At 45.4% G+C, this 72,089-nt stretch overlaps 2 pseudogenes; both read right to left on the bottom strand.

Annotated features, from left to right (window-relative positions):
- Window positions 1-14,168: 14,168 nt before the first annotated feature.
- On the bottom strand, window positions 14,169-24,489 carry LOC136633512 (uncharacterized; annotated as a pseudogene).
- A 65-nt stretch (window positions 24,490-24,554) lies between these two features.
- LOC136633511 (uncharacterized) lies at window positions 24,555-25,723 on the bottom strand (annotated as a pseudogene).
- Window positions 25,724-72,089: the final 46,366 nt, after the last annotated feature.

Raw genomic sequence — 72,089 nt, 5'->3', positions numbered from 1 at the left:
TCTGCCATTCGTTTTTTGGATTTCATTTTTACGGCGTTCAGTGTGCAGAATAAATAGTGTGATAACATTATTCTCTGAGTCAGCACGATTCCAGCGATACCAAGTTTATACAGTTTTTTCATGCTTTTCTATTTTTGTAAATTTAAAAAAAAAATTTTCTTAAAGGTTGGCTTTTGTGTTGCCACATTCCAAGAGCCGTATTCATTTTATTTTTCCATTGCCATAGCTCTGGAAGGCCGTGTTTATTGCAGGATGAACTCCAGTCTTCCTTTATCTAATTTTTTGGAGCATGTAAAATTTTGATTGCTTTTTATTCCATTTTTTCTAGGGGCAAGATTAACAAAATCTGTAATTCTGGCATGTTTTTTATTTTTATTTTTCCTTGCATTCTCTGAACAGTATAAATAATATATTAAATTAATTTTACAAGCCAGTACGATTATGCCAATACCAAATTCTAATAATTGTTTTCTGTTTTGTTACTTTTTCACACTTAAAAAAAAGATTATATTTTTTTATCGCTGCATTCAAAGACCCACCCCTTGTTGTCACTACATAAATCCACCAGGAACATTGCAGATTACTCATGATCTAGAACAAGCTAGGAAAGTGAAGGAGTTGTATCGTAAAGCTATCTCTGATGAGACTAAATGGCCTGAATGGTTATCTTACTTAAACCCTGTAAAATGGTTTAAAGGGTTGGGCGGTATGATCTCTGGGGCAGTGAGTCTGTTCCTACAGGGAGTTCTGCTTATTGTGGTATTAGCAATTATCATTAGGATTGTTATGGTAATCATTAAGAAAATTCTGGGCACTAACTGCAAATGTTTTTCAGGACAATCTGCCAAGAAATTACCTGGTGTATTAAAAACTGAAACTCACCTTTATGGCTGGATTCGGACGACCGTATATCGGCCAGGTATTCACGCCCAGCCGATATACGGCGTCTTTCTCTGCAGGGGAAGGAGACTGGAAGAGCCAGGAGCAGGAACTGAGCTCCCGCCCCCTCTCCGCACTATTTGCAATGAGGAGAGGCGGGGCTAAACTGCAGGAATTAGCCCTTCCCTCGTCCCGCCTCTCCTCATTGAAAATAGTGCAGGGGGGTGGAGAGGAGGCGGAGAGGGGGCAGGAGCTCAGAGCACTGCTCCTGGCTCTTCCATCCCACCCCCCCTGCAGAGAGAGACGCCGTATGTCGGCCAGCGGCCGATATACGGTCGTCTGAATGTGCCCTATGACTGTTTTGACAACTGATAAAGCACCTTGTACCTTATGTGGAAAACATACTTTGCAAAAGTTTGACAACTGCATGTACTGTGGATACGAGAGTGTGATCTAAAGGATCTCAGCCTTTGAAGCACTATACGCTTTTTGAGAGACTTATACACTTAATGGACTGTTATTCATACCATGGACATTTCATTATATGGACTTTTATTGGACTCATTTATTCGCATATATTTGCATATACTCAACACCTTTGGATGCTGTACACCGGAATGTGATAACCCCTTCTTATTCTGTGTTTTGAAAAATAAACATAGGGATAGTAGAGACCTGAACCAGTTGGGGGCCAGGTAGAGGAGTGGGAGGAAGATCTCCTGACTTTCCTCGGGGCAGGTCTCTCTAGGCAGGGCTAGTGAGGGTAGCAAAGATAGGTCTACTTTGTTTCACATTCTCTAGTCTAGGGAGCATCCTTGAAAGCCATTCTAAAGATATTTAAGGAGGGAAATTGTGAAAGATTTAGTTTGGTTCATAGACATTGGTTCACTCTGCAGATGCCTTTAAGGCCTTCAGAAAACAACACCCTGCCCTGGTCATGAACCATGTGCTGACTTGTAAAGTCACGTACATTGGTAATCTGCACAAAGGATGTTTGTTCACCAAATTATCTTTAAAATGGTATCAGGATACGTTAAGAATTGCCGAGTGTGTAGGGGTTATCCTTTAATTGTGTTGTTTGTTCAGCATCTGCAAATTCCAATGTGTTTACGGCAAATGTGATATTTTGAGCTTGGGAAAGTTATTTCTTTGCCAATAATGTATACACCCTTATATCTTACATATATCTTATTTGAATACTCATTCCCATATCTATATGTTCATGACACTTTTCCTGTCTTCTCAATAAAACTTGGGTGCCTGGCTCGCCAGGCTCTCACTGCTATTAACCACATTCGGATGTCGTGTCTGAGTTTTGGTTAAGGGTTAAGTCACTGGTGACTCTTGTATTTGATTTTACCTGATTTAAGTGCACTTCTTTAAAAAATCTCTGACACCAGTAACATTTCTGTTGTAACAGTATAGACAGAGCTGAGTAACATTTCTATAGTAACAGTATAGGCAGACCCCTGTAACATTTCTGTAGCAGCAGTATAAGCAGACCCCTGTAACATTTCTGTAGCAGAAGCATAGGCAGACACCAGTACCATTTTTGTAGCAGAAGTATACGCAGACCCCCTGTAACATTTATGTGGTAGAAATATAGGCAGACCCCAGTAATATTTTGGTAGCAGAAGTATTGGCAGACTTCTGTAACATTTATGTAACAGAAGTATAGGCAGACCCCAGTAACAGGTATGTAGCAGCATTATCGGCAGACCCCAGTATAATTTCTGTAGCAGCATTATAGGCAGACCCCACCACCATTTCTGTTGTTGAAGTATAGGCTGACACCAGTAACATTTAGGTAACAGCAGTATAGGCAGACCCCTGTAACATTTAAGTGGCAGAAGTATAGGCAGACCCCAGTAGCATTTATGTAGCAGCAGTATAGGAAAACCCCAGTATCAGTTCTGTAGCAGCACAATAGGAGGACCCCAGCACCATTTCTGTAGTAGAAGTATAGGCAGACCCCTGTAAAATTTACGTGGCAGCAGTATAGGCAGACCCCAGTAACATTTTAATCGCATTCAGCCCTAGCTGTACTGTTATTTTTCACTATAGCTATCCATTGTGTGGATTTCCCAAGAACTTGGCTATAGAGACACGCCATAGCGATTTAGTGCTCGAAATTGTCCTGAATAAATCAGATGCTGTGATCCAGTACATATATGATCGAGCACATAAATTGCGCTTTCCCAAGCCACCCTCTTCTAATATTTTAAAATATCTATTTATCACGAAAAAAACAACAAAAAGCAGAATCAGTTATCATCCTGATTTATTATTCTTTCTTCAAAATATATGTGCTCCTGATGAACCACATTCGTGTGGGGAAACGCGTTGAGCCGAGCATACTGCAATTGAATAACCCTGGTCTGCTCCGTAATTCTTGTGCATAAGGGTCTAGTTCTCTTGGAGTTTCTCCTATTTGAGCCATCTCGTCATGCGCTAAGCGCTATACTGTAATCACAGAGGGGCGAATTTTTGTTAGGAAGAGGTTCTCTACCTAAAATACTCTGCGGGGGGCATTATACTTACAGGCGCCCTACAGCAGATAGAGCCTTCCTCCTACCTCCTATGTGATAAAAATAAAAAATAGAGGACATAACATTAGGAGTCCTTTATCAATACTGATTTTTCTAGCCTCCATAAGTTTCCTGAGATAAGGAAGAGGCGACCTTTGTGTTTTTGTGTGGTTGTTTTGTTCGTCCATGCGATACGCATGTGTGTTAGCCCATTCATGTTTTTAAGTTAAATTTCCATTAAAGTATATACATTTTAGTCTATAACTGTGACAAGGACCAGTAACATTTTTGTAGCAGAAGTATACGCAGACCCCTGTAACATTTACGTGACAGCAGTATAGGCAGACCCCAGTAACATCCTTGTGGCAGCTGTATAGGAAGACCCCTTTAAGATTTACGTGGCAGAAGTATAGGCAGACCCCTGTAACATTCAAGTGGCAGCAGCATAGGCAGACCCCTGTAACATTCAAGTGGCAGCAGTATAGGCAGACCTCTGTAACTTTCTTGAAGCAGAAGTATAGGCAGGCAAACCCCAGTAAAATTTCTGTAGTAATAGTGTAGGCCAACCTCTGAAACATTTGGGTACCAAAAGCGTAGGCGAAGGGCGGAACAATTAGTTGGATAAGAGTGTAGGCGTGGGTACCAAGAGTACAAGTGTACCTCTTAAAAATTTATCAACCAAGAGAGCAATTGAAACCCATAAACATTTTTTTAAAGATACTGCTCACTGTTGCTTAATTTGTAACAGAGCCTGGAGGCAGCCCTGTTGAAAAAATTGGTTCATGTTACAGTCTCAATACTTTTGAAACTTAGAAAAATTGAAAAAACATTGGTAGATGTAGTTGAGTCTTTTGGGCCGCAGAAAAATTGGCCGTTCAGCGCGATATGTTGTTTCTGGAGGAGGAGTAGCAGGAGGAAGACTAATGTCAGAGACAGATTGACAAAGCTAAATGCCCCGTTTTACCGATGATAGAGAAGAGTGCTTCTATCTGCGATTGCAGCGAAAAGAATCTTTAGGTTCCGCTGCTCTCCGCCGGTGGAGAAGAGAAGTCTGGGGAAATCCAGGCATTGTTCAGCTTTATGAGTGTAAGCATGTCGGCACTGGCAGTTGACAGGCGGGTACGCTTGTCCGTGATGAGTCCCCCAGCTGCACTAAACACCCTCTCTGACAAGACGCTAGCGGCAGGGCAAGCCAGCACCTCGAGGGCATACAGGGCAAGTTCGTGCCACGTGTCCAGCTTTGACACCCAATAGTAGTATGGAGGTAAGGCATCACGGAGGATGGTGGTACGATCGGCTACGTACTCCCTCACCATCTTTTTATAGTGCTCCCTCTGACTCAGCCTTGACTGGGGAGTGGTGACACAGTCTTGCTGGGGAGCCATAAAGCTGGCAAAGGCCTTGGAGAGTGTTCCCCTGCCTGCGCTGAACATGCTGCCTGATCTCCGCGCCTCCCCTGCTACTTGCCCCTCGGAACTGCGCCTTCTGCCACTAGCGCTGTCAGATGGGAAGTTTACCATTAGTTTGTCCACCAGGGCCCTGTGGTATTACATCACTCTCGAACCCCTTTCCTCTTCGGGAATGAGAGTGGAAAGGTTCTCCTTATATCGTGGGTCGAGAAGGGTGTACACCCAGTAATTCGTTGTGGCCAGAATGCATCTAACGCGAGGGTCACGGGAAAGGCAGCCTAACATAAAGTCAGCCATGCGTGCCAGGGTACCAGTACGCAACACATCGCTGTCCTCACTAGGAAGATCACTTTCAGGATCCTCCTCCTCCTCCACAGCCCATACACGCTGAACAGATGAGAGGCAAGCAACATGGGTACCCTCAGCAGTGTGCCCAGCTGTCTCTTCCCCCTCCTCCTCCTGCTCCTCCCCCTCCTCCTCCTCTTCCTCCAAAACGTACTGAGATGTACACATGAGGGTGCTCTGACTATCAAGCGACATAGTCTCTTCCCCCGTCTCCTTTTGCGACCGCAAAGCGTCAGCCTTTATGCTTTTCAGCGAACTTCTCAGCAGGCATAACAGAGGATTGGTGACGCTAATGATTGCAGCATCACCGCTCACCATCTGGGTAGACTCCTCAAATTTTCAGAGGACCTGGCAGATATCTGCCATCCAGGCCCACTACTCGGTAAAGAATTGAGAAGGCTGACTCCCACTACGCCGCCCATGTTGGAGCTAGTATTCCACTATTGCTCTACGCTGCTCATGCAGCCTGGCCAACATGTGCAGCGTAGAATTCCACCGCGTGGGCACGTCGCACAGCAGTCGGTGCACTCGCAGATTAAACCGATGTTGCAGGGTCCTCAGGGTGGCAGCGTCCATGGTGGACTTGCGGAAATGTGCGTAGACCCGGCGCAGCTTGCCGAGGATGTTTGACAAGTCCGGGTAGTTTTTCAGAAACCGCTGAACCACCAAATTAAAGACGTGGGCCAGGCATGGCACGTGTGTGAGGCTGCAGAGCCGCACCAGGTTACGGCCGTTGTCACACACGACCATGCCCGGTTGGAGGCTCAGCGGCGAAAGCCAGAGGTCGGTCTTCTCTGTTAGACCCTGCAACAGTTCGTGGGCCGTGTGCCTCTTCTCTCCTAAGCTGGTTAGTTTCAGCACGGCCTGCTGACGCTAGCCTACCGCTGTGCTGACGCGCCACGCAACACCGACTGCTGCCGATGTGCTGCTCACACATCTTAATTGCGAGGTAGAGGTTGCGGAGGAGGAGGGTTTGGAGGAGGTGGCATAAACCGCGCAGATACCAGCACCGAGCTGGCACCCGCTATTCTGGGGGTGGGTAGGACGTGAGCGGTCCCAAGCTCTAACTCGGTCCCAGCCTCCACTAAATTCACCCAATGTGCCGTCAGGAAGATATAGTGGCCCTGCCCGCCTGTACTTGTCCACGTGTCCGTTGTTAAGTGGACCTTCCCAGTAACCGTGTTGGTGAGGGCACGTATAATGTTGCAGGAGACGTGGTCGTGCAGGGCTGGGACGGCACACCAGGAAAAATAGTGGCGACTGGGGACCGAGTAGTGCGGGACCGCCGCCGCCATCATGTTTTTGAAAGCCTCAGTTTCCACAAGCCTTTACGGCAGCATCTCCAGGCTGATTAATTTGGCAATGTGCACGTTTAAAGCTTGAGCGTGCGGGTGCATGGCGGCGTACTTGCGCTTTCGCTTCAACGCTTCTGTTAGCAACAGCTGAACGCTGCGCTGAGAGACATTGCTGGATGGGGTCAAGGACAGTGGAGGTGAGGGTGTGGGTGCAGGCCGGGAGGCGCTCGTGCCTGTGTCCTGAGAGAGGGGTTGGATCTGAATGGCAGGTTGGGGCACAGGTGAAGAGGCAGTGGTGTGACCCACAGGCGGTGAATGGCCTTCGTCCCATCTTGTGGGGTGCTTGGCCATCATATGCCTGCGCATGCTGGTGGTGGTGAGGTTGGTAGTGGTGGCTCCCCGGCTGATCTTGGTGCGACACAGATTGCACACCACTGTTCGTCGGTCGTCCGTGCTCTCACTGAAAAACACCCACACCTTTGAACACCTGGCCCTCTGCACGGTGGCTTTGTGCGAGGGGGTGCTTTGGGAAACAGTTGGGGGATTATTCGCTCTTACCCTGCCTCTACCCCTGGCCACCCCACTGCCTCTTCCAACCTGTCCTGCTGCTGCACTTGCCTCTCCCTCTGAAGACCTGTCATCAGTAGGCTAAGCAAACCAGGTGGGGTCAGTCACCTCATCGTCCAGCTGCTCTTCCTCCGAATCCTCTGTGCACTCCTCCCTTGGACTGACTGTTCTTACTACTACCGCACTGATAGACAACTGTGTCTCATCATCATCGTCCTCCTCACCCACTGAAAGCTCTGAAGACACTTGGCAGAAGTCCTGAGCCTCCTCAGCTGGACCCAGGTTACTTTCCAAAGCTTGGGCATCGGTCATGACAAACTCCTCAGGTGAGAGAGGAACTAGGTTTTCCCACTCATGGCAGGGACCCCAGAACAGTTCCTGGGAGTCTGCCTGCTCAGGTTATGTCATTTTCATGGAGTGAGTTGGCTGTGAGGAAGGAGGAGCAGCATCCAGAGGATTCAGAGTTTCAGCAGTGGACTGCGTTAAAGACTGGGTGCCCGATACATTGCTGGATGCATTTTCTGCCATTCACGACAGGACCTGCTTACACTGCTCTATTTGCAATAAAGGTCTACCACGTGGACCCATAAATTGTGATATGAAGCTGGGGACCCCAGAAACTTGTTTCTCTCCTAATCCCACAGCAGCCAGCTGGGATTCACCTGGACCAGGAACTTGGCCTGTGCCCACACCCTCACTTGGAACTCCACGTCCTCGCCCGCATCCACGTCCTTGACCCATACACCTACCCTTCAGCATGGTGGATTAAGAATAGAGCAGACACAGACCGCTGTAAATAATTATGGAATTATGTGCATACACTTTCACGCTGAGAGCAGAATTGTAATGCTAACTCCGGGCAGAAAAAAATTGTTAGGAAGGCCGCAAACAGGCCTAGCAGTGCAATAGTGATGCACCAAAACTCCCACCAGGCACCCAGTAAAATGCAGACGTCAGAGGTAGCCCAACGAAGAAGCTTTTTTTTTTTTTAACAAGACAGGCTATATAGTGTGTATATCACTTTCCCTCTATAAGTGGCTGTGTTGGCCGTACGCTGAGCGTCAAATTCACTGCAAACAAAGATCTGGTACCGTGTTAGCCAGTAGAGCAAAATGTGATTGTTCTCAGTAAGAGAAACGACGTAGTCTTGTAGATATGATACCTTTTAATGGCTAACAAAAATACATGATGTAATAATAGCGAGCTTTCGTACCAACGCAGGGGTACTTCTTCAGGCTAATGGATTGGATCTGAAGAGGCATGCATATTTATACACACTTATAACATACATACTTATGACAAGGCACAGATATGGATGTGATTGGTTCGCACTTAAAAGGAATTCTGCAACAGCAAACAAACTTTTTTTGTCTAGGCACTGATAGCGGAGTGAAAGTTTATGGTCCCTAAATTACTGTTGGAGGGGGGAGGTCATCAGGCTAGACTTTCTACAAGAGATACACAAACATTTTTAGCTAAGCACTGATAAGGGAGTGAAAGTTTATGGTCCCTGAATTACTGTTGATGGGGGTCTTATCTGTGCAATCAAGTCTCACACTTCCCATTCACACATAAATCCTGGGGAATACTTTAACCCAGTATTCAGCGTGTCAAAGGTTGTTATCAATTTATATTCCCAAATTCTTCTGTGGTTTTGTGACTTGAAGCCTGATGACCTCCCCCCCCCCCCCTCCAACAGTAATTTAGGGACCATAAAACTTTCACTCCGCTATCAGTGCCTAGACAAAAAAAGTTTGTTTGCTGTTGCAGAATTCCTTTCAAGTGCGAACCAATCACATCCATATCTGTGCCTTGTCATAAGTATGTATGTTATAAGTGTGTATAAATATGCATGGCTCTTCAGATCCAATCCATTAGCCTGAAGAAGTACCCCAGCGTTGGTACGAAAGCTCGCTATTATTACATCATGTATTTTTGTTAGCCATTAAAAGGTATCATATCTACAAGACTACATCGTTTCTCTTACCAAATTCACTGCAGACACAGACCGGTGTAAATACTCATGGAATTGTTTGCGTACACTTTCTCGCTGAGAGCAATATTGTAAGGCAAACTCCAGGCAGAAAAAAATTGTCAGGAAGGCCGCAAACAGAACTGCAATAGTGATGGACTAAAACTCCCACCAGAAACCCTGTAAAATTTAAACGGTGAAAGGTAGCCCAACGAAGGGGCTTTTTTTTTTTTTAAAGAATACTGGCTGCATAGTGTGTGTGTCTGAAGGAGATGGAGTACTGAGCTCTAAGCTCCGTCTCAAACGCACCAGCGGGGACTTGATGCAGCTGCCACAGGAAGATTAGATGGGGAAGATCGGCAGAGAGAGAGAGGGGGAGAAGCGCAGAGTACCCCCAGAGCTTACGAAGGGCAAGCAGACATGCAGCGGTACCTTACAGACCGGAGCACCCGCTCTCCCCGCGCTCCCTCCAGGATAGCGCCGGCTGCAGAGTTCACTGCTTCTAACAGTAAGGAGGGGGAGGATGGGGCCTTCACCGATGGGGAGGAAGGAGAAAGTGTGTCCAGGAGCTTCATGAGGGAGCTTTCTTCTCAGGCTTTGCATCCCTTAAAAGCAGACCTGTCTGAGATCAAGGAAGACCTTAGGCATATGGTCTTGGGCCGCAGAGTGGAGGAGCTGGAGTCCGCTGCGGCTGCCATCACCTCTCATTCTTTAGAAGTTGAAAAAGCTCTTAAAGAACACCATTCACAAATAAATAAATCCCTTTTAATGCAGGAGGACATTGAAAACAGAAATAGGCGCAACAACGTGCGCATTAAGGGGCTCCCAGAGTTATGGGCCTCTGATTGCCTAACAAAGGTCGCAAAAGAAATTTTCAGCCAGCCCCTGGGTGAAGACAGAGCCGCTACCGTCATCATTGAGCGCGTTCACAGGGCTCTCAGACCTCCTCCCCTGCCCCAGATCCCCCGAGAGACATTGTCTGTAAGGTACTCTCATTCCCGAACGCCTTTGAAATTTTAAAACCAGCAAAGACAAGCAAAAGATATTTGTTACGGTGACACCTCTATACAAATCTTTCAAGATTTGGCCCCATCCACTTTGGCTAAGCGCCGTCTATTGCGCCCACTCCTTGATGCCCTAAGAAATAAAGGGATAAAATATGCCTGGCTGTTCCCCTTTGGCTTGGGGATAACCCACTAAGGTTGCAAACCTAATATACTTTTTCCAGAAGAACTCCATCAATGATGGCAATTCCTGGACATTGAACCTATTGAAATACCAAGCTGGCTCCCTCTACCGGACCCACCAAGATTCCCCACCTTGACGACTATGGGGAGCTCGCAGCCAGCTGTTACCCATAAGTCCCCAAAGGGAAAGAAGAAGAAAGCCAGAGAAGACTCCGAAGTGATGGACACCTGAAGGACTATTTAGAACGAAGTTTGTGACTGTTCTATTTGTTAGAGCATGCATTCGAACACGCTGACCCTCCTGCCTACGTTATGTTTTCTCATACCTTCTACGGATACAGTTAGATGGCAGGAGAGCCCGAGGAGAGGCCTTTGGACCTGATGCCCTAGCCACTTCCACTTCGGTTGGGGTGATTGCGCTTCACGGCCCGGTAGCGGGTCCTCTCCCAGAGGAGAAGAGCCACCTCTTCCTCTGTATCCTCTCCCCACCTTTCCTTCTAGGACTCTTTGTCATCCTTATAAGTTAGTCTGAATTATTTATAACGTTACTAAACTCTCATAAGCCTACAAAATGTTTACCTTACTTCTTTTCTTCCTGTTGATGCCCCATTAGTCGATAGGGTCCCCGACCGTGCCTGTCAGGTCAGGCCGAGTTAAATTTATCTTTGCATTTAGGTTTCGCTCAGCGTTACTTAGACGTGGCTCGCCCACCATTCAGTGAGGTATTTTGGAAGATTGCCAATACCTTCACTGAAAGTCACACTTTCCTTGCATCTCTAGTGTGCATTTTTGTGTGCTTTAATCTTCCCTTATAACGTGCTCCTTCCCATCCCCCTCCTCCCTGTCAGACTCCCTCACTTCCTTGGTTCTGAGAAAATCCTTTACTGTCTAGCTTAACAGTTCATCTGTATAATATCTGCCATATTTTCTCTTTATTCCCTCTTAAGCAGCAACCATGGTAGATATCCATCTCACCTCATTTAACGTCCGAGGCCTCAATACGCCAGCCAAACGCCATAATGTCGCCTTCCTCATCAAAAGATATGGTACGAAAATTCTACTCCTACAGGAAACCCATTTGAAGGGGAACAGGTGCTTCGCGTTGCCAGGTAAGCAATTCGTACAACACTTTCACAACACCCATGCTACTTCCGCCTCCAGAGGAGTATCAACTCTCTTTCACAAATCTGTCAGTTTCAACTGCGTTTCGCAGTACACTGACGGCGAAGGCAGAGTCCTACTCCTGAGGGGGACTATTGACAACACACAGGTCACAATCGCCAATTTGTATGCACCTAACACTGACCAGGTCCCTTGGCTAATCTCCCAGCTAGAGATACTAAAACACTTTGCAGTGGGTCAGGTCATCCTGGGGGGCGATCTGAATCTCACCCTCAATCCTTTATTGGATTCCTCTACAGGCCGCTCGCAGATTTCCCAGACGAGGCTGAGGAGACTTAACAAAAGCTTTCAGGAGCTAGGCTTGGTGGACGCATGGAATGGAGATGGAGGCTAAACACTACCCTACTTGACTCTAAAGAAGATACATCCTCCTTATCCAACCTAATAGAAGAATTTTTCCAGCTTAATTCAAAGGGAGAAGTAAGCACACCCACAGTGTGGGAAGATCATAAAGCCAACATGAGGGGCCTCCTGATAGCTATGGGCTCCAGGGCCAAGAAAAAAATCCAAAAAGAAATAGACGATAAACTCATACAAATAGCCAAACTCGAACAAAAAGTCAAACTTTCTCAAACGAAACCCTTGTCAGGGAAACTCACCGAATTAAGAAAAGATCTCCAGCTCTGCCTTGACTCCAAATTCAATAAAACGCACTTGTTTTGGAAACACATTGTATACGCCCAGGGCAATAAAGGAAGCAAACTTACAACTTCTCTAATCAAAAAAGTTCAGGCCAAAAATACAATCAACGCTATTAAAACCCACTCCGGGAAGACGTCCACTTCCACCAAGGAAATTGCCAAAGAATTCCAGTATTTTTATTCAAATCTTTATAACCTCCAAAAGCATCTCCCCCCTGAGGAAGCCCTTGAAGCAAAAAACGAATTGACGCCTTTCTCCACCGGCTACCCATCCGGAAATTAAGCAACGAAGATGCTAACTCCTTGTTAACACAAACAGAAATTAAAGACCTTCTAGCCTCCTGCCCTCCTAATAAATGTCCAGGTCCTGACGGCTTATCCCTGCCCTACTACAAATCTTTCCACACTGTACTGATCCCTAGACTGATGGACCTATTTAACACTCTCCTCTCAGGAGCTCCCCACCCCAGACAGGCACAAGAAGCCCACATTACTTTAATTCATAAAGAAAGCAAAGATCCTGCACTATGCAGTAGCTACAGGCCCATCTCCCTTATTAATTTAGATGTCAAGCTTTGGGCAAAGCTCTTAGCTAAGAGACTAGACAAACATATACCCGAGCTGATCAACGAGGAACAGGTGGACTTCGTGAAGGAGAGAGAGGGCAAAGATAACTGCCGTAGACTTCTTCACGCTTCGCACTATGCCCAACTACACAATATACCCTTAGCTTTTGTAGGAACTGACGGCGATTTGATCGCGTAGACTGGCAGTATATGAAAAGCACGCTTCTGCAATACAACCTCCCAGCGGAATTCGTTTACGCCATCTTTTCCCTATACGCCTGTCCCTATTCCAGACTTAAAGTTAACGACATCTTGTCTCCCCCCTTTGATATTAAGAACGGCACCCGTCAGGGTTGCCCCCTCTCCCCTTCCTTATTCATCTTGGCCCTGGAGCCCCTCTTAGTGCAGATTAGGCAGGACCCTGATTTACGGATTTGACTGTTGGAGACGATCTTCTATCTACTGCAGCCTTCGCGGATGACATTGTCTTCCTGATCACTAACCCCGAAATGGGTCTTTGTAGATTGGTCAAACTGCTGAATGCCTTTGGAGTGATTTCGAATTTTAAAATTAATTTTGACAAATCTACTGTGCTTAATATCTCCATACCACATCTACGTTGTAAAAAACTGAATAGCATTTCCCCGTTTACATGGTCGGAGACATCTCTGGATTACTTAGGGGTTAAAATAAACAAAAGGCTAGAAGACATATACGTAACCAATTTTGCCCTGCTGCTAGACCAGGTAAAAAAGCTTCTTAAAGACTATGATATACCGTTTATACCATGGTTTGGCAGAAGGAATATTTTAAAATCATACATCTTGGCAATCATCCTCTATAGGATCAGGATGTTGCCGATCTACCTACCATCAAGCTTCTTTAAAACCTTGCGTTCGGTCTTCGCCTGATATGTGTGGAGGCAAAGGAGACCTAGATTGGCGTATAGCCTAATGATCAAAAGGAGCTCCGAAGGAGGCATGGACCTTCCTAACATACTTGATTATTATCGAGCCTCACAATTGAACTACTGGATGGACATGGTTCATCCGAGAGGGGACAACCTTTTGCCCAAACTAGTCACGGCTCACAGTACCAATGGGTCCTTGGAAAACCTTTGGTTCCCCGCCAAGAATAGATATAAAGCAAAGGATTTCTGTCCTCTACTAAGAGGCCCGTGCGAGGTGTGGGATATTGTAGGGGAAAGTCTAGCACCAAAGCCCTCCCCGGATTTTCTATTAATTTTTTTATTCAGGTTTCTGAATCTTTCACTAGATCCAGTATCTACCTCCTTGTGGAGGAAATTTAAAGATTTCACGGTGGGGGACCTTCAAGTGCTAGGCCACTTACCGATCCCAGAGATTATACAATTCCTTCTACCGGCTTGGTCCCCTTCCTTCCTCCATTTAAACGCTCATTAAATGATCCCAATCCTAAGGCACAGAAAATCTCACAGCTCCGGAAACAGTTTATCGCTCCCCAAACTACAATCAAACCCTCATTCATTATCTCCTGAGAAGAGGAACTGGGTCTTTCCCTGTCACAAAATGACACTAAATCAATCCTGGCCACCTCAATTGGTCTATCTCCCTGCATTCTAGCCCAAGAATCCCACTACAAACTTCTTGTAAGATGGTACAAGACACCGCAGTAGCTCTTTGCATACAAACTGGCACCACATAGCAGATGTTGGAGATGTGACGCGGACGAAGGCTACTATTTGCATATCTGGTGGACCTGTGCGAAGTTGGCTCTCTTCTGGAGGGGAATAGGAAAAGTGTTGGGAAGGATTAAACAAAACTTTGTTCTCATGCCCGAGATGGTTTTCTGTGGATGCCATCCATAGCATTTTATCCTTTAAGGGATAAGCTGATAGCCTACTTAATAGATGCAGCTAAAGCTCTGATTCCGCTGCACTGGCAATGCGAGGCACCCCCCTCTCTAACCCATTGGAAGGAGAAGGTCGACATGATCTTCAACCTGGAGGAGCTGGCTAGCTGGCACAATAACACACATGACAAATTCTTAAAAATATGGTCTCCCTGGCGTAATTTGAGACTTCTGGACGTTTTATCTTTGAGTAATTTGAGTCGTATTCTTTTCACTCCACCCCCCCCCCCCCGTGCACTTTAGCAAAGAGTGCGTTAATTTTATTTTCCCGAAGGGGCGAGTCAGCACATAGCGCACGTTTATGCACTGTCTTGCTCTGACGTATTGTTTTATGATTCTCTCTGTATGCATAATCTATAATGGTGTTAGATATCTTGGATTATGTTATGCCCTGACAAACGTACCCTACCCTGTATTATTGAAAAATTTTACTAAAATTTGATTTGGGAAAAAAAAAAAATTTCACTGCGGACACAGACCGGTGTAAATCATGATGGAATTGTGTGCGTACACTTTCTCGCTGAGAGCGGTATTGTAAGGCAAACTCCAGGGAGAAAAAAATTATACGGAAGGCTGCAAACAGGCCTAGCTGTGCAATAGTGATGGACTACAACTCCCACCAGACACCCTGTAAAATTCAGACGGTCAGAGGTAGCCCTAAGAAGGACTGTTGGGGTTCTTGGAGACAGGATCCTAGACTACACTACCACTTTCCCTTTCTCAGCAGCACTTTCCCTATACTCTGTATTACAGACTGCAGACTGAGAACGCTATAGCTGTAATGGCCTGCACAGCCCGATATTAAAAAATTGTGCAAAACTGCTCCCAGCAGCCACAACAGTAATGCACACGGTCAGATGTGGCCCTAAGAAGAACCGTTGGGGTTCTTGTAGACAGGAAGCTACACTAGCACTTTCCCTAATCTCTCCCAGTGTGTGTCTGAGGCGAGTCGCGGGCGGGACCGCTTTAAATACTCAGCGGTCACTTGATCTCGCCAGCCACTCACTGCAGGGGGGTGGGATAGGGCTGGAACGTCACAGGAAGAAGTTGTAATGTCTTCCCTGCATGTCTATTGGCCAGAAAATGGCGCTAAACATGCAGGGAAGGAAATGGAATTGACTCGAGTACCGCGTGGTGCTCGTCTCGAGTAACGAACATCTCGAGTACCCTAATACTCGAACAAACGTGAAGCTCATCTCTATTCCCTATATTTCACTAGCGTGTTTGGTATCTAATTCCTGGAGGACGGTCTCCCAATAGGAACATTGTTGGGGATTTTGGGAGTGGACCTATGAATAGCCTTTGCAATAACCTGTGAACCTGGGACCATAATCCGTCAACCACCGGACATCTCCGCCATATATGTGCTTGGGACCCCAGTTCTGTACACCCTCTAAAGCATAGCAGTGATACTGAGGGGAAAAATCTTATTTAATAGAGATGAGCGAGTATACTCGCTAAAGGCAATTGCTCGAGCGAGCATTGCCTTTAGCGAGTACCTGCCCGCTCGAGACAAAAGGTTCGGGTGCCGGCGCTGGGGAGCGGTGAGTAGCGGCAGTCAGCAGGAGGAAGCGGGGGGAAGAGAGGGAGAGAGAGATCTCCCCTTCGTTCCGCCCCGCTCTCCCACGCAGCTCCCTGCCCGCCGCCGGCATCCGAACCTTTTGTCTCGAGCGGGCAGGTGCTTGCTAAAGGCAATGCTCGCTCGAGCAATTGCCTTTAGCGAGTATACTCGCTCATCTCTATTATTTAACCTTACTGGGACAAGATGTGTACGATTTAGAATCTTGATAGATGTCTCCATTAGGGTGACATGATGGCTATCTTTAGTGATAGTTTCGCAACAGTGGTGCCATCTTTCTTCTGACATGTGTATTTGTAGTTCCGTTTCACACTTTTGCATAAACAAAAGCTTGCCTTCTATATTGAGGCTATTCAGTACGTTATATAGTAGGGACAGGGCTCCTTTTCTTAGGGGGTAATTTTTGCACAATCTTTCGAACATTGTCCTCTCTGGAATTACCTGTGGCAGATTCAGTAAATGCAGAAAGTGGAAAACTTGGTTTACTTGATAATATTCAGTCACCAGAGGATTAAATTTAGTTTGAAATTGGGTTACTGTTAATAACTGGGATCCCGTAACAAAATGGTGGAGGTCTGTCAGTTCATTAATTTTCCACCATTGAAACTGCATCAGATCCATGCTTGGTGGGAATCTTGTGTTTGGGATGATAGGAAGCATCGTAGAGGGTCTGGCAGAGGGCTTATATTTGAATCGGATATTTCTCCCTATTCTCATGGAGTGGGATGTGAGCAGACTTATGTTATGTAGATTTGGGCCCATGGAGTTTTCGGACCATATTAGGGAAAGAAAAGTCTGCGGAGCTATTCTAGATGCCTCTATATCGACCCACAATGGGGCCTTGACCCCTCCCAATGTTGATATTCATTGTGCTGATTGAGCCACAACATAATATTTGCATAGATTAGGGACAGAAAGGCCCCCCTTATTTTTGTGGTAGTGCATAAGGGTATTTTTTATTCTTGGTCTTTTTGAAGCCCAGATAACTGAAAGATGCAACGTTGAAAATTTGTTATAACTGGGCGGGGGATTGGGATAGGAAGTGTCCTGAATAGATACAGAATGCGAGGTAGCAGATTCCTTTTTACTGTGTGAATACTCTCCACCCATGATAGTAACGGGTCATCCCATTTGGTCAAATCAGCCATTAATTTATGTATCAGGGGAGGATAATTCCATTTGTAAAGAGTAGCTAATGATGTGGTTAAATTGATGCCCAGGTAGGGGATGTAATGATGTTGGTGCTGGAATCTGAAATTTAAGTTAATTAATTTTATTAAAGAGGTGGGGGAGTTCAAATAAGCTATGTCACATTTTTCAGAGTTGATTCTAAGCCACGAGATTGACGCCCACTTTTCTAATAGTCCCATTAAATTGGGTAGGGAGGTTAACGGTTAAGTTAGTGTCAGCAATTAGTCATCGGCGAAGAGGCTCAATTTGTATTCCCCTCCTCCCACCCTAACCCCTTTTATATTGGGATTCTGTCTAATAGCTATAGCGAGGGGTTCAATAGCTAACGCGAATAACGCTGGTGAAAGAGGACAGCCTTGTCGCGTGCCCCTTCTGATTGGAATAGGAGTCTCTTTGCTTGTGGGCAATTTTATCAGAGTGGAGGGAGTTGAATACAATGCTCCAATAGCCTGTATAAAAGTCCCGTCGAAACCCATACGCTGCAAGATAAAAAATTTACAGTCCCAGGCCAGTGAATCAAAATCTTTTTCTATGTCAAGAGCGAGTAATGTAAGCGGGCTTTTTGTAACTTTAGTGTGGTCAGTGATATTTAGCACCTTTCGAATGTTATCTGGGGCCTGCCTAGATGGGATGAACCCGACTTGGTCCTTATGGATAAGATTTGGAAGGAATTGGTTGAGGTGAGCTGCGTGGATGGAGGTGAAAATTTTATAATCAATATTTAATAACGAGATAGGCCTATAGCTCTTAGGAGAGAGAGGGTCTTAATTGGTTTTGGGAATAACCGTAAGGTTAGAATTTAGGAATTCCTGAGGCGGGGTGTCTCCTTTTAAGAGGGATTGGAATAGATTCTGCAGAGGTCCTAACAATATATCTTTATATTTTTTATAATATATTGCAGTATAGCCATCGGGACCAGGGGCCTTCCCCAACTTTAGGTTATCAATGGCATCCCTTATTTCTTCCGCAGTGACGTCCCCATTTAGATGGTCTCGTTGATTTTGAGATAAGGTGGGCAGTGGGAGGGATTCTAAGAAAGTAGGTCCTCTGATCTCTACATTCCCCCTATGTTCTTTATATAGAGACGAATAATATGCACCAAACGCCTTATATATTTTGTTTGGATTAGATGTGGTCATATTGTGGGGAGTGTACAACTTAAATACTGAGTTCACCCTCTGCCGCTTTCTTAATTTTGCTGCTAGTAATCTATCTGGCTTATTGGCAAATTTGTAATATTTGTACCCGGTCCATTGGATCGCGCGTTCCACCTCATCCGAAAGAAGGGCGTCCAGCTAAATTTTTATATCCCTGATTTATTTAATTGTGGCCCTTGAGGGATTGCTTTGATTATAAGTTTCCAGCAGAAACAGTCTTCTTTCAAGGGCTAAGTGGGTTTGCGATTTTTCTCTTTTTCTCTTTTGATAAGGGCCTCATTCAGTCTCCATTTAAAAATGGGCTTGGGAATCTCGTCCCACTGGACCACCGCGAGAACTAAGTCGTGGTCTGACCATGAGCATGGGTAGTGCCTGGATGTTACTAGTGCAGGTAGGAGGGATGTGGACATCATAATATAATCCAGTCTGGAATATACCTGATTGACTGGAGAAAAGAAAGTATACCCTCTCTTGTTCCCGTGTACCTCCCTCCAGCTATCTGCTATCGCCAGTAGAGATAGTTTGTTTCCCCAATTCCTCCTCTGAAGAGCTGAGAATCTGTCTGGAGTTCTATTTGACCTATCCAGGATTGCCGAGAAGGGGAAACTGAAATCGTCAGCCAATATAATTTTATACTGTAAGAGTTTAAGAAGCTTCTGGTAAAGTACCTGCATGCTGGGAAGGGGATTTTCTGAAGGGGCGTATATGTTGACTATGGCCATCGGTTGGGTGTACAATTTGCCTAGCAATATACAGAATCTTCCTTCATGGTCTATATCAGTCTCTTCAACTTGAAAGGGGAAAGAATTATGAAGTAGGGAAAGGACCCCTCTATGTTTTTTGATGCAGTTGCTGTATAATATCTGGAGCAGTGATGGTGAAAGTATTTGGGGATAGAGGTGTGTGAAAAGTGGGTCTCCTGTATACAGACCACATCAGGTTTATGTTTTAAGTACGACAGGAGAGCCATCCTTTTCTTATTAGGAGAATTGAATCCCCGTACATTGTGGGAGATTATACATACCATTGGATGTCCTGTGTGTAACGCTCTACCTCTCTCTCTCCCTGAACCCCCGAGTTAGTAGGACTAGTTTGTCTACCATACTCCTTGTATAACTGAAGGCCTAGAATGCTAGAAAAACGAACAGTTATGCAAACAAATAATGTTTGCATAACTGTTTGCCCCTCCCCTTTTGCCGCTCACAAACTTCCATTAGTTTAATGAATAGGGAGTCTTTATAGTAGTCTTTTCTTTCCTTTTCCTTTTTATAAGGTGTTGGACTGGCCTGCATTGGACTCTTGAGGTAGGGACCTTGCCGTCCTTCTCGAAGGACGAGGCCGCCTCCATGTCCTCCCGGGGCGAGTGCTTGAGGGGCCACTCTTCCCTGGTCTCTCGACTGGAATTTGTGCCCTCTCTAGGGCCCCGTATGCCTCCTCTATAGACTTGGCAGTATAGGGCCTCCCAAGGTGCTGGAAATCAAGAGCGAATGGGAACCCCCATTTATATCTTATATTGGCTGCACTCAGAGCCTGCGTAACTGATCGGAAGGTTCTTCTTTTGGCCAGGGTTGATGGGGCCACATCTGCGTACAGCTGAACTGAGGTGGGCAGTCCTGGTAATGAGGTTAGATTTCTGGCAGCTAGTAATAGTTGGTCTCTGACCTCGCAGTAGTGTAGTTTAAAGACCACATCTCCTGGGAGGTCCAGGCTGGGTGGGCGAGCAAGAGCCCTATGTATCCTGTCGATTCTGAAGGACGTTTGGTCAATCTGCAGGAGAATAGCTGAAAATAGGTTGACTGCCGTTTCCTTTAGGGCTGTGATGGATTCGGGTAGGCCTCTAATGCGGATATTGGATCGACGAGACCTGTTCTCTTTGTTTTCGTATTTGGATTCCAGTAACTCTATTTTGGCCTCAAGCTCAGCTACATGTTGGCGGTCTGCCTCGATAGTTTCCACTATGTCATCAATTTTGTTTTTTTCAGCTCATCCGTCCTCTGGCCTAAGTCCCAGATTTCCTCAGAAAATTCCCTAACGGCTGCAGAGAGTTCAGTTTTAAAGATTATTTTCATCTGGTCGAGTAGGGAGGATTGGTCAAAAAGGATGTTGTTAGAATCTAGATTTAGTTCCTCTTGCACTCTTGGTGGGGTCGTCCCAGCTGCCGATGAAGCTTGGGTATTCGCCGGGGAGGGTGGGTCGGTGTGAGATTGCAAAGCAAATATGCTGGGTAGAGTAGCTCTTGAGGGGGTCCGATGGAGCTGCGGTATTTTGCCTTTGGTTTTTACCATTGTTATGTAAAGATTTAGAAAGATCAGCAAAGGGTGCTGGAGTAATCGAATAGGTTGTTATTGCATGACACGGTGCGTGATTCCGGGAGGAGCAGAAACTAAGGATGCATTCTCCCATCCGTCACATACTGCATAAACACCCTGATTAGCGCAGTTTGCTTTTTGTTATATCATATTAGCCAAAATAAATAAATAAAATTAAATTAAATGGAAGGCTGTTGTTTGTGAGAGGGGTAGCAGGTGGCAATAGAGTTCAGTAAATCTGGATTGGGAACTGTAGCTTGCTTATGAGACAGTTTTACAGTCCAGAACTTATAGTGTGCCTCTATAGTATAAGCAGCCTGCTTCTGTCTCTTGATTTGTTCTATTAGCAGTGAGGATATAGCCAGATTTTTGGTGGTTTAACTTTTATAGTGTCCTGGCTGCAGGGGGCTTTTGCCTTTCTCCCCAAGTTCTTTCAGGGCTCAGTCCCTTTTTTAATGCATTATTCAGCCCTTTCAGGGGTGCCTGTGGTGTCTGGAGGCACCCTGTACAGACTTTATTTTTATCCTGCGTGGGGGAGAGTGCTGTGGCCCTGTTGAGCAGCATTCCCTCAAACCCTGGTGTTATGGGCCTTCTTGCCGAGCTTTGTAGCAGCTCTCCTGCAGCCTCTCTGGAGCCCCCTCTCACCTCCCTCCACTCGGCATCTCTTCACCGCTTCTCCAGGCAGCGGCAGCAGAACCCTGCTTCCTCCCACTTGACCGCGGGTCTCTCTGTTCCCGCCGCCGCCAGCAGTCGCCTCCGCCGCGTCTCCCACTGCATGGCTGGCGGGGCCCCGGAACTCCAGACCGCGGCTACCGCCGCTGAGGTAGGCCGCGCTTTGATCCAGCTCCTTTGGACCCGCGAGTGGGCTCAAACTGCTCCTCTTGGTCTGGGGAGGCTGCCCGAGGTGTTTCTGAGCCTCTGAGGGCCGTCTGGCCTGCCTCCATTGTCCTTATTTATAAGTCTCCTAACGCACCTTCTGGGTGCTCTCCTTAAGTAGTGATGATACCCCTCCCTACCAACATCATAGGCCCCTCACTAGCCACGCCAGAATCCTACAGCACACTGATGAGAAGCAAAAACCCTTAAAGAGTTGTAAGGATTCTGGCTTGTTTTCAATTCCCAATCTTTCTTATAAAGACCTGTATAAAGGTTCAGACATTGTTTTGCAGGAAGGCTGCCACCCAATAGGTGACGCTATTTTTCCATCTATCAATTTGCATAAAAATTGGAAGCACATGCTAATAACAAGCATGTTTTAGGCATAAAATTAAGTTTACTAAGAACTGATTTTTTGCTTCAAGGATGGTTTCACATTACTTTTCATGAAGCTAGTGCTGGTTCCATCCTGCATGCAGAGAACTGCGTGGGGGCTTAAACCTGGACAGTACTTGATCGCCACTAAGAGTGACTTTGTATGACAAGATTTGGGGGCACTGGATGAACTGTCTGGCAACAGCAGCAGAGATGCCTGTCTAGATATTGGGAATGGATATTGTGGGGGATACCCGCTTGAACCGATCTACTGTTTAGGCTAATTCTTTTTTTTCTTTAAGAGTCACGCAGGGTTGTTGTTTAAGGGGGAGGGTGGGAGGGGGGTGGGGTTGTTCTATCTATTTTTTTGCCCCTTTTTTGGTTGTTTTGTCTTGTTTTTTCCTTCTTCCTTTTTCTCCTGTTGTCTTGGGGCTCCGGACTAGGAGCCCTCCCTGGTTTGGGTTTGTTCCATTATGAGTAGTTGATAAATGTGAAAATGAACAGCCAAGTATTATGTTTTATGAGAAATGCACACGAATATGCGAGACACTCAGTGTTTTCACTTTTGTCTTTTTTTTTCAGTTCTCATGTACTGTGATGTATCAGCAAGGTGTACATTCTTTATGATGTCTGCTGTTACCGTATATTTGTCTTTTGGCTAAATAAACCTTCCTTTAAAAAAAAAAAAAAAGAGTGACTTTGTATGACACAGATATTAAATTAAGGGATATGTCTAAATCAACACCGCTGTGAACCCAACATATTTTATAATTGACTAGCTTACCCGTCGCGCGTTGCTACAACATCAGAAGAAAGGAAAATCAAGGAAACTCGTTCTGATAACATTGAATTTACATTGTGTCATTTTTATTTAAAATTACTCATTTTCGGAAACTGTAAATGTTTGAATTCAAATGGCATATCTGTTGGGATAATTGGAATATGTGGCAACAGAACATCTTCCCCCTTGAATTTCCCATTCAAAATTATAGCTCCGATGACATTGTTCATCATCTTTTTCACTGAAAGTCTTGTACCGTTGCAAAGTCGTGGTGGATTGATGTTTCGGAGAAGAATGATAGGCACGCCTATTTTCAATGTTAAAATGTGTGGTGGCATACCTGGAAAATCAAGTGAATTCAAGAATTCCGTTGGGTAATTGACCACTTTATCTTGATTCATTACAGTATCGATGGACTTATACGTTGTCGCTTCGCCTGATATTCCGTTTTGAATGCCGAAATTGATGGCATTGACATCGTTGTTGGTAGCTGCTAATATAGCCCGTGCGCTGAGCCACTGATGATTTTTGTAATTCTGCGCGATATTTGGGAACATCTTTTGAATCAATTCGTCTTTGGTTGATGTCATCTTTCCAAAGTTTGTTGGCAATGTGATACATTGTGTAGATCTGTCGATTGGCATTTTCCCATTTCCAATATCCAGCAATTGCTTTGCGAAACGTTCGGCGGATGCATCATTTTGTAGTTGAACATGCATATTGGTTTTCAAAGTCAATTTCTTAACATGTCGCCATAGAACTGATGATTTGAGACATGCATTAAGTTCATCAGCGGGTGTTGAACGGGGTATAACTGGCAGAGTTTGTTGAAAATCATCAAACAATAAAATGAGTGCTCCACCGAAAGGCTGTGCATTTCCCCTCAAATCTTGCAGGGTGCGATCAAGCGCTTCCAATGCTTTTTTGTGAGCCATTGTGCATTCGTCCCATATGATAAGTTCACAAGTTTAGAGAACTTTGCCCATTCCGGAATTTTTGGTGATATTGCATGTTGGCGTCTCAGTGGCTTGCAAATTCAAGGGCAATTTCAGTGCTGAATGTGCTGTTCGACCACCATCCAAAAGTGTTGCTGCAATTCCAGATCATGCAATTGCCAGTGCAATTTTATTCCGTGATCGTATAGTTGCCAAAATGATTGAAATGAGAAATGTTTTGCCAGTACCTCCGGGCGCATCTATGAAGTACAATCCTCTGCTTTGATTTGTAATTGCTTTTATGATTGTGTCATATACAATGCGTTGTTCTGGAACCAATTTTGAAAGATTCTTTTCAACAAATGTACCCAAATCATCGACATCGAAGTGTGTTTCATGTTGCAAATCACGATTATAAGCGTCATTTGCAGCTCGATTCGGTGCACACATTCCCAACTGCACCAATCCTTTGTTAGCGATTGCCAAACATATATCCTCGATCGAAACTAACGCCTCATTATACACGTTTGTTGTGAATTGCATCTCCGGATTCATTGCTCGCAAACGACGTAGGATGTCTTCACTCATGTAATCTTTGTATTTTTCCCAAAGATCTTTCGGATTGGATGGGAAACACGTTGTCAATATTATCGCAAATAACGTGCGTATTTGCTGTGGTTGAGCAGTATTCGATGCATCATTGAGTGCTGTGTCCCAATGGGCATCGTTTTCAATAAGATTTAATTGCTGGCAAGCTTCTCGATAGGTCGCACATACTTCACCATTTACTGTTCTCAGTTCTTGGAAGGATTTCGGTCCACGCATGTTAACTAACAGTAAGCGCAAGTAAAAATATTCTTGATTGTTTGGATGAACTGTATACAGGCGGCCTAACGTGTCGGACGAATATATATTCGGATGTCCTTCAACTGGTTTGCCCTGTTTACGACGTTGAAAATTTTTCGCTGATGCATTCCATGTGTAGTATTTTGGCACTTCTGAGTAAAGTAGCGTTCCTGCGAACAAATCATGCATGCACAATGAGAAGAAGGCAGTTAATGTTGTTTGCGCTGGTGAAGATGCTCTTGCATGTAAATTTTTAGTTGTAAAATAGACGCGCTGTCCATTTTCAAGATGTAGTGCCAAATGAACAACTGTTGGATGACGTTCATGAATTGGAAATGAGAAAATACGCCAAACAGCTTCATTGCTACTAATGTAGCATCCCAATTGATATCGTTCGATTTCATCGATTGGTGCAGATGCATTTTCCACTCCAAAAACTGCCATATCACTTCCCTTATTGACATATTTGCAAATGTATTTGATCGATTTCACTGAATTGCAATACTCGACATTGATGTGTGCTTTGAACGTCTTTGAGAGTAATGGTGAATATGGCACAACCCAACGATTATCGACTTCCATGTCATTGTTGCACACTTTTAAAGTGATTAATTTGCCACCATCTTCAGTTGATCGTCGACGATATTGTGGATATCCATCATTTCCAGTGATGGTTTTGGCATGTAAGTCTCTTGGATAGCGTTTCGTGCATTTTCCATCCTTCATGCATGGAGAATAGTTGTTGATTGCGCCACATGGACCATGAAGCATGTTTTTAGTAACGACTTCGAATAAGCCTGGATCAATGTTGAAATCTGGGATTTCTGCTGAGATGACTTCATCAATTTTGTCTGGTGTAATTTTGTCGATCAACCAAATCAAAATGTGTGCATGCGGTAATCCTCTTTTCTGCCATTCAATGGAATACATCCTACAGCGTAGACGTCTCCCCAAAAATATGATGTTTGACAATGAAATCCATCATGGATTTCAATTTTTGTTTGAACACACGTGCGATGATGTCATGGTGATCCGAAGGCAATTGTCCAGGCAACAGAAGTTCTTTAATTTCATCCCACGTAGGATTGCACGTGAATGTTATGAAAAAATCTGGACGGCCATATGCGCGAACATAAGTCATTGCATCTTGTGCGTATTCATGCATGTGCCGTGGGCTTCCTGTGAATGTAGCCGGCAGGATGACCATTTTCCCAGTTCATTGGGATTGCCATCAGTAGCAATTGCATCACGTAAATGAATATATTCTTCTGAATGCAGTTTGGTTTGATTCAATCGAATGAAGAGAAGTCGTTCGGACTCGATTTTTGCATACATATCGACAATGTATTGATGGAACAAATGCCGACATTTCAAAATGTGATTGTCTGGGTTCTCACGAATCATCAATCGATATGAATGGCACTGACTTTCTTATTGGTCTCCTCATGTGTTTGTGGATTTCTCATTTTGATGTTGAAATGATATACATCTTCTCCTTGCCAGAATAAAATTGGATATTGCAATGCATCGTATGAGCGATGAGTTTCGGAGACTCGGTGAAGATGACCATCTCTGCGATGAAGAACTATATCACGCGAGTTAAATTCTTCGCCAACTATGACAATCACCACTTCATTAATTGTTGGTGGGTTGTATTGTCTTTCGTGTTGGCCGACTGGTGTTTTGTCAGCTCTAATGACAACAACGTAATAATCAGCTGGCATTCGCTCGAGGGCCATCCTGAACAGCTGAACTAATTGGTTGTGTTGCTCAAATAAATTTTGTAATGCAGAAACAATTTCTCGATTAGTGCTGGTATTGACTCGACAACGTTGATCAACTTGTTCATCGGTGGTTCCCATGAAATAAATTTGGAGAAATTTGTGATTTGAATGCAGCAGTGGTAGAAGTGATCCAGCAAGATGATAAATTTGGCCTTGGACTTTGAACGTTGGCATGTAATTGTCTCGTATGATTTCTGTTGCACCGAACGATGTCATCTGGAAACATGAATTATGTTTGCCAAAAAAATGTTTAGACTGGCTTGTGTCACCGGATAGCAACGTTGATAATGGTTCGGGTGGTAAATGCAATTCAGGCAATTTCACTTTTCCACCTGCGCAGCACATTCCTGGAGTTTCATTTTTGAATTTCAATGCACAGCAAAATTTGCATAAGTTGTCCATTTTTCCAATAACGACACTTAGATGATGACTGTAATCATAATCAGCATCATAATGGAATGCAGCAAGATTCAAATCAGTGTGCAGTGTCTGTCTGGATCGACCATTGCGTTCTTGATTGGTTCCCAGTCTTGCTGTCCGTTGGTCAACTGTGTCATTCGAGCGGGCTTGAGCAGTGCGTGATTGATCGGTTTCCAGTCTGGATTCTCGTTGCTCTCCTGTTTCATTCGAGCGGGCTTGAACAGTGCGTAATCGATCGGTTTTCAATCTGCATTCTCGTTGCTCTCCTGTTTCATTCGAGCGGGCTTGAACAGTGTGTAATCGATCAGTTTCCAGTCTGGATTCTCGTTGCTCATTCGTTTGAGAAGAACGGGCTTGAGCAGTTTGTATTCGAACAGCTTCTAATCTTGCTTCCCGTTGTTTATCTGTTTCTGAAGCTCGTAATGCCTTTTTCTTTCGTGCTTGAGATGTAGATTGACCAATCGATTTTCGTTTAGGGGACATAACTGTTGACGATGCTCGCAAATTTTTTCTTTTTTTAAATCCAATTTTATTGGTTTTTCAAATTTTAACAGGTTATTATCATTTGCAAACATGTGTATAATTAAGTGTAAACAAATTGCATGATCATTCTCCTCGCAGGGAGTGGAGGTCATAGCCTCCTCCACTTTCGGAAGTCATTTATACAGCGATAGCTCTAAGGAGCTTCTTGTATGTTCTTCTTATGTTTGTAATTTGGCTGAACTCCGCCCATTAGATATCCTGCGAGGTTGATCACGCCCTTAAACTGAAAAATTAACATAAACTCTGGGGGAGGGGCTGGGGGGGAGGGGCTGGGGGGGAGGAGAGCTGAGGGAGGGGGTCGAAGCTTGTAGGAGGGGTAGTGGGTAGAGGGGGGGTGGGGGGTGGGTACAGTGGGATATTTTCTAAGTAGTGTATTACCAAATTTCCGCCGCGTCTCCTCCACCTCGCCGGCAACCCGGTCCACCATTGTCCTCCCTGTTGGTCTGTGTCTCTCTCCTCCTCCGTAATCAGGAGATAATCAGTCTCAGATCTGGTGTCCGTCCCAGCCTCATTTCAACCTCCGGGGCCCTCTCCATCGTAGCTGACTAATATAGAGTCGGGGGGGGGGGAGCCCCTCTATAATTTGGATTGTTCCTGGAATATTAGTATGTCCTGGGGTCTCCTTGCCCCTCAATCTAGACAATTTAAACAATCTAAACAATCCGCCTCCAAGGGGTCCACACTTCGGCAAATTTATCATGTGACCCTTTGTTCCAGCTTGAGAGCTCCTCCATGTTACAGATTGAATCTACCTTCGATTTCCATTGGGTTAGAGTTGGTGGTGTTTTTTGGAGCCATAAAGTAGGTATAAGGGCTTTTGCGGCGTCTATCAGAAAAGCGATTAGCTTATCTTTTAGTGGGTGAAAGCTAGGGGAGGATTTCCACAGGAATATCATTTCCTCTGTCAATTTAAGTCCAGGTTTTAATTGCCTTATGACTCCCTCGAACTCCGATCAAAAGGACACTATTTCTGGGCAGCTCCACCATATGTGTCTGTAGGAGCCTACTCCACTGTTGCACCTCCAGCATCTGTCAAGTGGTGAAAGTTTGTAGGCGTAGAGCCACTGTGGGGTTTTGTACCACCTTACGAGAAGCTTTTAGTGGCTTTCTTGTAACAGTATGCACTGGGAGTGGCCGAAGGCGGTTTGTAAAATTATCTTGACGTCGGAGGAGGAGAGAGCCACATTTAGCTTGTTCTCCCAGGACCCAATGAAAGTAGGTTTGTAATATTCGGGTGGTGTTATAATCTTTTTGCGTAGGTAGGTTATTAATTTGTTTTTATTTTTTGGGGGGTGCTGGCTGAGTAACTTTTCGAATGGGGTTTCAGGTCTGGTGGAGCTATACTTTTTCTTGAATTCCTCCAGTGTATTAATTATGTGTGCTTCTTGTAGGAATGACATTGTTTTCATGGGGGGCCAACGAATGGACAATGTCCGGGGCCTTCTTGTGAGCGTGTATCTGTAGGTCTTTTATTTTTAGCTGGTCGAAGGCCTTCCAAAGGCTTCTCATTGAGCCATCGGTCGGTCTCCCTAGTAATTTATTGATGGTGTTCAGCGGGGATACCGGGGAGGGGTCCGGTGCTAGAGTTGCTTTCAGTTTGTCCCATACCTCACATGGACCTTTTAGTAGGGGATTAAATTTTTTTGATCTGTAGTGATTTTTGTTTGGGAACCACAGTTCTTCTTGTAGAGTGTCTCCATGTGAGCTCAGTGCCAGTTGGTGCAGAATCTCATCCTTCCCAGGGGAGTTAAGTTCTAGCCAGTACTTTAATTGTGTAGCTACATAGAAGTCGTGGACACATGGCAAGCCGATCCCACCTTCTTCTTTTTTCCTAATCATAAGGCTGTAAGCCATGCGGGGTCTTCTCTGTCTCCAGGTGAAACCATTAAAAGCTGAACGAAGAGCCTTGAAGAAGGCCTGGGGAAGGGCGATCGGGAGCATTCTGAGCTTGTATAGTATCTTTGGGAGGATGTATGAGTTTAGTATATTTTTTCTGCCAATCCATGAAATGAATGGAAGATCGTATGTCTGGAGTAGATGTTTGATCTGTGTTACAAGTGGGATAAAGTTTTGATGATATAGGTCTTCGGACTTTTTTGTAATTGTGACCCCTAGGTACTCTACTGATGTATTAGACCACACGAAGGGTGAGCTAGAGCTAAAGGCGTCATATCTCGCTGGGGTCAACGAGATATTTAAGACAGTGGATTTAGCGTAATTAATTTTAAAATTAGACACCGATCCGAAATCTTCCAGCAGCGACGTCAGACTCGGGATGCTCGTTTCGGGTTCTGATATCACGAACATGACGTCGTCTGCGAAGGCGGCCGTGTTTAAGGTTTTTGTGCCTATTTTGAGTCCCTGTATATTCGGGTTCATTCTTACACTTTGTAGAAGGGGTTCCATGGCAAGGATAAACAGGGTTGGAGAAAGCGGACAGCCCTGCCTGGTTCCGTTCTTGATGTTAAAAGGAGGAGATAATATGTTGTTGATTTTCAATCTCGCATAGGGTTCTTTGTATAATGACAGTATTGCCTTGATGAATGTGGGGGGGGGGGGGGGGGAATTAAAGTGTGCTAATACATTTTCCATATAGCTCCAGCTCACCCTATCGAACGCTTTTTCAGCATCAGTACTCATTAGCACTAGCGGAATTCTGTGGGTTTGGGCGTATCTTATTGCGTGAATTAATCTATAGCTGTTTCCCTTACCTTCTCGGCCCTTAACAAAGCCCGTTTGTTCTTTGTCTATTAGGGATGGTATCAGGTCCTCTTGTCTTTTTGCTAAGAGTTTTGCCCAGAATTTAACATCTAGGTTTATTAGAGATATTGGCCTGTAATTGCTACAGAGTTGTGGATCTTTTTTCTCTTTATGTATAAGCGTGATGTGCGCTTCTTGTGCCTGCTTTGGTAGGGGACTCCCTGACATGAGTGCTTCAAAGAGATCTCTTAATTTCGGGGCGAGGATATCCTTAAAAACCTTATAATATCTCAATGAAAGACCATCTGGGCCAGGACTTTTCCCCTCAGGGCTGAGCATTATTATTTCCTCTGTTTCTTGAAATGAAATTGGTTTGAGTAAGGAGTCAGCTTCCTTCTCCCCTAGTGTTGGCAATTTAATAGAGTTTAGGAATCTTTTTATTAGTTCTCCGTTGTTTTTTTGCTCTCCATGTGGATCTTGTCTTTTGAGATCGTACAGATCTGCATAGAATTTTTGGAAGCATTCTGCCATTTCCCGAGAGGAGGTCACTGTTTTGCCCTCGTGGTCTTTGATTGCTGCAATAAGGTTTCTAGTTTTCGCCTTTTTAATTAAGGATGATGTGAATTTGCTCCCCTTATTACCGTGTGCATATGCGATATGCTTAAAATATAAGTGTTTTTATGATGCCTGGCTTCTAATAAGCATTTAAGGGTGCGTCTCGTCTCTTCTAGTTCTCCTAATTTGTCTAGTGCTTGTGAAAGTTTGGTTGCTTGCTCCAATTTCGCTATTTTTATTAAGAGTTCGTCTATTTCTGCTTGTTTTTGTTTTTTAATTCTCGCTCCCAGTGAAATCAAAAGGCCTCTTACATAGGCCTTATGTGCCTCCCAGATCATGGGAAACTGTACCTCTCCTACGGAGTTGAGAAGGAAATACTCTGTTAGCATTTTGGATAGGTAAGCTCTGTCTGTTTCTGGGTCGAGCAACGAGGTGTTGAGCCTCCAGATCCATTCTTTTGGGCCCTCTCCTTTGATTCTGATATCTGCGTGGATGGGTGCATGATCCGAAATAGTAATAGCCTCTATTTTTGTTTTTTCTACTTTTGTTAGTATATTGTGGGAGGTTAGGATGTAATCCAACCTCTGGTATGAGGTATGTGCCCGGGAATAGTGAATGTAGTCTTTTGTTGAGGGATTAAGTGCTCACCATGTGTCCACGACTCCCTGGTCCTGAAGGGTTTTGTTGAGTTTTTTAATTTGTTTTTGTGGGATCCAAGATCTTCCTGTTGAAGAGTCTAGGAGAGGGTTCAATGAGGAATTCAGGTCTCCGCCTATGATAATCGGGCCCTCTGCAAACTCTTTTAGTATATTTAACTGGTTTATCAGCCAGTTTACTTGGTTGGCATTAGGTGCATATAAGTTGGCTATCGTTAGCTTGATGTTATTGATGGTTCCTTTTAAAAATAGTGCCCTTCCGTGGCGGGGTGTACCCCCTGGGGTGGAGCCGTGGGAGTGATGGGGCGATGAGGTGGGCTCTATGTTGGAAACCATTTGAATGTGGGGTGTGGCCCCCATGCCTGTTTATCACTAATCGCTCTTGGAGCTCATGCTAGATGAAGGGATGGGGAGTCTCTCTCTCAGACATTAAGTCATCCTGGAGCTCCCATGGGGGTAGTAGTAGGGCCCAGCTCACAACACCTGCCGCTTTTTGAGGCTTGTTTGAGGCTTCTTTGTTGTTTCGCGTTCCGGAACTGCCCTGCCCTTTTTGGGCCCTCGCTGGCCGAATGACTCTCGTGTTTCTGCCATTGTGTTCACTTTAATACAAACATGTTCAGCTAGTCGCACACCTGCAATTTGTAGGTGCACAGCAAGCAAATTTAAATCTAGTACTAGATAACTTTTGACGGTACTGCTGTACTGTCCTGTTGTATACACTATCTGACCCGCTCCCTCACAGACCTAACCATAGTCTCTTGAGGTAGCAGACACCTAACTTCAACCTTTTAAACTTCAACCCTTAAAGTTTAATTTCTAACTCTGACCTCTTACTTCATCCCAACCTAAACAGATACCTTACCCACTCTCTCCCCCCTTTCTCCCCTATAAGAAACAACACCGAAAGATCTCTCGTTCTGATTTTTTTCTGATTTTTCCAAAAAATCACAAACTACCATTTACACAAAACAAGATTCTTTTACAAAAATGACAAACAAACTCATTTTTACTTCTCTAAACACCAAAGGTTTGAATACCCCTCAAAAAAGAAATAGAGTGATGTGGCTCCTGAAGAAACTTAAAACCTCTGTCGCGTTTCTTCAGGAGACCCACTTCAAAGACGTGGCACCCCAGAGATTTCCCAAAAAAATGTTCGACAGATGGTTTTTTAGCAACCACCCTAGGAGTGCTTCCAAAGGGGTAGCAATTGCACTACACCCTTCAGTACCCTTTGTCGAGACAGGGAGACTCTCTGACCAAGAGGGTCGTCTGTTATTTTTAAAGGGCAGGATTATGTCAGAAACCTTTACCCTAGCAAATCTTTATGTGCCAAATAATAACCAAGTGACCTGGCAGATAGAAGCACTAAATAAACTATCACTCGTTGCAGAAGGCAAAATAGTTATAGGATCAGACCTAAATTTGACCCTAGACCCCATCTTAGATGCATCTTCAGGAAGATCTCAGATCTCTCAAAGAGCACGAAAAAGACTCCATAAGGCCCTGAGTGAGCTAAAAGTTTCTGACACCTGGAGGACTTTGAACCCTACAGGCAAGGACTATACCTTTTTCTCTGCTCCCCACAAATCCTTTCAAAGAATCAACTACATTCTCATTTCCACTTCACTAATCCAACACCTAAAACATGCCCACATAGGAAACATAACAGTCTCCGATCATGCCCCAGTCACGTGCTCCATCAACTTGGCCCCTCTTTCGCATAAGTCCTGGAGTTGGAGACTAAATGAAACAATTTTAGAGAACCAAGAAGCCCTGGAGATTATCTCCACCCATTTGAAAAACTATTTTAAGGAAAATCAACTTAACCCAGAAAAATATCCCTGGTGTGGGAAGCCCACAAGGCATATATAAGAGGTATCCTCATTTCCGTTGGCTCCGCACAGAAAAAACAAAAACTCGAAAGAATAAATGATATACTATCACAAATCTCCAAACTGGAACAGGCAGCCAAACAAAATAAAGTAATAGAAACCCATCCAGAACTAACACGCTTAAGAGAACTTCTTAAAGATATACTAAATAGTAAATTTGCAAAATCCTTACTATATTATAAACATCAACTATTTGCCCATGGTAACAAGGGTGGCAGACTCATGTCCTCTTTAATAAAAAAAGCTAGGGGAAAAACACACATACATAAAATAACTGATTCAGAAGGAAAGACGCACAGTGAAACCCCACAGATAGCAAAAACTTTCCAAAAATTTTACTCTCAACTATATAATTTGAACCTAGAAGAAGATCAATCGAACGGAACAAAAAACAGGAAACTAAACAAACTATTTGCCTCCCTGGACCTTCCCCAATTAAAACAAGCAGAAGCAGACTCCCTAATCGCTCCAGTCACTTTGGAGGAAACTACTTCGGTATTGAATAGCTTCTCTCTTCACAAAAGCCCAGGCCCGGATGGATTACCCTTATTTTATTACAAGAAATTTCAAGACATACTCCTACCCCACCTAACCCTATCTTTCAACGCACTGTTAACGGGTTCACATTTACCGAGACAGACGCAAGAAACCTACATTACACTTATATACAAGGAAGGTAAAGATCCACTATCATGTGGAAGCTATAGGCCAATCTCTCTTTTAAATCTAGATATTAAACTCTGGGCAAAAATCCTCTCCAAACGAATAAACAAATTTATTCCCAACCTAATAAATGAAGAGCAGTCCGGCTTTGTCACAGGAAGAGAAGGTAAGGATAATTCGTCTAGACTTCTTCACATAATTAGCTATGCCAAAAAACAAAAAATCCCCTTAGTCTTTCTAGGTATAGATGCCGAAAAGGCTTTTGATAGGGTAGATTGGAATTTCATGCGAGCAGCCTTATCTAAATTTAACTCCCCCCCCCCCCCCCCCGCCTAATCGAAGCAATTTTCACACTATACTCAAACCCTTATGCCAAAATCAAAGTAAACGACTCCTTTGCTCCACGCTTTTCTATCTCCAATGGAACTCGTCAAGGCTGCCCACTTTCCCCAACCCTCTTTATCCTCTCGCTAGAAATCCTGCTTCATTTGAAACGCCTGAATGAAGACATCCAGGGAATTCACCTAAAACACCTTTCAATCAAATCCGTAGCCTTTGCAGACGATATCCTGTTCGTTCTCAGCAACCCAGAACAAGCCCTCCCAATATTAAAAAGCATCCTCGACCTTTATGGATACATTTCCAACTTTAAAGTTAATGAAGCTAAGTCGACCATTCTAAATGTATCTCTATCTCCTGATGTCGCCAAAAAACTAAAAAGAACCTCAGGTTTCACTTGGTCTGAGACCTCCATCGAATATCTAGGTGTCAAAATAACAAAAAATCTAGACCACCTTTTCGATAGAAATTTTCTCCCACTCTTAGAAAATATCTCTTCCTCCCTGCAAACATACGACCTACCAGTAATTTCTTGGTTTGGCCGGAGAAACCTCCTACAAACATACATAGTCCCTAAGATCTTATACAAAATGCAAATGCTCCCAATCTTCCTCCCGGACTCCTTCTTTAAACAGATCAGAACAATATTCTCCAAATTTATATGGAAAAATAGGAGACCCCGTCTAACCCACAACTTACTGGCACAGAAGAGGGAGTTTGGGGGAATCAATTTGCCGGACATGTCTCGCTACTATAACTCAATTCAACTAATCAGATGGCTGGAACTTACCAACCCCTCAAAAAATAGAATAGTGAGAAACTTAGCGCAAGCCACCTATGGCAAATATTTTTTAAGAGACATGTGGCTTCCCAAACAAAATACTTACAAGAAGACCACATTTGATCCGCTCCTAAAAGGTGCATGTAAGATGTGGGATACTCTCCGCGCCGACCTAGCACCGCACCCATCTCCGGTGGCCCCCCTATCTCTGATACCAGACTATCTGGGACTAAAATTGGACCACCACACAGAAAAATTATGGTTCGCCTTTGAGAAGCTTACCATCACTGACCTCTGGGTAGCCCGTATACCCAGAGGTAAACAATATATAGAAAACTTGCTTTCCCAGACTGCATTGCCACCACTCAACCCCTTAACTTACCACCATCTTTATATAACGTAGAGAAATTTTACCTGGCCTACCCATCCTCACGCTCGTACACAGAGCTGCAGCGAGTGATGACAACTTGCAGCAACTCCAGCAGGAAACTTTCGCAAATCAAAAAGAAACTTATAACAGCGCAAATGACAAGCAAACCAGCTTACATTCTCTCTTGGGAGAAGGAGCTCAACATTAATCTTTCAGATGAGGACCTGAGAGTCATGCTGGGTAGCTCACATGGCCACTCCACGTGTGTTAAGCTGCAAGAAAATCATTTCAAGTAATTAACAAGATGGTACAGGACTCCAGAGTGGCTCTTTGCCTATAAACTGGCTGACTCCAACCTCTGCTGGCGTGGATGTGGTCAGGTGGGCTCCTTATTACACATTTGGTGGACATGTTCAGTAATAAAGCCCTTCTGGGACCAAATAGAATTAAAGATCCAAGAAATCATAGCTAACTCCTTTCAACTCCTACCTGAACATATCATATTAGCCAAACCTTCCTCAAACTACAATCCTAGTAAGACCAACCTTACTACCCACCTCATAACAGCGGCCAAGGCACTGATACCTACAAAATGGCTAACACCTGACATTCCTACAATAAGTCATTGGCTTGCCAAAGTAAATGAACTTTGCAGATTTGAGGAACTCACAAGTAAGACATCCAGAACGCACGACAACTTCCTACTAACCTGGAAACCATGGTTGTCAAAAAGCCCACTCAACCACAATTAATCTAGTGAACCCTGGTCCACCGAAGACTCTGATAAAGTTTCTTGATCTCTCAGAGCCACACACACACAGTCATTGCTGCTCACACTTGAACATCCCCTTCTTAGAACGGAGATCCAAATTCTACCCCTCCCCTTACCCTCCCCCTCCACCTTTCTCCCAATTACCCGATACCGCCTCCCCCTTTTATTTGTCTTATTACTATCTTTTTCTCCTTATTATTTTTTATGTTTCTATTCCTACATGACTTTCCTTCTTTTTAGCTCAATGCTCTTATATCTCTATGTTAATTGTTGTCAATATCTAAAAATAAGTGATTATTCTGACTTGCTTACATTGTACATGCATAATAACCATCTTATTTTACCCTCCTTTGCCATCTTAATGTATGTCAATCTTTTTTGAATGCGTTAATAAAGAAAGTATTAATAATAAAAATAGTGCCCTTCCTAACTCATCTGAATATTTGGCCGTGAGATTAAAGGCTATAGATTTATGGAACATGGTAGAGACTCCCTTGGAGGCGGAGGTCGGGTGTGGATTGTGGTAGCTCTGGGTGAACGCTCTCCCTGGTAAGCATGGACATTTGTCTAGTTTAAAATGTGTCTCCTGTAGTAATAAAATCTTTGACTTATATTTTTTGATAAGTTGGGAGATACTATACCTTTTCTGAGGTGTATTGAGGCCCCGGACATTGAAAGACGTGACCCTCACCAGATCCATGATCACGACTTGGCTTTTGCTGGAGCAGCAGTTGGTTTGGGAGGAGACGCGGCGGCGGCAAGCAATCTGAGAAAGTATAACAAAGCAATTAAAACAGGTTACACAATTTTAGTCAGTTGTTACAGATGAAAATTTGGACTTGGTGGCAAAGAGAATTCGAAGACCTGGAAGCTGGGGCAGAGGAGGTGTGCAGAGGCGGCTTATGGTCCGCCGGCGGAGGATCAAGTAGACACAGGGGGTGTACAGGAATGGAGGTAGGAGGGAGGAGACGGGGAAGCAGGGGAAAATAAAAAAGAAAAGAGAAAAGAAGAGAGGGAGGGGGGAGAGGGAAACTGGGATATATATCCCAAGAAACCTTTGTTGTCGGTTTGTTGTAAGCTGAGGATGGTGTCTTTAACGGTTCTCTTTTCCTAGAGATACAGAGAGAGGGGGGGGGGGGGGTCGCCCCCCGGGTAACAGGAGTCTCTCTGTAGAGGTGAGGCGGGGTATATAATGTGTAAGACAAAAAATTTGTCCAAGGTGTAACCAAGGCTCTGATCCTTGGCTTTCGTTGGTTCGAAGAATGCCTGATCGGAGGGGCACAGGCAGGCTCCTTCTTCTATGGGGATGCTCTGAGCGATCCAATTCTGTTTTGTAATGGGAATCAAGTTCTTTTCCTGAGAGAGTTCGTAACTTACGGGTTTTAACCGGTGTAACTACAAAGACCGGATTGCCCCTTAACATTGGAAGGGGGGGTCTAATCCTGGAATTGAACTAGGTTGGACTGCGTATCTGCAGTCTTGGAGAGGGTGTCCTGAGATTGTACCTAGGAGTTCAGGTGTCCCCTGGGGCACTCTCCTCTCTGGTCTTCTTCTTGAGTTTACTCCTAGGTGATTTGGAGTTATTAGCTGTTTGCCAACTTACAGGAGTAGGAAGGTGTGGGAGAGTCGGGAACTCTGGTAGGGGAAGGCAGTTTGGTAACTCTATGGGCTCTAACCCCAGATGTTGCCAGCAGCCTTGAAGCTCCTCTGGGGAGCGGATGTTCAGTCTTTTCCCTTTGTGGGTGATGCCAATGCCGAACGGGTATAGCCATGCATATCTTATTTTCTTTGCTTTGAGACCCTCAAGGAGGGGTCTGAGCAGTCTGCGTTTGGCTAGGGTAGTGGGCGAGAGGTCTTGATATATCTGAATTGCTGTACCATCATATTGTATGTTTCTGGCACTTCGTACTGCATTCAAGATGGCCGCGGTGTCTGGGAAGGCCAGGAGTCTGCAGATAATATCCCTCGGGGGGTCGTTGGGGGCTGGTAGTGGTCTCAGAGCCCTATGGATTCTCTCAATGGCAATAGATGTAGCTCTGTCTACCCCCAAGAGATCTGTGAAAATTCCCATGGCTATTTTCTGCAAAGTCTCTTGCGCCCATGATTCCGGTAACCCCTTGATGCGAACATTATTTCGGCGATTTCTATTTTCTATGTCCTCTTGCATGAGGAGCATTCTGTTTAAGTGGAGATGCTGTTCTTTAACAACTGCAGCCAGCTCCCCTGTGTGTGTGGTGATGATGGCTGCGGAGCTTTCTAGGTCTTCTACCCTCCTCCCCATGTTCCTTACCTCCTCCTTGATCTCAGTAAGCTCAGTCATTACCGGTTTCATTGTCTTGGTGAGTAGTTCCCTCATAAAGCCTTTTGACAGGGGTTCATCTTCCTCTTCTTCTGAGGAGCTTTCTCCCTCCCGCGCTATGGATCGGGCTGCAGCTGCTGCCGGCGCCATCTTGCCTGCTGCGTGCGGGAGCTCCGGTCTTTTAAGAAGCGCTGGAGATCCGACTGACATCGGGCTGGTCGCGGGGTCCCCTGGTGCTCACCACCTTTCTCTCTAGTGATTTTCCCCATTTCATCTTAAGATTGCAGCTTTTTGGAGCCTGTAGCTGTGCCTGTGTGACGGAGCACTCGTCCTATGCGGCCATCACTCTCCGCGGTCAGGCTCCGCCTCCGATGCTCGCAAATTTGCTGGGAAAAAAAAGAATAAATAAATAAATGGAAAAATGCAGTATACGAAAGATTATGAGAATTCAAATCGATTAAACTAACAATGAAAAAAGCGCGTGTAAATGTATTGAGTGAGAGTGGCAATTGGATGTTCACAATAATAACAATTTATTCCACGTAGCAACCAATCACAGTGCAGCTTTCATTTTACCTCAGCAGTATAAGAAATAGCAACCAATCACAATGCAGCTTTTATTTTACCTCAGCAGTATAAGAAATAGCAACCAATCACAGCGCAGCTTTCATGTTACCTCAGCAGTATAAGAAAGAGCAACCAATCACAGTGCAGCTTTCATTTTACCTCAGTGGTATAAGAAATAGCAACCAATCACAGCACAGCTTTCATGTTCCCTCAGTAGTATAAGGAATAGCAACCAATCACAGTGCAGCTTTCTTTTTACCTCAGCAGTAAAAGAAATAGCGACCAATCACAGCGCAGCTTTCATATGACCTGAGCAGTATAAGAAATAGCAACCAATCATAGTGCAGCTCTCATGTTACCTCAGCGGTAAAAGAAATAGCAACCAATCACAGTGCAGCTTTTATTTTACCTAAGAGGTATAAGACAAAACAACCAATCACAGCACAGCTTTTATGTTACCTCAGCAGTATAAGGAATAGCAAAAAATCACAGCGCTGCTTTCATGTAACCTCAGCAGTATAAAAAATAACCAATCATAGCACAGCTTTCATTTTACCTCAGCAGTATAAGAAATATCAATCACAGCACAGCTTTCATGTTACCTCAGCGGTATAAGAAATAGCAACCAATCACAGTGCAGCTTTTATTTTACCTCAGCAGTATAAGAAATAGCAAAAAATCACGGCACAGCTTTCATTTTACCATAGCAATATAAGAGCAGCCAATCACAGCACAGCTCTTATGTTACCTCAGCAGTATAAGAATTAGCAATCAATCAAAGCACAGCTTTTATGTAACCTCAGCAGTATAAGAATTAGCAACCAATGACAGCGCAGCGTTCATTTTACCTCAGCAGTATAAGAAATAGCAACCAATCACAGCACAGCTTTCATGTTACCTTAGCAGTATAAGAATTAGCAACTAATGACAGCGCAGCGTTCATTTTACCTCAGCAGTATAAGGAATAGCAAAAAATCACAGTGCCGCTTTCATTTTACCTCAGCAGTATAAGAGCACAGCTTTCATGTTACCTCAGCAGCATAAGAAATAGCAACCAATGACAGCACAGCATTCATTTTACCTCAGCAGTATGAGAAATAACAACCAATCACAGCACAGCTTTCATGTTACCTCAGCAGCATAAGAAATAGCAACCAATGACAGCACAGCATTCATTTTACCTCAGCAGTATGAGAAATAACAACCAATCACAGCACAGCTTTCATGTTACCTCAGCAGCATAAGAAATAGCAACCAATGACAGCGCAGTGTTCATTTTACCTCAGCAGTATGAGAAATGGCAACCAATGACAGCGCAGCGTTCATTTTGCCTCAGCTGTATAAGAAATAGCAACCAATCACAACACAGCTTTAATTTTACCTCAGCAGTATAAGAAATATCAATCAATCGCAGCGCAGCTTTCATGTTACCTCAGCAGTATAAGAAATCGCAAAAAGTCACGGCACAGCATTCATGTTACCTCAGCAGTATAAGAGAAGCCAATCACAGCACAGCTTTCATGTTACCTCAGCAGTATAAGAAATAGCAACCAATCACAGCACAGCTTTCATGTTACCTCAGCAGCATAAGAAATAGCAACCAATGACAGAGCAGTGTTCATTTTACCTCAGCAGTATGAGAAATATCAATCAATCGCAGCACAGCTTTCATGTTACCTAAGCAGTATATGAAATCGCAAAAAGTCACGGCGCAGCATTCATGTTACCTCAGCAGTATAAGAAATAGCAAAAAATCATGGCGCAGCTTTCATGTTACCTCAGCAGAATAAGAGCAGCCAATCACAGTACAGCTGTTATGTTACCTCAGCAGTATAAGGAATAGCAACCAATCACAGCGCAGCTTTCATGTTACCTCAGCAGTATAAGAAATAACAACCAATCACAGCACAGCTTTTATGTTACCTCAGCAGTATAAGGAATAGCAAAAAATCACAGTGCAGCTTTCATTTTATCTCAGCAGTATAAAAAATAGCAACCAATCACAACACAGCTTTCATGTTACCTCTGCAGTATAAGAAAGAGCAACCAATCACAGTGCAGCTTTTATTTTACCTCAGTGGTATAGGAAATAACAACCAATGATAGCACAGCTTTCATTTTACTTTAGCTGTATGAGAAATAGCAACCAATGACAGCACAGCTTTCATGTAACCTCAGCAGTATAAGAAATAGCAACAAATCACAGTGCAGCTTTTATTTTACCTCAGGGGTATAGGAAATAACAACCAATCACAGCACAGCTCTTATGTTCCCTCAGCAGTATAAGAAATAGCAAAAAATCACGGCACAGCTTTCATTTTACCTTAGCAATATAAGAGCAGCCAATCACAGCACAGCTCTTATGTTACCTCAGCAGTAAAAGAAATAGCAAACAATGACAGCACAGCTTTCATGTTACCTCAGCAGTATAAAATTAGCAACCAATGACAGCGCAGCGTTCATTTTACCTCAGCAGTATAAGAATAGCAACCAATCACAGCGCAGCTTTCATGTTACCTTAGCAGTATAAGAATTAGCAACCAATCACAGCGCAGCGTTCATTTTACCTCAGCAGTATAAGAAATAGCAACCAATCACAGCACAGCTTTTATGTTACCTCAGCAGTATAAGGAATAGCAAAAAATCACAGTGCCGCTTTCATTTTACCTCAGCAGTATAAGAGCAGCCAATCACAGCACAGCTTTCATGTTACCTCAGCATCATAAGAAATAGCAACCAATGACAGCGTAGCGTTCATTTTACCTCAGCAGTATGAGAAATAGCAACCAATGACAGCGCAGCTTTCATGTTACCTCAGCAGCATAAGAAATAGCAACCAATGACAGAGCAGTGTTCATTTTACCTCAGCAGTATGAGAAATAGCAACCAATGACAGCGCAGTGTTGATTTTACCTCAGCAGTATGAGAAATGGCAACCAATGACAGCGCAGTGTTCATTTTACCTAAGCAGTATAAGAAATCGCAAAAAGTCACGGCGCAGCATTCATGTTACCTCAGCAGTATAAGAGCAGCCAATCACAGCACAGCGTTCATTTTACCTCAGCTGTATAAGAAATTGCAACCAATCACAGCACAGCTTTCATGTTACCTCAGCAGTATAAGAGCAGCCAATCACAGTACAGCTTTCATGTTACCTCAGCAGTATAAGAAATAACAGCCAATGACAGCGTAGCATTCATTTTAACTCAGCAGTATAAGAAATAGCAAAAAATCATGGCGTAGCTTTCATGTTACCTCAGCAGAATAAGAGCGACCAATCACAGCACAGCTTTTATGTTGTCTCAGCAGTATACGAAATAGCAACCAATCACAACACAGCTTTCATGTTACCTCAGCAGCATAAGAAATAGCAACCAATTACGGTGCAGTGTTCATTTTACCTTAGCAGTATAAGAAATATCAACCAATCACAGCGCAGCTTTCATGTTACCTCAGCAGTATAAGAAATAGCAAAAAATCACGGCGCAGCTTTCATCTTACCTCAGCAGCATAAGAGCAGCCAATCACAGCACAGCTTTCATGTTACCTCAGCAGTATAGGAAATAGCAACCAATGACAGCACAGCGTTCATTTTACCTCAGCAGCATAAGAAATAGCAACCAATGACAGCGCAGCTTTCATGTTACCTCAGCAGTATGAGAAATATCAATCAATCGCAGCGCAGCTTTCATGTTACCTAAGCAGTATAAGGAATCGCAAAAAGTCACGGCGCAGCATTCATGTTACCTCAGCAGTATAAGAGCAGCCAATCACAGCACAGCTTTCATGTTACCTCAGCAGTATAAGAAATAGCAAAAAATCATGGCGCAACTTTCATGTTACCTCAGCAGTATAAGAAATAGCAACCAATCACAGCGCAGCTTTTATTTTACCTCAGCAGTATAAGAAATAGCAACCAATCACAGTGCAGCTTTTATTTTACCTCAGCATTATAAGAAATAGCAACCAATCACAGCACAGCTTTTATGTTACCTCAGCAGTATAAGGAATAGCAAAAAATCACAGTGCAGCTTTCATTTTATCTCAGCAGTATAAAAAAGAGCAATCAATCACAACACAGCTTTCATGTTACCTCTGCAGTATAAGAAAGAGCAACCAATCACAGTGCAGCTTTTATTTTACCTCAGTGGTATAAGAAATAACAACCAATCATAGCACAGTGTTCATTTTACCTCAGCAGTATAAGAAATAGCAACCAATCACAGTGCAGCTTTCATGTAACCTCAGCAGTATAAGAAATAGCAACAAATCACAGTGCAGCTTTTATTTTACCTCAGTGGTATAGGAAATAATAACCAATCACAGCACAGCTCTTATGTTCCCTCGGCAGTATAAGAAATAGCAAACAATGACAGCACAGCTTTTATGTTACCTCAGCAGTATAAGAACAGCCAATCACAGCACAGCTTTCATGTTACCTCCGCAGTATAGGAGCAATGAATCAAAGCACAGCTTTTATGTTACCTCAGCAGTATAAGAATTAGCAACCAATGACAGCGCAGCGTTCATTTTACCTCAGCAGTATAAGAAATAGCAACCAATCACAGCACAGCTTTTATGTTACCTCAGCAGTATAAGGAATAGCAAAAAATCACAGTGCCGCTTTCATTTTACCTCAGCAGTATAAGAGCAGCCAATCACAGCACAGCTTTCATGTTACCTCAGCAGCATAAGAAATAGCAACCAATGACAGCGTAGCGTTCATTTTACCTCAGCAGTATGAGAAATAGCAACCAATGACAGCGCAGTGTTCATTTTACCTCAGCAGTATGAGAAATAGCAACCAATGACAGCGCAGTGTTCATTTTACCTCAGCAGTATGAGAAATGGCAACCAATGACAGGGCAGCGTTCATTTTACCTAAGCAGTATAAGAAATCGCAAAAAGTCACGGCGCAGCATTCATGTTACCTCAGCAGTATAAGAAATAGCAACCAATGACAGCACAGCGTTCATTTTACCTCAGCTGTATAAGAAATTGCAACCAATCACAGCACAGCTTTCATGTTTCCTAAGCAGTATAAGAAATAGCAAAAAGTCACGGCGCAGCTTTCATGTTACCTCAGCAGTATAAGAGCAGCCAATCACAGTACAGCTTTCATGTTACCTCAGCAGTATAAGAAATAACAGCCAATGACAGCGTAGCATTCATTTTAACTTAGCAGTATAAGAAATAGCAAAAAATCATGGCGTAGCTTTCATGTTACCTCAGCAGAATAAGAGCGACCAATCACAGCACAGCTTTTATGTTACCTCAGCAGTATACGAAATAGCAACCAATTACAACATAGCTTTCATGTTACCTCAGCAGCATAAGAAATAGCAACCAATTACAGTGCAGTGTTCATTTTACCTCAGCAGTATAAGAAATATCAACCAATCACAGTGCAGCTTTCATGTTACCTCAGCAGTATAAGAAATAGCAAAAAATCACGGCGCAGCTTTCATCTTACCTCAGCAGTATAAGAGCAGCCAATCACAGTTCAGCTTTCATGTTACCTCAGCAGTAAAAGAAATAGCAACCAATCACAGCGTAGCGTTCATTTTACCTCAGCAGTATAAGAAATAGCAAAAAATCATGGCGCAGCTTTCATGTTACCTCAGCAGTATAAGAAATAGCAACCAATCAAAGCACAGCTTTTATGTTACCTCAGCAGTATAAGAACAGCCAATCAAAGCACAGCTTTCATGTTACCTCAGCAGTATGAGAAATAGCAACCAATGACAACGCAGCATTCATTTTACCTAAGCAGTATAAGACATAGCAACCAATGACAGCGCAGCTTTCATGTTACCTCAGCAGCATAAGAAATAGCAACCAATGACAGCGCAGTGTTCATTTTACCTCAGCAGTATGAGAAATGGCAACCAATGACAGCGCAGCGTTCATTTTACCTCAGCAGTAGAGATGAGCGAACGTACTCGTCCGAGCTTGATGCTCGTTCGAGTATTAGCGTGTTCGAGATGCTCGTTACTCGAAACGAGCACCACGCGATGTTCGAGTTACTTTCACTTTCATCTCTGAGACGTTAGCGCGCTTTTCTGGCCAATAGAAAGACAGGGAAGGCATTACAACTTCCCCCTGCGACGTTCAAGCCCTATAGCACCCCCCTGCAGTGAGTGGCTGGCGAGATCAGGTGTCACCCGAGTATTTAAATCAGCCCCTCCCGCGGCTCGCCACAAATGCATTCTGACAGAGATCAGGGAAAGTGCTACTGATGCTGGAGCTGCTATAGGGAGAGTGTTAGGAGTGATTTTAGGCTTCAAGAACCCCAACAGTCCTTCTTAGGGCCATATCTGACCGTGTGCAGTACTGTTGAGGCTGCTTTTAGCATTGTTGCACTTTTTTTTTTTTTTTGTATATCGGCCTAGCAGAGCATTGCGTCCTCAGTCTGCAGTAATTTTACATAGTATGGGGCCAGTAGTGGTGAGGCAGGGACAGTGGGAAAGGTGAAAGAGATATACTGTCTATATAGGCAGTGGGCTTTTTCAAAAAAATTTGGGGAAAATTTTTTTATTTGGGCTGCCTGTGACCGTCCTCAGTGTACTGCGTCTTTGCTGGGGGTAGTAGCCCTAATTAATACGCAGCTTAGTGTTACAGCAGGCTTGCGCTAAATTCTTTCCTGGCTCTGCTGTGCGTTCCGTAAGCGAAGTCAGCCTCCAACCACAGGATAATAAGCGGCACATTTAATTACAGCGTTCTGTTTCTGCACTACTGGTAATACACCATGCTGAGGGGTAGGGGTAGGCCTAGAGGACGTGGACGCGGGCGAGGACGCGGAGGCCCAAGTCAGGTTGTGGGCACAGGCCGAGCTCCTGATCCAGGTGTATTGCAGCCGACTGCTGCGGGATTAGGAGATAGGCACGTTTCTGGCGTCCCAACATTCATCTCACAATTAATGGGTCCACGCGGTAGACCTTTATTAGAAAATGAGCAGTGTGAGCAGGTCCTGTCGTGGATGGCAGAAAGTGCATCCAGCAATCTATCGACCACCCAGACTTCTGCGCCGTCCACTGCTGCAACTCTGAATCCTCTGGCTGCTGCTCCTCCTTCCTCCCAGCCTCCTCACTCCATTACAATGACACATTCTGAGGAGCAGGCAGACTCCCAGGAACTGTTCTCAGGCCCCTGCCCAGAATGGGCAGCAATGGTTTCTCTCCCACTGGAGGAGTTTGTCGTGACCGATGCCCAACCTTGGGAAAGTTCCCGGGGTCCGGGGGATGAGGCTGGGGACTTCTGGCAACTGTCTCAAGAGCTTTCAGTGGGTGAGGAGGACGATGACGATGAGACACAGTAGTCTATCACTCAGGTAGTAGTAATTTCAGTAAGTCCGAGGGAGGAGCGCACAGAGGATTCGGAGGAAGAGCAGCTGGACGATGAGGTGACTGACCCCACCTGGTTTGCTAAGCCTACTGAGGACAGGTCTTCAGAGGGGGAGGCAAGTGCAGCAGCAGGGCAGTGCAGTGACCAGGGGTAGAGCCAGGGCCAGACCGAATAATCCACCAACTGTTTCCCAAAGCGCCCTCTCGCACCATGCCACCCTGCAGAGGCCGAGGTGCTCAAAGGTCAGGCAGTTTTTCACTGAGAGTGCAGACGACCTACGAACAGTGGTCGAAACGAACCCTTGAGCATCGCGCAAATTTCGTCCCGAGTAATGAGCACCCAAGCATTTTGGTGCTCGCTCATCTCTACTCAGCAGTATAAGGCCTCATGTCCACGGGGAAAATCAGGCCCGCTCCGGATTCTCCGTGGAGAATCCGTAGCGGGTCCCTCCTGCCCCGCGGACATGAGGCATAAAAATAAGAATTTACTCACCTTTCGCCCGCTCCGGATCTTCTCTTCGCCGCCGCTTCATCTTCTCTCCATCGCGGCCGGATCTTCTTTCTTCGGCCTGGCGGATGCGCAGGGCACGTCGGTTGCGTGCCTCGCGCATGCGCCGGTCCGATGAAAAAAGATCCGGCTGCGACGGACAGCATATTAGCACTTTCTGCTTAGGTTAAGTAGCGCTGCTGATTAGAGCCACCTGATTGGCTCTTCGGCACAATGTGACTACGCAGCATGCACGCTGCGTAGTCACGTGGTGTCGAAGAGCCAATCAGCTGGCTCTAATCAGCAGCGCTGCTTAACCTAAGCAGAAAGTGCTAATATACCGACGGAGAGAAGATGAAGCCACGGCGAAGGGAAGATCTGGAGCGGGTGAGTAAATTCCAATTTTTGTCTCCCGCGGATCCGGACGGCTTCCATAGGATTCAATAGAAGCCTGCGGGAGCCGTCCCTGCGGGAGACCCGCACGAAAATGGAGCATGGTCCAGATTTTTTCATGCTCCATTTTTAAAAAAATCACTTTTATTGACCATCCGCGGGTATTTATCTACCCGCGGGTGGTCAATGCATCCCTATGGGATGCGGATCCGCGTGCGGGTGAAGAGTTAAAATCCGCTGCGGATTTTAATTCTTCTTTTGCCCGTGGACATGAGGCCTAAGAAATAGCAACCAATCACAACACAGCTTTAATTTTACCTCAGCAGTATAAGAAATAGCAAAAAATCACGGCACAGCTTTCATTTTACCTCAGCAGTATAAGAGAAGCCAATCACAGTACAGCTCTTATGTTACCTCAGCAGTAAAAGAAATAGCAAACAATCACAGCACAGCTTTCATGTTACCTCAGCAGTATAAGAAATAGCAACCAATGACAGCACAGCGTTCATTTTACCTCAGCTGTATAAGAAATAGCAACCAATCACAGCACAGCTTTCATGTTACCTCAGCAGTATAAGAAATAACAACCAATGACAGTACAGCTTTTATGTTACCTCAGCAGTATAAGAAAGAGCAACCAATCACAGCACAACTTTCATGTTACCTCAGCAGCATAAGAAATAGTAACAAATGACAGCACAGCTTTCATGTAACCTCAGCAGTATAAGAAATAGCAACCAATCACAGTGCAGCTTTTATTTTTCCTCAGGGGTATAGGAAATAACAACCAATTACAGCACAGCTTTTATGTGACCTCAGCAGTATAAGAAACATCAACCAATCACAGAGCAGCTTTTATGTTACCTCAGCAGTATAAAAAATAGCAAAAAATCACGGTGCAGCTTTCATTTTACATCAGCAGTATAAGAGCAGCCAATCACAGCACAGCTTTCATGTTACCTCAGCAGAATAAGAGCAACCAATCACAGCGCAGCTTTTATGTTACCTCAGCAATATAAGAAATAGCAACCAATCAAAGCACAGCTTTTATAATACCTCAGCAGTATAAGAGCAGCCACTCACTGCACAGCTTTCATGTTACCTCAGCAGTAAAAGTAATAGCAACCAATCACAGCGCAGCATTCATTTTACCTCAGCAGTGTAAGAAATTGCAACCAATCACAGCACAGCTTTCATGTTACCTCAGCAGTATAAGAAATAACAACCAATCACAGTGCAGCTTTTATTTTACCTCAGTGGTATAGGAAATAACAACCAATCACAGCACAGCGTTCATTTTACCTCAGCAGTATAAGAAATAGCTAAAAATCATGGCGCAGCTTTCATGTTACCTCAGCAGAATAAGAGCAGCCAATCACAGCACAGCTCTTATGTTACCTCAGCAGTATAAGAAATAGCAACCAATCACAGCACAGCTTTTATGTTACCTCAGCAGTATAAGAACAGCCAATCACAGCACAGCTTTCATGTTACCTCAGCAGTAAAAGAAATAGCAGCCAATGACAGCACAGCCTTCATTTTACCTCAGCAGTATAAGAAATAGCAACCAATCACAGCGCAGCTTTCATGTTACCTCAGCAGTATATGGAATAGCAAAAAATCACAGTGCAGTTTTTATTTTCCCTCAGAAGTATAAGAAATAGCAACCAATCACAGTGCAGCTTTTATGTTACCTCAGCAGTATAAGAAATAGCAAAAAATCACGGCGCAGCTTTCATTTTATATCAGCAGTATAAGAGCAGCCAATCACAGCACAGCTTTCATGTTACCTCAGCAGTAAAAGAAATAGCAACCAATTGCAGCACAGCGTTCATTTTACCTCTGCAGTATAAGAAATTGCAACCAATCACAGCACAGCTTTCATGTTACCTCAGCAGAATAAGAGCAACTAATCACAGCACAGCTTTTATGTTACCTCAGCAATATAAGAAATAGCAACCAATCAAAGCACAGCTTTTATGTTACCTCAGCAGTATAAGAGCAGCCAATCACAGCACAGCTTTCATGTTACCTCAGCAGTAAAAGAAATAGCAACCAATGACAGCACAGCGTTCATTTTACCTCAGCTGTATAAGAAATTGCAACCAATCACAGCACAGCTTTCATGTCACCTCAGCAGTATAAGAAATGGCAACCAATCACAGCGCAGCATTCATTTTACCTCAGCAGTGTAAGAAATTGCAACCAATCACAGCACAGCTTGCATGTCCCCTCAGCAGTATAAGAAATAGCAACCAATCACAGTGCAGCTTTTATTTTACCTCAGTGGTATAGGAAATAACAACCAATCACAGCACAGCGTTCATTTTACCTCAGCAGTATAAGAAATAGCAACCAATCAAAGCACAGCTTTTATGTTACCTCAGCAGTATAAGAACAGCCAATCACAGCACAGCTTTCATGTTACCTCAGCAGTATAATATATAGCAATCAATCACAGCACAGCTTTTATGTTACCTCAGCAGTATAAGAAATAGCAACCAATCACAGTGCAGCTTTTATTTTTCCACAGGGGTATAGGAAATAACAACCAATCACAGCACAGCTTTCATGTGACCTCAGCAGTATAAGAAATAGCAACCAATCAAAGCACAGCTTTTATGTTACCTCAGCAGTATAAGAACAGCCAATCACAGCACAGCTTTCATGTTACCTCAGCAGTATAATATATAGCAATCAATCACAGCACAGCTTTTATGTTACCTCAGCAGTATAAGAAATAGCAACCAATCACAGTGCAGCTTTTATTTTTCCACAGGGGTATAGGAAATAACAACCAATCACAGCACAGCTTTCATGTTACCTCAGCAGTATAAGAGCAGCCAATCACAGCACAGCTTTCATGGTACCTCAGCAGTATAAGAAATTGGAACCAATCACAGCACAGCTTTCATGTCACCTCAGCAGTATAAGAAATGGCAACCAATCACAGCGCAGCATTCATTTTACCTCAGCAGTGTAAGAAATTGCAACCAATCACAGCACAGCTTTCATGTTACCTCAGCAGTATAAGAAACAGCAACCAATCACAGTGCAGCTTTTATTTTACCTCAGGGGTATAGGAAATAACAACCAATCATTCATTTTTATATATATAGATGACATCAGGAAATGAGAGAATTAGATTCCGTACGTAAAATTTGGACGCCAATTCTTTTGCGCTTAGAATTGAATAATTGAGTTGGGACCTATTAACTTTTCCTATTTATGACATAATCAATGTTCATGCCAAATTTCATGTCTCTACAACATCGGGAAGTGAGAGAATTAGTGGCAATGATGGAAATTGAACAATCTACGTGGGGGGGCGTAACTGTCGACGACGCTCGCACGCGCGCCATTTATCATAGAATATTTGTACTATGCCTATTATCTTCCCAGGAGTGTACTCAACAACTTCCCAAAGTTTCATGGCGATCGGATGAATGGTGTAGTAGCACATAAAGGACAAACAGACAGACAGACATTCAATTTTATATATATAGATTATTTTATGTATGATTGACTATTGTACTTTACATTAAGAAGAGTTAATGTAGATCTATGCAGTTTTTTCTGAATCTAGCTGATTATAGATAAGGTACATTATAACCGTTGCTGTGAGCCCAGTAGTTCTCAGAAGTCAGATAAACAGGAAGCCAATCGGTTTGAGATCACAAAGGAAATGCTGCAGATGCATCTTATAACTTAAAAACACATTTCTTAGAATTTTATATTCATTTCACATGTGAAAATAAGGAGGGGGGTTATTTCATTTTTGCTGATAGTATACATTTTATTCATGTGGCACAATGTTTTACTTGGAGCAGTATTGGTAAAGTTCATTATAATGGTTACAAATGACAGCGGAGTCCTCACAAATTAAAGGGTGTTAGTGAAATCAATATGACTCCACGTTCTATCCTATGAGTAGCCCTTTTCTGTTGGGTAGCCATGTTGTATGCCTCTTTTCATTATATTCATTTTTCCTTTTTCTTGAGGATTTATAGATATGAGGGCTTTTACCCACTAGCGTTTTTTTTTTTTAATGCTTCGATATCGCTGCGTTTTTTTCAATGGGACTTTCTAATGTTAAAATCGCACAAAAATCGCAAGTTTGTGCATTTGAGATTTTTTTGCGATGCGATTTTAACATTAGAAAGTCCCATTGAAAAAAACGCAGCGATATCGAAGCATTAAAAAAAAAAACGCTAGTGGGTAAAAGTCTGAAATAATTACTCAAAAAACCTTGAGTGAATACCAGAGCTGCAGGATATAGCTCTGTCGCATTTTGACTCGCCGGCAGGTAAAGGTGACATGTTTCTCAATGTCTCTATTGTAAATACACACAAGGTGTTTCTGCTGTTTTTTGGGGGGGCTGCTGTAATTGTGGCCAAAGGTGTTGTGTGAATGGAGCACTTAATGAAGCTTTTCTTTTTTTTAGCAAATCACGTTTTATTGAAGTTTTTCTTTTACCGTAGCAATGAAATCCTTTTTCAACTTTAATGAAACTTGTCACCGAAAGGACCAAAAATAATAAAACTTAGCTTTTATTGATTTTTAAATAATAAAAAGGCGTCCTTATATTTTCTCATATGTGCTAAAAGTCACACAATAATTAAAAACAGTAGGGCTTAGATATATAGATGGATACTGCTCTGTCCCAACAATCTAGGTGCATTGGCCGGGAGTCGAACCCAGGCCTCCCACGTGGCAGGTGAGAATTCTACCACTTCTACCACTTTTGTATTCCCTGATGTCTTTTTCTATCCAGGGTTACTCAGATTTCTATTTGCCATTGACTTGCGCCACCAGATGTTTATTAAAGTGTGGTGAAGCACTCACTGTCAGTGACCTTGAACACTTTTAGTTCTCTATCACAGGGTAGGCCTGATGTCCTCTGATTAGTCACGGTACAGTGATGTCTGTTAATTTACAGTCAGTAATATTGTACCTGACACACACATTTACTAGTACTGTCGTCCCATTTATAACAGTTGCTCATTAATATTGCTTGGGTCGTATTTGTTCTTATTATTTCTAGAACAATATCGCTGTGGCGCAAGTCATTGGCAAATAGAAATCTGAGTAACCCTGGATAGAAAAAGACATCAGGCAATACAAAAGTGGTAGAAGTGGTAGAATTGTCGCCTACCATGCAGGAGGCCTGGGTTCGATTCCCGGCCAAGGCACATAGATTGTTGGGACAGAGCAGTATCCATCTATATATCTAAGCTCTACTGTTTTTAATTATTGTGTGACTTTTAGCACATATGAGAAAATATAAAGACGCCTTTTTATTATTTAAAAATCAATAAAAGCTAAATTTTATTATTTTTGGTCCTTTCGGTGACAAGTTTTTTTTTTACAGTGTAATAACAAAGTAGTAAGTGCATTATGCCGGTTGACGGTTAACTTTGAACAATGCAAAAAAGATTGTTTCGAAATTACATTTTTGGTACAAACATGACGGTACATAATGGTTAAATCCAATTTTTGATCGCAATCACCCCCCCCCCCCCCCCCCCAAACACGACACTTGTGCATAGAGGCTTTATTCTCTGGTTTGGGGTGGGTGGGGGCGAACTTCACATGAATGTGGATTATGTACCTTAAAAATCTTGTAGAACTTATAAATTGTAAATAGAATAGTAACACTGGGAGGGGGGGGGGGGAGAGGGGACGAGGGAGGGAAGGGTACACTTGAGTTAACTAGCTAAGAGAGCTGAGCTCCGATCAGCCATATATACTTCTTCTCGTGGCTCCGTACTCTCAAGGGTGAGCCCGTTATCTGGGTGCTCTTATTTTCTCTCTCAGAGTTTGTATGTAGAGATGAGCGAGCGCCAAAATGCTCGGGTGCTCGTTACTCGGGTCGAAATTTCCGCGATGCTCGAGGGTTCATTTCGAATAAGGAACCCCATTGAAGTCAATGGAGGACCCGAGCATTTTTGTATATCGCCGATGCTCGCTAAGGTTTCCATTTGTGAAAATATTGGCAATTCAAGAAAGTGATGGGAACAACACAGCAACGGATAGGGCAGGCGAGGGGCTACATGTTGGGCTGCATCTCAAGTTCCCAGGTCCCACTATTAAGCCACAATAGCGGCAAGAGTGGGCCCCCCCCCCCCCTCAACAAGTTTTACTTCTGAAAAGCACTCATTAGCAAGGCATACCTTAGCTAAGCACCACACTACCTCCAACAAAGCACAATCACTGCCTGCATGACACTCCGCTGCCACTTCTCCTGGGTTACATGCTGACCAACCCCCCCGCACGACCCAGTGTCCACAGCGCACACCAAACTGTCCCTGCCCAGCCTTCAGCTGCCCTCATGCCACGCCACCCTCATGTCTATTTATAAGTGCGTCTGCCAGAGGAACCGCAGGCACACACTGCAGAGGGTTGGCACGGCCAGGCAGAGACCCTCTTTAAAAGTGGCGGGGCGATAGCCCATAATGCTGTACAGAAGCAATGAGAAATAGAATCCTGTGCCACCGCCATCAGGAGCTGCACACGTGGGCATAGCAATGGGGAACCTATGTGCCACACACTATTCATTCTGTCAAGGTGTCTGCATGCCCCAGTCAGACCGCGGTTTTTTATAAATAGTCCCAGGCAGGTACAACTCCGCAATGGGAATTCCGTGTGGACCCACACCATGGGTGGGTGCCAGGAAGCCACCGGCGGTACATAAATATATCCCATTGCATTGCCCATCACAGCTGAGGTAATGTCATGTTTAATGCAGGTGGGCTTCGGCCCACACTGCATGCCCAAGTCAGACTGGGGTTCTTTAGAAGTCGACAGATGTAGTTACAACTCCGTGTGAACCCACAGCATGGGTGGCTCCCTGGAACCCACCGGCGGTACATAAATATATCCCATTGCAGTGCCCATCACAGCTGAGGTAATGTCATGTTTAATGCAGGTGGGCTTCGGCCCACACTGCATGCCCCAGTCAGACTGGGGTTCTTTAGAAGTGGACAGATGTAGTTACAACTCCGTGTGGACCCACAGCATGGGTGGCTCCCTGGAACCCACCGGCGGTACATAAATATATCCCATTGCAGTGCCCATCACAGCTGAGGTAATGTCATGTTTAATGGAGGTGGGCTTCGGCCCACACTGCATGCCCAAGTCTGACTGGGGTTCTTTAGAAGTGGACAGATGTAGTTACAACTCCGTGTGGACCGACAGCATGGGTGGGTGCCAGGAAGCCACCGGCGGTACATAAATATATCCCATTGCATTGCCCAACACAGCTGAGATAATGTCATGTTTAATGCAGGTGGGCTTCGGCCCACACTGCATGCCCCAGTCTGACTGGGGTTCTTTAGAAGTGGACAGATGTAGTTACAACTCCGTGTGGACCCACAGCATGGGTGGGTGCCAGGAAGCCACCGGCGGTACATAAATAAATTCCATTGCATTGCCCAGCACAGCTGAGGTAACGTCAGATTAAATGTAGGTGGGCTTCGGCCCACACTGCATGCCCTAGTCTGACCGGGGATTTTAATACATAGACATAGGCAGGTACAAATCCCTAATGTGTAGTCCGTGTGGACCCAAAGCATGGGTGGCTCCCTGGAACCCACCGGCGGTACATAAATATATCCCATTGCAGTGCCCAGCACAGCTGAGGTAACGTCAGCTGTAATGCAGGTGGGCAAAAAATTAATTGGATTACACTGTAGGCGAGGGCCCAAAAAAATTGGTGTACCAACAGTACTAATGTACCTCACAAAAATTGCCCATGCCCAACCAAGAGGGCAGGTGAAACCCATTAATCGCTTTGGTTAATGTGGCTTAATTGGTAACTAGGCCAGGAGGCAGCCCAGTTTAAATAAAAATTGGTTCAGGTGCAAGTTTCAACGCTTTAATGAGCATTGAAACGTATAAAAATTGTTTAGAAAAACTATATGACTGAGCCTTGTGGGCCTAAGAAAAATTGCCCATTCGGCGTGATTACGTGAGGTTTCAGGAGGAGGAGCAGGAGGAGGAGGATGAATATTATACACAGAATGATGAAGCAAAAATGTCCCCGTTTTTGATGGTGATAGACAACGATGCTTCCATCTGCGGGTGCAGCCTACGTATTGCTTAGGTATCGCTGCTGTCCGCTGGTGGAGAAGAGAAGTCTGGGGAAATCCAGGCTTTGTTCATCTTGATGAGTGTAAGCCTGTCGGCACTGTCGGTTGACAGGCGGGTACGCTTATCAGTGATGATTCCCCCAGCCGCACTAAACACCCTCTCTGACAAGACGCTAGCCGCAGGACAAGCAAGCACCTCCAGGGCATACAGCGCGAGTTCAGGCCACGTGTCCAGCTTCAACACCCAGTAGTTGTAGGGGGCAGAGGCGTCACGGAGGACGGTCGTGCGATTGGCTATGTACTCCCTCACCATCCTTTTACAGTGCTCCCGCCGACTCAGCCTTGACTGGGGAGCGGTGACACAGTGTTGCTGGGGAGCCAGAAAGCTGTCAAAGGCCTTAGAGAGTGTTCCCCTGCCTGTGCTGTACATGCTGCCTGATCTCCGCGCCTCCCCTGCTACCTGGCCCTTAGAACTGTGCCTTCTGCCACTAGCGCTGTCGGATGGGAATTTTACCATCAACTTGTCCGCCAAGGTCCTGTGGTATAGCATCACTCTCGAACCCCTTTCCTCTTCGGGTATCAGAGTGGAAAAGTTCTCCGTGGTTCGAGCAATGTGTACACCCAGTAATTCGTAGTGGCCAGAATGCGTGTAACGCGTGGGTCACGAGAAAGGCATCCTAACATGAAGTCCGCAATGTGTGCCAGAGTACCTGTACGCAACACATGGCTGTCCTCACTAGGAAGATCACTTTCAGGATCCTCCTACTCCTCCTCCTCCTCCTCAGGCCATACACGCTGAAAGGATGACAGGCAAGCAGCATGGGTACCCTCAGCAGTGGGCCAAGCTGTCTTTTCCCCCTCCTCCTCATCCTCCTCATGCTCCTCCTCCTCCTCAACGCGCTGAGGTATAGACAGGAGGGTGCTCTGACTATCCAGCGACATACTGTCTTCCCCCGGCTCTGTTTCCGAGCGCAAAGCGTCTGCCTTTATGCTTTGCAGGGAACTTCTCAAGAGGCATAGCAGAGGAATGGTGACGCTAATGATTGCAGCATCGCCGCTCACCATCTGGGTAGACTCCTCAAAGTTTCCAAGGACCTGGCAGATGTCTGTCAACCAGGCCCACTCTTCTGTAAAGAATTGAGGAGGCTGACTCCCACTGCGCCGCCCATGTTGGAGTTGGTATTCCACTATAGCTCTACGCTGCTCATAGAGCCTGGCCAACATGTGGAGCGTAGAGTTCCACCGTGTGGGCACGTCGCACAGCAGTCGGTGCACTGGCAGATTAAACCGATGTTGCAGGGTGCGCAGGGTGGCAGCGTCCGTGTGGGACTTGCGGAAATGTGCGCAGAGCCGGCGCACCTTTACGAGCAGGTCTGACAAGCGTGGGTAGCTTTTCAGAAAGCGCTTAACCACCAAATTAAAGACGTGGGCCAGGCATGGCACGTGCGTGAGGCTGCCAAGCTGCAGAGCCGCCACCAGGTTACGGCCGCTGTCACACACGACCATGCCCGGTTGGAGGCTCAGTGGCGCAAGCCAGCGGTCGGTCTGCTCTGTCAGACCCTGCAGCAGTTTGTGGGCCGTGTGCCTCTTATCTCCTAAGCTGAGTAGTTTCAGCACGGCCTGCTGACGCTTGCCCACCACTGTGCTGCCACGCCGCGTGACACCGACTGCTTGCGAAGTGCTGCTGCTGACACATCTTGATTGTGAGACAGAGGTTGCGGAGGAGGAGGAGGGTGGTTTAGTGGAGGAAGCATACACCGCCGCAGATACCAGCACCGAGCTGGGGCCCGTAATTCTGGGGGTGGGTAGGACGTGAGCGGTCCCAGGCTCTGACTCTGTCCCAGCCTCCACTAAATTCACCCAATGTGCCGTCAGGGAGATATAGTGGCCCTGCCCGCCTGTGCTTGTCCACGTGTACGTTGTTAAGTGGACCTTGGCAGTAACCGCGTTGGTTGAGGGCGCGTACAATGTTGCGGGAGACGTGGTCGTGCAGGGCTGGGACGGCACATCGGGAAAAGTAGTGGCGACTGGGAATCGAGTAGCGCGGGGCCGCCGCCGCCATCATACTTTTGAAAGTCTCCATTTCCACAACCCGATATGGCAGCATCTCCAGGCTGATCAATTTGGCTATGTGCACGTTTAACGCTTGAGCGTGCGGGTGCGTGGCGGCGTACTTGCGCTTGCGCTCCAACACTTGCGCTAGCGACGGCTGGACAGTGCGCTGAGAGACATTGGTGGATGGGGCCGAGGACAGCAGAGGTGAGGGTGCGGGTGCAGGCCAGGAGACGGTAGTGCCTGTGTCCTTAGAAGGGGGTTGGATCTCAGTGGCAGGTTGGGGCACAGGGGGAGAGGCAGCGGTGCAAACCGGAGGCGGTGAACGGCCTTCGTCCCACCTTGTGGGGTGCTTGGCCATCATATGTCTGCGCATGCTGGTGGTGGTGAGGCTGGTAGTGGTGGTGCGGGAGGGGTGACACCTGATCTCGCCAGCCACTCACAGCAGGGGGGTGGTATAGGGCTTGAGCGTCGCAGGGGGAAGTTGTAATGCCTTCCCTGTCTTTCTATTGGCCAGAAAAGCGCGCTAACGTCTCAGAGATGAAAGTGAAAGTAACTCGAACATCGCGTGGTGCTCGTTTCGAATAACGAGCATCTCGAACACGCTAATACTCGAACAAGCATCAAGCTCGGACGAGTACGTTCGCTCATCTCTATTTGTATGGAGAACAGAGGGGCAGCCGCCCGTAAGAGTGATTGGTTTGCGGCATCTCAGGGCGGATCAGACTCGGGAGAGCCGTAGGAGCCCAGCATGGCAGAGTGGAGCGCTGCACTGCCCATGCATTTTTAACAATCAGTTTTTATTTGAGTTTTTCTCTATATAACATTTGCACTAGGTATTCCAGTTGTACAGTATGACAGGATTCATTAACTTGCAATGCATACCGTTTAGTACAGTATGAGCCGGATGTTTTTCTCCCAACATTTGCAGAAATCCGCACGTTTTGGGTCTTCTTTTTTTTTTTTTGAATCTAATTTTTTATTGAGATTTTGGTTATACATAACAAGAAAACATAGACAGTTTTTATATAACATCTGCTACTATTTTGCATCATTGAAAAATCAGGCCTGGAGCCAAAGGGTCGTCACAGTTTGGAGTTGAGTGTAGGGAGCATTCCGTAAGTGCGGCACTGTAAAGGCTTTTTCATTCAGACCGATGAGGGAACTTGTCTCTTCGTTTTGATGCGAGCAGTGAGAAACAGTCTATTGTCTATAGGTGCAGACGAGGCGTGTGGATTTTTGCGGCCAACCAATTTGACTTAACTGCGTGACCACGTCTGACTCAAAAAAAAAAAAAAGCTGAATGGGGGGGGGGGGGTAGTAGGGGGAGATGACAGACAGAGGGGTAGGGTTAAAGGGGGGGAGGGGGGGGGGGTTTTGTGGGGTTAGTATATAGCAGTTGCCGAGCTCCAGAAGGAGCTGTTTAATCCACGTGTGTAATTGGACTTCTTCCTAGGTGTGCGGTAAGTAGACTGTCGTGTATGCCACTCCAAGCAGTAGGGAGGGGGGGGGGTGAGGGTCAGACCTAGCCTTAAGTGAGGGAGGCGACAGAGGTCTCTATTTGCTAGGGGAGAGGGCTTCGGTCTATTCTAGTGTGATGTATGCAGGGGGATGCCGCCCCCCCCCCCCGCGCGCGAGAGGCCTCAGCTCCCAGATCAAGAGCCCATCATGTGGTTCTCAGCTGTCTCCAGGGGCCCCAGGTGTTCCAGAACTTTTCGTAAGAACCGGTGGCCCAGCTGGAGAGTTCCTCTAGGTTAGCAATGGAGTCCACCCTTTCTATCCACTGATTTAGAGAAGGGGGGGGGGGGGTCTTTTGTAACCACAGTAATGGAATTAATGCTTTGGCAGCATCCAGAAGGAAGGCAATGAGTGGATTCCTCTTAGGATGGAATTCTTTAGACGGTTTCCAGAGGAACAACATCTCCGGGGAGATATGTAATCCCGGCACAAATTTTTGTAGGATCGCCTCCACCTCTGTCCAGAAGGGGGTCAGGACCGGGCAGCTCCACCAGATGTGGAAATACGAGCCAACGTCGCTCCCGCATCTCCAGCATTCCCTATGTGGGGTTAAGTTGTAGGCAGCCAACCACTGAGGGGTTTTATACCACCTTACCAGCAGCTTGTAGTGGCTTTCTTGGGCTATTATGCAGGGCGAAATGCCGTAAGAGGTTTTCAGAATTATTTTAATATCGGACGGAGAGAGAGAAATGCCCTGCTCTTTCTCCCAGGAGAGGAGGAAGTTGGGTTTGGTGTGGGAGGGTTTAGTAATGATTTGCTTGCGTATAAATGAAATTTTCCTGGATTTGGGGTTATTATTAGAGATGAGCGAACGTACTCGTCCGAGCTTGATGCTCGGGCGAATATTAGGGTGTTCGCGATGCTCGTTACTCTTAACGAGCACCACGCGTGTTCGGGTTACTTTCACTTTCATCTCTGAGACGTTAGTGCGCTTTTCTGGCCAATTGAAAGACAGGGAAGGCATTACAACTTCCTCCTGTGTTTGGATCGGTATGGGAGAGGGTGGGAGGGGGAGTGGTACAGTAATAATAAACAGATATATGTATAGTAGATTTTGGCTGCGCCAAAATAAGTATCCCTCTTAATGAGGGGAGTGACAGGCGATCTCGACTAAAATTGTTGGGAACGCCTTCAAGGGTAGAGCAGGAGTTTAAATAGTAATTCAAAAATTTACTTAAGCTTTCAAGTCCTGATCGGGTTGAGACAAACAGGCATCTCTAACGTAGGGAATGTTCCAAAACGTCCTCTGCGAACAGATGGGGATTGTTCTTGGGTTCCTTTTCCGGTGACGTTTCTATCCCGGTGCTCGCTCTGAGAGGAGTATAAACAGTCACAGTAGGAGAGGAGGTAAAAAAGAGAGAAGAGAGCAGCAAACAGAGAACGGAAAGGAAAGGCGACCAGAGGTCAACGGTGGCCCGTGGTTAAAGCGGAATGTAATTAGTAACTTTTCTTCAAGTGGAAGGTCAATGAGTCCATTCCTGGTTTGGAGGTTCACTATAGTTTCAGTTTCTATTCAAGTGTCCTCTATCATGCCTTCTTCTCTAGGCTTCTTCCTTTGCTTGCTTTTGGGTGATTTTGCATAATTCACCACTTTCCAGCTTTCCGGTGTTGGTAGTTGAGGAAGATTTGGCATTTCAAGGAGAGGTTGCCAGTTGGGAATTTCTATTGGCTCTAGGTCGAGGTGTTGCCAGCAGTTTTGCAGGTCCTCAGGCGTACGTATGTTGAGCCTTTTTCCTTTGTGAGTAATTCCTAGGCCAAAGGGAAATAACCACGCATACTTGATATTTCTTAATTTTAGTTTGTCCAGTAATGGTCAAATGAGTCTCCGCTTGGCTAATGTTTTTTTTAAATTCGTTTTATTTATTGGTAATATACAGTTTGTGAGATACACAGTGAAGTAAACTTTACATTACACATGGTGATATAGATAGTAACGGTTGTATATATTGGAATAACATCAACTTAGTTGCTGTGTCTCTCGAACTATCTGTTCGCATATTGTAACAGTAGAACAATAAAATAACAATAACACTAGACTCTGCTCTTCCTTTGCCCTTTTGGGGTTAGGGGATTCGGGGTTGTAGCTCTTCCAGGCGCTTGTCAGTGGGGAGGGGAAGGGGATTGACGTGGGGTAGGTTGAAGTTTTAATCGGTGGTCAGGGTAGAGTGAGAGTCTAGCCAGGCTCCCCATACTTTTTGGAATTTGGTCGGGCATCCTCTTTTTTGATATATGATTTTTTCGTACGAGGTTACTGTATTTACGGACTGGACCTATTGTGGGACCGAGGGGGGTTCTGTTGCCATCCATTTTATGGCTATTTCTTTACGGGCTAAGAATAGTGTCTTTTCGAGGAAGACGCGGGTATGGTGTGGCCACACTTCCTCTTCCAGCAAGCTGAACAGCGCCACCTTGGGGTCCAGTTCTATGGATAGTGGGGGCCGTAGAAGTGAGTTCAGGAGATTTGTCACCTTTGACCAAAACTCCCTGACAAAGTGACATTCCCAGATCAGGTGCCAGAAGTCCGCTCTTGGTTGGCGGCATCTCTGGCATGAGTCTGAGGTAGTGTTACGCATTTTGTGTAATCGGTTGGGGGTAAGGTAGGCTTGGTGAATAATGTACAGTTGTATTAGCTTATTGTTTACAGCTGGTGACACTGACAGGTGGGATTCAGAGATGTCTTGCCACTCCTCAGGTGTGAGGGACGCGATGGCGAGTTTCCATCTGTCGTATGCAGGGGGGGGATTCGGACTTATTTTGGCTGAGAGGAGGTGTGTATATAGGGCTGATATTAGGCCTTTGGGTCCTTGGGATTTGAGGATGCCTATTGTGGGGAACTTAGATATACGGGCCGTGAGGGGGGGGGGGGGGAATTGGGAGTTTAGGGCATGTCTTAGTTGAAAAAACCTAAATAACTGGAGATGTGGGGCCTGCAGCTTATCACGCAGTTGCGTAAATGTGGGGAGTGTTCCATCTATATATATATCATTTAGTGTAAGTGCCCCTTGGGCGATCCAGTATTGTGGGTCTGGGACTGACTGTAATGCGGTGAGGCCAGGGTTGTTCCAGAGGGGAAGTTCCGGCAACACCCCCTGGTAATTCTGCAGTGTCTTTGCTTCCTTCCATACATTAAGAGCCAGTTTGTGAAGTGGGGTTAGTTCAGTGGATTTGGTGCGCTCCGTGAATTCTAGGAAATTCAGGAGATTGTGACCAGTTACTTGTTTCGCAAGTTGTCTGTCTGCTATAGGTAGTTCTTTTCCTAAGACCCAGGTTCTGATATTTCGCAATTGTCCTGCTAGGTAATAAAGCCGGAGGTCCGGAAGGGCCATTCCGGCTTGTTCTTTAGGTCTTTGTAGGATCGATAGGCTCAGCTTGGAGCGCGAGGAGTTCCAAATAAATGTTGTGATTAAGGAGTTTAAAGTCTTGAAAAGGCGTTTGGGAACGCTCACTGGCATATGTTGAAATATATATTGGGATTTGGGCTGGATGAACATTTTAATGAGATTTATGCGCCCGGCTACTGATAGTGGTAGTTTAGCCCATCGTTTCAGTTTGAGTTTTATGTTTTCTAGAAGTGGGTTTATGTTATCTGTTATTGCGTTGTTGTGGTCATATGACATGGTCATTCCCAGATATTTGAATTTTGAGACTGGTTTTAATCCATATTTCTCGACGTGGGGGTTGTATTTTGGGTTAACCTCTGTGTAAAGGATTGTTGATTTGGTCCAATTTACATAAAAAACCGGAAAAATGGGAACATCTATCTATGTGTGTCATGGCCTGGACAAAGGAATTTGATGGGTTTGATAAGAATAGGATTGTATCGTCTGCGTATAGTCCTAGTTTGCTTTCATGGTCTGTCCATTTGATGCCTGTCACATTAGGGGAGTTTCTCAAACGGATTGCTAATGCCTCGATGGCTATGGCGAACAAGGCCGGGAAAAGAGGGCATCCTTGTCGGGTGCCTCTTGTCAGTTGGAATTCCGCCGATGGGATACCATTGACTATGACGTTTGCGTTTGGGGACTTATATATGGTTTTGACCCATTGTTGGAAATTAGGGCCGAACCCAAAGCGGATCAAGCATGCTTCCAGAAAAGCCCATTCCACCGAGTCAAAGGCTTTTGCCATGTCGAGTGATACCAGGGCCCATGGCATGTTGTATTGTGTACCTAGTTGGATGGCTGTCTGGACTCTGCGGATGTTTATGGTTGTGGATTTTCCTGGCATAAAGCCCGTCTGATCGGGGTGTATGATGGATAGGATCACCTGATTCAGTCTGGTGGCCAGAATTTTAGTTAGGATCTTATAGTCTGCATTTACCAGTGATATTGGCCTATAGGAGCCGCAGTCTGTAGGGTCCTTTCCAGGTTTCAGAAGCACTACTATTGAGGCTTTGTAAAATGAGGCTGGGAGTGTTTTGTCTAGTTGCGCTTGGTTTAGTACTTCGAGGAGTTGCGGGCCTAGTTGTTCGAGGTATTTGCGATATGTCTCTATTGGGAGACCATCGGGGCCTGGTGCTTTGTTAAGGGCCATTTCTTGAATTGTTAATTGGATCTCTTCCAGAGTGAAGGGCGCCTCAAGGAGGTCGACCTGGTCCCCGGAGAGGGTTGGGAAATTTAGGTCACTTAGATAATTTAGGATGTCTGTCACCGTGTTATGGGAAGAGGAAGCATATAGGTTAGCGTAAAATTCTTTAAAGCTATTTGTAATAGATGGGGCGTCGGTGACCTCTGTTCCATGTTGATTTTGGATCTTGAGGATCGTGTTTGTATGGTTTTCTCGTTTTATAAGGTTGGCGAGTAGGTGGCTGGATTGGTTTCCTAGCTCAAAGTAGTGTTGTTTGGAGAAGAATAGTTGGCGTTTGGCCTTAACATGTATTTGCTGTTTATGGAGTCGGGATAGGCTGAGCCAGGCTGCTTTGTTAGCTTCAGTGGGGGTTGAAATGTATGCTCTCTCAGCTTCCAGGGTCTGACTTTCTATCTCTTTGTCGGCTTGTGATGTTGATTTTTTAATGTGTGTGATGGCAGATTTGAGGAATCCTCTAATATAGGCCTTGAGGGTGTCCCATTTCAGGGCCGGATGAGTATTATCTTGGTGGGCGTCCAAAAATAGGGAGATGTGGAATGGCATCTGGTCATCCGTTCCGATAAGTTTGAGCCAGAATGGGTGTAGTTTCCAGGTGGGCCTTATTTTGATTTGGGGGAATTTAAGGGTTAATAATATGGGGCTGTGGTCTGAGATACCTCTCGGGCAGTGTGTTATGTTTGAGAGGTATATCGCCAGTTCTGTGGAGCTGAATATATAGTCGATTCTTGTCAGCGCGTTGTGTCCCGGTGAGTGGCAGGTATATTCCCGTTTTTCGGGGTGGTGGTGTCGCCAGAGGTCAACCCATCCGACACTCTCAATTAGTTGTTTCAGGGGGGAATTTGAGGTCGGGGTGGGGTTAGAGGGTATGTGAAATTTATCTTTGATCGGATCCATTATCATATTGAAGTCACCTAGGCAGATTACCTCCGCCATAGGGTAATGGTGTGCAAACGCAATAGCAGCCTGCAGGAGGTGGAGATTGTTGTGAGGTGGGTTGTATATAGATAGGATGAGATATGGTTTGGAATCTATTTCTCCATATATGAATATGAACCTTCCTTCAGGATCTCTGCGGGTGACGATTGGGTTCCAGCGTACCGATTTATGGATCAGTACGGAAACGCCCCTAGAGGAGGAGGTATGGAAGGAGTGGGAGGCCCACTGGATCCATGGTTTTGAGAGAGTGTCTGGCTTTTCTCGAGTGAGATGAGTCTCCTGCAGGCTGATGACGTGTGGATTTAGTTGTCTTATATATGTGAATACTATCCTACGTTTAAGTGCTGTGCCAAGCCCTCGGACGTTCCAGCTAAGGCATTTTAGAGACATCTTTATTAGCGTGGGTATAGATTTTAGCCCCTATGTCTGTGATTTGGGGGTCAGGGGAAGGTGTTGGTGAGTGTAGGGGGGGGGGGGTTGTGTGAGCGCCTGTTTGTGGAGGGTTTTGGTGGAGAGCAGAGTGCAACAGTTCAAACCATTAATCATTGACATCTTGCTAAACTTATACCGCAGATATCAAATATAACAGAGATAGGAAGATTGTGGGAAGGGGAGGAAAAGGAGAGAGGACAGGGGGAAAGACAGGGAGATATTAGGGGAAAGGAAAACCGGAATGGGAAAACAATTTAGCTACACTCTAATAAGAAGTAGCGGTTGTTGTGTTGTTGGGGGGAAGTTCTTGATGGCCTTTAAAGGTTTAAGATAGATCGCTGGGCTCCAATAATAGCTTTGGAGGTGTCTCGGTTATGCTGCATATCTTCTTTACATCAAGGGATGTTGAGGATCTGGACCGCGGCAAGGCGCAGAGACTTTCTAGCGAGTATGGGGGGGTTTGGTCACCCCTTTGAGATCTCGGCGTGCATCTCCAGCCACTCCATGGCTTCCGTAGGGGATTGAAGGAAGACCACCTTTCCCTGGGCCACTATTCGTAGACGTGCAGGGTATGCCATTGAGTAGGGGATCTGTCTTTCTTTGAGTTTCCTTTTCGCCTCTGTGAAGGTGGCTCTTTGTTTTTGTAGCTCAGCCGAAAAATCGGGAAATATGGAGACCGTTGTGTTGTTATATTTTAACGGGCCTTTTAGTCTGGCCTGACGTAGTGCAGCGTCTCGATCTCTGCAATTTAGAATCCTTATTAGGAAGGGACGTGGGGGGGCTCCCGGCTGTGGTGGTTTTGCGGGGACTCGGTGGGCTCTTTCTACTGTGAAGTGGGTAGAAAAGGTGTCTTCTCCCAGTAGCGTTTTGAGCCAGGTTTCTGCAAATGTTTCTAAACGGGAGCCTTCTGATTTCTCGGGCAGGCCTATTATGCGCAGATTGTTGCGGCGCGAGCGATTTTCCAAATCGTCTGTTTTTGATTGGCTGAATTCTATTGCTCTTGTTGCTTTTTTGACCGCTGTAATCAACGGGCGCAGTGAGTCCTCCGCGTTAGAGACGCGATCCTCCATTTCCCGCATTCTGTCGCGCATGTTGTGTAGGTCTTGTCTTAATAGGGAGACATCGGATTTAATTTCCTCTATTTTGTTGGTGAGGGAGGATTTACAGGTATTAATCGCGTCTAGGAGTTGACGCATAGTGGGTTCTGAGTGTTGCCCTGCTTCACCTTCGGACTCTTTCGCTTGCATGGGTCGGGTTGCACGCGGGGTGTGGTCAGGGGTCTCAGAGCGAGAAAATTCTTTAAATTTTTCGGCGGTAGAACCGCCCTTCGCCCGTGTGCTCATGTTGGAATTCGCTGGCTTGGTATGGCGAGTTATTGTTGTAATATAGACAGTGTCAATGCTTGGTTGTAGGGATCCGGAGTTTATATCTTTGTGTTGTTGTGAACTGTGACGGCCTGCGGGTTACGCAAGGGATAACAGTCCACACCCGCCACTGCGGTTCAGAGTCGGGGGTAATACGTTGTTTACTACGGGGACTTTTATTTGTAGTCCCGATGCGATAAAGTCCGTTCAGAGAATAACAGTGGGGTGGTCGGTCCCTTGGTTATTTGGGGAGGGGGGGGGGGCGGGTGGTCTTATTGTGTCTCGTGTCCCCTATTCAGGGTCCGCGACTATGAGGGGTCTGCACAGTCCTGGGTGTTGTCCCCTGGCCCCCTGTAGAGAGACTTACAGTTTCAGCGTCGCCGGCTCCGCAGGGCCGGTTTCGAGGGGTGGTCCTCCCCGAGATGGTGTCTCGTGCAGCGTGGTCCAGCAGCGGCAGGGTGGTCCGGAAATGGAACGGGCCGTCGCAGGAGATTCGTCGGAGGCAACCGGGTCCGCCGCAGCCGGTGAAGGATGTTAATAGGACGGTTTTGTCGGCCCGCTACCACGGGATCGGGCCAGCGCTCCGGTCTGCGTTCAATGCGCCCCCGGGCGCAAGGTGTTCCCGCTGTATAGCGGTAGTAAAGTCACCGTGTAGTGGTTTGACAGGGTGTAGTCCCCGGCGGGTGTTACAGCAGTCGCGCCGGTCCGGAGGTGCCCAGCGCCGCTCCCCTAGGAGTCAGTAGCTCGGCAGCGGCGTTCTGGTGCAGGGCAGGAGAGGCGCGCAGCCTCGTCTCGGGTCCAGCCGGAAGCAGGAGTTTGTCGGCAGGGAGCGGGCGGTGAGCCCCAGAGCACGGAGCCGGGCGTCCGCGAGCGGCGCCGGGGGGGGGGGGGGGTCGGAGCCGGCAGCTGGTCCGCGGCTCCCTCGGCAGCGGCTCCGAATCGGGCGCGCAGGCAGCGGGGTGTCTCGCACTTCGCGTGGGGGACCGGTAGTTCCGGCAGGGATCACCCCCTCCCGGCTCACAGCAGGCGCCGGCTCCCGCGGCCCAGAGATAGCGTGATGGGACCCCGGGGTAAGTAGGGTAGCGCAGCCGGTCCCGGATGACAGGGGGATCCTCCGCTGGGTGGTGGGTAGGGGAGTGCAGCCTACCAGGGTTTTACAGGGGCCGGGTTGCAGGGCAGGATGGGGAGACAGTCCGTGCACCAGGCGCGGGAAGATGGCGGACGTTGGCGCCCTTTCTCTCCCGCGGCTCCGCTGCTGAAATCAGGGGTTGCACTTGTCCTCAGCCGCGGTCCAAACCGTCTCTGGGGATTTAGGAGCCCGCTGGTCTTGATTGGGTCCCGCTTGGCTAATGTTGTGGGAGCCAAATTTTGGAATAATTGTATAGGTGCTCCTGCATATTGCAGGTCTCTGCGGTTTCTTGCAGCCTCCAAGATCGCCACTGCATCAGGGAAGGTAAGTATTTTACAAATAATATCCCTTGGTGGGTCCCCTGCTGGGGGCTGGGGTCGTAAGGCCCTGTGTGAGCGCTCGATGAGTATTGAAGCAGCTCTATCTGGGCCTAGAAGGGAGATAAAGATTTCTGTCAGTACCTTAGAGAGGGCTTCTGCAGCCCATGTCTCTGGGATACCTTTTATTCTAACGTTGCTGCGGCGGTTGCGATTTTCAATATCCTCTTGCATGAGGAGTGTCCTATTGAGTTGGAAGTGTTGCTCTTTGATAACTAGCGCCATTCCCTGAGCATGTGCCGCCATTGTTGCTGATGAGCCCTCCAGATCTTCCACACGTTTTCCCATATGTCTGACTTCTTCTTTGATCTCCGCTAACTCCGCCATTACTGGTCTCATAGTCTGGGTGAGAAGGTTCCTCATAAATCTTTTGGAGATATGCTCTCCCTCTTCTCCTTCGGACGAGGATTCCCCCTCCCGCTCTGTATCAGTAGCAGTCTGAGCCGCCGGCGCCATCTTGCCTGCAGGGCGGGGAGAGCGGGATATCATAGATATTTCTTCAGATCCGTCTGCCCCTGCACTGGCCGCGGCGTCCCCTGGTGCTCACCTCCTTTCTCCTTGTTGATTTTCCTCATTTTCCTGTAAGTTTGCTGCTGCTAGATGCCTGTATTCATCTCTTATCGATGGAGCCTGCGGCTCAAGCGGCCATCTCTCTCCGCGGTCAGGCTCCGCTCCTGTTCAGTTAAATTTTTATCTTAGTTCTGCTTCGCCAGATTTAGCTACAGTGTTAACTTTGGATCTCCACCTCCAGGAGTTCCAGAAAAATTAGAGCTGGGCTCTCTGTTTTCTTCCTCTGCAGGGAGTTTGGTGTGTGGATGAGTGGTATGAGAGAGGAGGGGGGAGGGGATGTCCCCCTATACAGCTCTGTAATCTTATATTGGGCGCTGAGCTGATGTGGGGGTCTCCCTTTATGCTTAAGGATCTTTTGGTCTCTCAACAGGGTTTTGTGGCACTGTAGGTGCAGGCCCCCTCTCCTTTGGTGGCTCTCAGTGGAGATGACTGGGGGCGAGGGGGGGGGGGGGGGGTAATGTGTCCCCCTCTGACTCTGCTTACTCTTCTGCAGCCTGTAATCTGCGGTCTGCAGCCTGCTGTGTGCTGCCTGTGGTGGAGCCTGAATGCCGCTGGGCAGGTGTTGTCCCCCCTTCTATGTTTCAGGGGTCTCCCAGGTGTTTGACAGGATTCAGTGGCCTTGCACTTGTGCCCCCCCCCCCTCGGATTTCCCTCACCTCCACTCCTCTGCAGCCTCCGGTGGGTAAGCCTCGGTCTCCTCTGGTCCCCAGCCGGGTGTCGCTGTGATCGGCTGCAAGTTCTGGTCGCTGGAAACGGTCGCGCGCGGTCGCTCCCGCAACTTCCGGTCCGGCGGGGCCTGTACTTTAGTCCAGGGCTTCTCCTGGAGGAGTAGGCCGCGATGCAGCAGTTGCGGCCAGAGAGCTCCGGGTGGTCTCTATCGGAAGCTCTCCCTCCCGCGGTGTCAGCGGTGTGCTTCCGGTCCTCGGATTACACCTGAGTCGGGTGCAGTCTCTCTCGGGAGAGTGTCCAGCTCAGGAGCTTCTGAGATGGCGCCCGTTCCCGCTGCTGGCTAGGCCACGCCCCCTTAATGAAGCTTTTCATTGCCAGTGGCACAGATTGCGACGGCTCATAGATGCCTGCGTTTGTGTGGCGGTTTTGCCCGCCAGAAAGTCCTGCTGCCTTTTTTAGGGGGGATGGAGAGTTTGCCCTTCATTTCTATGTGGCAATTTTACAAGTTAAAATAAAATAATACACATTGTGCATGTTGCTCTAGATGTAATTGTCCACTGTATCACCTCACTTTTCAAACAGCCACTCTTCATTTGTGAACTATATTCCTCATGTGTTTCCACACCTACTTAGCATGCTCCCCTTTGTTATCATATGTAAATCTGGCCACTTCCCATGCAAAACGTTCAGCTGCACAATTTTTTCATAAGTGATTTCTATTAAAATGATGGGTGCAGTTTTTCTGCTTCTAAGGGCATCCACTATAAATTGATTCATCATAGTGTGGTTCAAGTACGGCTAACATCTATAAATTCAATTTTTCAATATTGACAAAAGAGCGCTCATCGCCGGCTCCTACTGTACGCATGCACAAGATATGGGGTATCATTGTGGGATCGGAGAGGGAGAGGAGAATGTCGGCATCCTATCTCCATTCCGATTGGAGCATAGCTGACTGGCCCTCGAGAAAAGTGGGTGTAGCGGATGCTATTTAAGCACAGGTAATCTACTTACAAGCTATGCCAGTAACAATTCTGAACCGCTACTGATCGGCTGTGTGCCTGTGTGTGCTGCTTTCAATAGCCTTTCATTATGGCTGTTGAAAATGTCTGGATGCCATCCTGATGAGCCAGCTATTCTATCATTGCGGCTGAAACATGTAGAGGGAATTTAGACAGTTAATCTTATTGGAGAATCAATAAACTGTAGATAAGTCAGCACCAGTATCTACCCTCTTTGGAATTAGTGAGACAGCTTTACGGAAATCATTTATTAGCTGTGGACTAGTGAGACAGCGTATTACTATCCAAATAGCTAGCAACTATATCGCTACTAGAGATGAGCGAATATACTCGTTTCGAGTAATTACTTGATCAAGCAACGCCGGGGGGCGGGGGTAGCAGCGGGGAACAGGGGGGAGCTCTCTCTCCCTCTCCCCCCCACTCCCCGATGCAACCCCCCACTCACCCCCCCCCCCCGAATCTTTTCACCCAAGTACGAAAGTACTCGAAAATAGCGGCGCTCGGGCGAAAAAGGGGCGTGTCCGAGTAGGTTCGCTCATCTCTAATCGCTACCTATTTAGCTGTCAGTAGTAAGGAAAGTCTGCATTCATCGAAACGTGCTTTCTATGCTAACCAGTCATTTTAGTATTACCAGACAGTATCAGGACAAGGAGTATGCAAAGATAGCAAGAGAATAAATGAATGAGACCAATTTGCAACTGTGTGTATACAGCCGTGTGCTGAATAGTTGGTGTGTCTGGCTGTGATAGAGGCGACTCTTTCATCATATGTAATTGCTTGTGAACTGTTTGTGAAATATCAGGACTGTAAATAAGCTTGTGTCTAAATAAAGTGGTTGCTAAATAAACAGGAGACGCACTGCTACATCATTGCTGGTGCTTTCCGGCATAATACACAATACAGTACCAGTCACTTTAGTCCCGTGTTCTAAAATTGAGGAAACAGTGAAAATAAGCAAATAGACAAGATTGACAATCTTGGACTGGGATTGGGATTAGGAGACCAATGTATATCCCAAAACTTTGCTCCATTGCATCAACCATTTATTAGTATATGTGTGTTTTGTGTTTTAGGTTGTAGTCCCCATTTTTTTTAAACATATCATTAAAAGTTATATTTTCAGTGGTTCCTACCAGTGATTTAGTTTCTAAAAAAAAAGGAAACCTCTCTGTCTGTGATTTATACCCAGTAGGTATGGTTTAGGCACTACCAGTTTTTTTAATCCTCTTTGGCAAAGAAATAGGTAGTCTACAGTTTAACCCCTTAAGGACACGGCCTATTTTGGGGTTGAGGACCAAACGATTTTTGGTATTATTTTATCTCCATTTTTCAAAAGCCATAACTTTTTTTATTTTTCCGTCAAGGTGGCAGTATAAGGGCTTGTTTTTTTGCGTGGCGAACTGTAGTTGTCATTGGTACCATTTTTGCATGCATAGACTATGTTGTAAAACCTTTATTATTTTTTTTATGATAGCAGGGAGAGAAAACGCATCAATTCTGCCATAGATTTTTTTTTAAACGTTAATCATGCAGCATAAATGACACACTACATTTTTTTTCTGGGGGTTGGTACAGTTACAACGATACCAAAATTCTTATATTTTTTTCCACTTTTCCACAATAAAAACCCTTTTTTTGGAAATTATTATTTTTTTCTAAAATCACTGCATTCAAAGTCCTATAACATTTTTATTTTCCCATGGATGGAACTCTGAGGGCTTGTTTTTTGTGAGATGAGGTGCAATTTGTATTGGTAGCATTTTGTGGTACATACATTTTTTTTTATTCACTTTTATTGCGTTTTTTGGGAGGCAAAATGCTAAAAATTAGCACTTTGCCTCATTTTTTTTAGCATTTTTTAAATGCTTTTTGCTGTGCAGGATAAAAAGCGTGCTCAATGTATTGTACACGTCGTTACGGATGCGTCGATACCTAATATGTGGGATTTTTTTTTTTTATGCTAATATGAGAAAAGGCATAAAAAACTGTTTTTTAACTTTTTTTTACATTTTTATTTTTTGTACTTTATTTTGTTCTTCTTTTTACACAATCTGTGTCCCTCTGAGGGACTTACAAAGCAGGACTGCAGATCGCTACTATAAGGCAGGCAGGACTTCTCTCTTGCCATGCAGTGTCGCTTATTATAGCGATCTTTGGCTCTGGCAATATAGGATGCCTGTATTTGGTGTCCTGTTGCCATAGCAACCAGCCGGGCTCTCGCGATTATATTGCGAGAGCTGGCTAAAGTCACAGAGGGCTACTTTGATCG

The sequence above is a fragment of the Eleutherodactylus coqui genome, chromosome 6 (genome assembly GCF_035609145.1).
Source record: "Eleutherodactylus coqui strain aEleCoq1 chromosome 6, aEleCoq1.hap1, whole genome shotgun sequence".
Classification (NCBI taxonomy): Eukaryota; Metazoa; Chordata; class Amphibia; order Anura; family Eleutherodactylidae; genus Eleutherodactylus; species Eleutherodactylus coqui.
The sequence above is the reverse complement of the archived record's forward strand: the minus strand, read 5'-3'. Positions and strand labels throughout refer to the sequence as shown.